We start from the raw sequence: 68,781 nt of genomic DNA, 5'->3' as shown, positions 1-68,781 counted from the left end.
TGCTATAATTCAACTCTGCAGAGGATGACAATCAGTAACCACTTGAATAATCCAGCACTATCATGTCTTCTAACAAGTACAACAAATCTCATGAAATGTCACTCCTGACCTCCTCTTCTATGACATTCCAGCATTTGCCTGAACCTCTTTCCAGCTTATGTTCAGACCCATACCTGAAGCCCAGCCTAGCAGCTTGAGTTTGTAGAATGATCAAGAAGAAGAAAGATACATCTATCTCTCAATATCTTAATGAATAAACAGTAGAAACAATGACACTCAGCTTACTGGATTCAGGAATCTCTGGATATGACCAATGAATCTCCTTCTAGTCTTAGACCATGAGGATGAGAACCTCCCTAATGACTTCTTTGAAACCAAGCTGTTCTCTGACCCTTCCACTGCTCTATCTGAGCACAGAATTGAAGATCATGTCTGGGACTCTCTTGATACCTCTTAGATGGCTTCAGACCCCCAACTTTAGACATAGCTCTCTCTGTGCAACCCTGGAAGAGAGCCTGGCCCCCTCTATCCATATGGCTGACAAAGAAATAGGCCTTACAGACTTCAGTGACTGCAACAATGATGCTCTAAGATGATAGAGATTCCCTCTTTATAGGCATTCAGAGCATAGAGAATTTGAACAAGCTCTATAGCCTGGACATGATGAAACAGAATCAGCCCTCAATGCTGCTGAGTATGCAGTCACCCAGGCACAGAATGAGTATAAGGAAGCTTGGTATGATATACAGTACTGATGATGCCAGTGCAAGCCCAAGGCTGCCATCTGAGGATCCAGCTCTCTAATATGGTATGGCCTCCAGACAGAAACTTCAGACTCTGTCTTTCAAGAGCCCAGTACAACAGAGACCAACTTCTAGACAGAGCCAGCAGAAGCTATCACCCTGAGCAAAGCAGCTCAGTGGGATACTTATCTCCCTCCCTCCAGATATTCTAGTTCTCCCACCACAGATACCATTCTCTTGAATGCTGGATCTATCCTCAATGCCTACAGACTTCAGATTTCTCCTGACATCCATATCAGTGACCACAGCATCTGAAGGTTTCTTAGAGAAAGAATTGCAGGATTATTTCTCAATCCATTCTTCTATTGAAACTTCTGTTGATATTGCCATGAACTGGAGAAACAGAGAGCATGTAGAGGCCACCAAGAAGACATAGAAATCAGCACTGGTCAACCTCAGTCCCAGCCTTCTTCTGGGGCCAGCTCTAACACTGCTGGATCCAGCATCCAGAATGATAAGCAGCTCTTCTATGATGATCAAACCTCATAAACCTTCAATCTATAATCAGCCTGAAGACTATCTCACTGAGGAGAGCAAGAAGGATGAGCTGAATGAGAAAGATGAGAATAAGGAGGAAGAGGAAGATGTTCCTCTTAAATGAGGCAAGTGGATAGAATATACCAGAGAGAAAATGAATGAAGAAGCACTAGAGGAGAAGATACAACAAGAATGGGAGAAGGAATATTTGAGGTTGTATCAGGAGGAAACAGTAGTCCTATGGAGGGACATTAGCTGGTTAATGATGCCTTTAGAAAGAGAGTATACCACTGCAGACAATGCTGAAAAAATTGATATTTTACAGTATGCTGTGACTGAACAGGCAATTTTTATTTATAATAGAGCACATCCTGAAGATCAACTGGAATGGCTCTCAGCATATAAATCAAAGTATAAGGTTCAACCAATGTCATAGACTCTCTCAGTTGAACTGCAACATGCCATGTATATGGCACCATCTATTTGAAACACCACCACCTGATATACATACTCAATGCTATCTATCTAAAACTCCACTACTTGGCTCACTTGGTTATGATTACAACTGACCAGCTAAGATATCAGCTTCCAAAACCCTTAGACCAGCAAAAAGAGTTGACTCTTTAGTGTCCAACTACTACTGGACAAAGCCAGTACCAGCAGCAAGACTTCTGAGGCAAATAATCCAGAAGCTGTTAAACTTGGATTTATTATGTGAAATAGGATCATCATACAAAAAGAAGCATGATCTGTAGAAAGTCTGATTGCCAACAATAACTTGCTCCACTTGTTTTCCAGCCTACCAGCCAAATGGCAGAGATCACCCTTTGATCAGTACCTCAATCTGATAGGAGTGCTACTTCAGGATGCTGCTATTATCAATTGCAGGCCTGACTTGCTCTGAAAACCCCACCCTTTTAAGAGTGTATCTGATGATATTGATCATTTCCTTATTGATTGCAAATAATATTTTGAAGTATACTCAGTATATTTCTCATTTGACATCTACTGAGTCTCTTTTGCCTCTACTTATTTTGAGAACAAGGCTAAAGTCTGATGGACTCTGCTCTCCTCTAGCCTTTATTCAACAATCAGACAGCATCATTGACTGCTGTTTTGGCCAGTATTCAAGCAGATACTTTGTGATAAGTTTATTGACCCCATCATTTAAGAAGTACACAAGAATAAGATAGAGTTACAGATGGAGGATAAGATTGCCAGTGAGTACTTTGACAAGCTGGAATGACTTGGCAAACTTGCCAGAATCTGAGATGATATCACCAATAATAGTAGGATGATTGAAATGCTTAAATGAGAGGCACCTCTCTCCTATATCAAGATGATCTCAGACATTAGAATAAATATACTAAAGAGGTATGATGTATGGAAGAAGCAAGTCACCAAGATGAACAAGGAATAACAGTGGCAAAAAGCAGAACAGGCTAACCTTCAGAGTGATCAAAAGCCTTATCAGCTGCAGACCACAAAGCCTAGTAACCAGACCAATACTGCTAAGACTGGCATCACATCCTCCAATGGCTCTACCTACAGAACTCAGAAGATAGGCACCAGCACTATATATATCAGAAGCAGTAAGCCAATAGACATAGACCAGCTGAAAAAAGAGGGCAAGTGCTTCAATTGCAGTCAGAAGAGATATTTGTCATAGGATTGCCTAAAAAAAAAATGAATATGAAAAGATATTAGAATGCAGATTGCTGAGTTACAGAAGGAGGACAAAGAACTTGAAGAAGAAATGAAGATTGAGAAGGTGAAAGACAGAGCTGATCAGTGAGTGATTCCACTAGATCAGCTAAAGGACTTCACAGTGTGTCACAAGAAACTATTAAACAGACTTATAGTATTTCTGTAGCTATGCTTAAATTATATGTGCATTTGAATATATCTAAGTTGACTATTACAAGACCACTGAAAGAACTGTCTATTAGACTCAAGTCACATGTGATCAGAACATGTGATAAACTAGTGCTGTATTATATTCATACAGTCACACTAGAGTCCACTTGTTGTGTCCTGTTGACCAATGTGCTTTAAGGCTTTTGCAAGAAAGCTCAAGAGTGAAGTGACATAAATAAACTTTAGCTCAAAGCTGAGGTTATACCAGTGAGAGCTAGCCTATTTATATACTACTTGTTGATCAAGATAAATATAATACTACTTATTGTATCTGTACAAGTCTTTGTGCTTATTGTCCTTAGTCATCATTACTATCTACAAAAGAGTCATTGTGCATTATTGAGGGTTGTCATAGCATCAGAAAACAATGACAGACTCAGTCAGTTGTGATGACTAAGCCAGTCTCATGATCCTAAATACTAGTATAGGCACCCTGACTAAGCACAAATAGGAGTTAAAATGAAGAAAGAAATGAAAAAATCATAACATTACTCCCTCTTTAAGACTATCATCCTGATAGTTTAATTAAGAGATAATTCATAATTATATATAGTGTTTGCAGTGTTTATACATTTTTTATTTACTTATTGGTTATATTCAGAGCTGTAGCTCTTCCAACTAATAAGATAGTTGACTATCATTATTATGCCTCCTTTCTAAGTGCAGATTTTGCAGAGTCAGTGATTAAAAACTTGATTGATTTTATAATGTTCTTTGTTGTTAATCAAATCTGAGAGTAGAAGTGGCAGTCATTCCTGATTGAAGAATACAGGTGTAATAAAAGATGTTAGGAGAGATTCATTGAAAATATCATGAATCTTCTAATTAAGTGGAAGACAGAGTTTGTAGATAGAGGTGCTGACTTTGGTGGTAATAGAAAAGGAGCCTGTGTGTTTGTCAGTGAGTTTTTGTTTCAAGTGAGAAAGATGAAGATTAGTTGTGTCCAACTAGATCTTATCATTGATATGAAATTCATGGACAGAGGAGTGGTGTCTGTCATATTGTTTTTTCATAGAGTTAGCCATCTTTTTAAGAGCAATGCATGTCTTGGCATGGATTTTTGTCATGATAGATACAAAGTCAGATGATACAGGGATCATAGTATAAATATGTTTAATATGAGAAATGTTGGAATGTCAGCCAAATTAATGAAGAAGGGGGTTTTCTCTGTAATGGAGTGGATGTGATTATTGTGTTAAAAGACTGCAAGAGCAAGCTATTTGATCCAATCATCTTATTGATAATTAATGAAGAGACAAAGGTATTTTTTAACCTCTTGATTAACATATTCTATTTGTCCATCTATCTGTAGATAGTAGGCAGTGGAAGCATTTTGTCAAATGTTCAGAAGATAATACAGGTTATTAAGAAATTTAGAGATAAATTGCAGTCTGGTCCAAGATGACAACTTGTGGCATGCTATATTTAGCATAGACTTTATTATGCAAGATTTTAGTCCACCCTTCTGATGTCAATTTTATTGAGCAGACAATTGAAATGATTGCTTTTGAGAAGCAATCAATGATGACTATGATTGCATTATAACTATTGCAATTAGATAACCTGATAATCATGTTTACTAAGATATAGATCTATGGTGATTATGAAACCTCATTCAGATGGAGTGATGCCACTTATAGTTGTGTCAATGATTTCTTTTGCTGGCAGATCTTGCATTCCTTCACATACCACTCAATGTCTTAGCCTAGTTTAGGCCATCAATACTCCTATAAGACCAACTCTTTGGTCTTGGCAATCCTTGAGTGTCCTGCCATTGCATGATCATGATATATGACAACAATTTTGCTATATAGCTGTTGATCTCTCAGGATGTAGATTCATCCATCATATCAGATCAACTCTCCTTCTTTTGTCATTTCTCACTCATAATTAAGGGACAGGATAATGCACTGATCCCACTTGCTGCTGTTGCATATAATGCTTTTGATTCTTTTGTGAATTTTCTTTTCTATAGGTATAATCATCACTTAGAAGTGCTCAGACTTCAGAAGCACTACTCCTTCATTGTTATCACCTTCTTGATCATGATCAGCTCATCAACTAAGTAGGTCTGTCTTTTTGTTGGCAGTTTCTGCTTTATGATAAAGAGTGTACTTGTATTGGGAGAGTTCAGTCACCTAACATGTTTGTCACTAATTGAGTTTTTGAGAAAGTTGGAAATATCAGAGATTTTGATGATCAGTCTAGACTTCAAAGGTCTGAACTGCTCTAATCAAGTAGTAGTACCATTCTTCTAGAGCAAGCATTATGGCAAGTAACTCTTTGTCATAGATCTCATAGTTTTGTTCAGTTACTGTTAAGGCTTTAGAAAGAAAGGCTACTGGTTGCCACTTTTCTTCTTGCTCCTGAGATAGTACTGCCTCAATAGTGCCTTCACTTAAATTGGCCTTGACTTTGAACTTCTCTTTCTGGATTGAAATAGTGAGAACAACATTCTCTGCAAGTTGTTGTTTTAGATTGTTGAAGATGGACTGTTGAGAGGGCCTCCAGTTCCAGAGGGCATTTCCAGTCAACTGCATCATTGGTCACACAATCCTGCTATAATCCCAAATAAATTCCTGATAGAAGTTTATGAATTCTAAAAAAGATTGCAACTTCTTCTTCTTGATTGGCATTGGCCACTCTGTTATCCCTGCCACCTTGATTGGATCCATTCTGATGGTCCTCTCACTGATAATCACTCTAAGATACTCTGTCTCCAGCATCTTGAATTCACACTTTTCTGCTTTAAGAAAGAGTTTATGTTTTTGCATAAGTGCAAGTACTTGTCAAACAAGTCATTGATGCTCTGTATGATCCTTAGACATGATGAGGATGTCATCCAGATAGATTGTAACCTTTTCAGTGATGATGAGATTCTTGAAAATATTATTCATCATCCACTGAAAGATTGTCAGAGAGTTTGTGAGCCTGAAGAATATGACTGGGCTCAAAGAGCCCTTGGTTAGTTTGAAAAGCAGCTTTCCACTCACCACCCTCTTTGATACAAACATTATTGTACTCCCATCTGACATCTAGTTTGGTGTAATATCTCACCCCTCACAACTTGTCCATTAGTTTAGAGATAAGCAGAAGAGAATAACAATTTTTAATCATCATCTCATTTAACTTCTGGTAATCCTGGATGGATCAGAGTTTGCTGTCCTTCTTTTTGACAAAGAAGGGTTAGACCATCAGAGATTTGGAGAGTCAGATCTGCCACTGGAAAGGTTCTCATCCAAGAACTTATTGAGTTCTTGTTGTTCATAATTGCTGAGAGAGTAGATCTTGCAGTCAAGATTGACATTAGCATTAGGAATAAGTTTGATAGCATGATCCCATGGCTTCAGCTCCAGCAGCTCATCAAAACTTTCCTTATTGAACAGGTCTTGGTAGTCCTGAGTTCACTCAGATATCATTTTCTCAAACATTCTCTCTTTCTTTTTTGCATTAGCTTTGGCTGTCAGATTATTCACATGGTGCATCATCTGAATATAAAGGGCCTGCTGCAGATTGATGCCAAGAATAGTCTTGCTATCTTCTATTTTTTCATTCCACTGGTCTTCAGGATCTTCATCAGGTAATTCAAAGAGGATTTTTTGACATTTACACTATGCAAAGGTGATTTTCTTAGTTTTCCAGTTGACAAGAGGATTATGCCAAATCAAACAGTCATGACCTAAGAACACCTTCTTGGTTTCTAAATCTGTGACAACTAAGTCAATTCTCTCTGAATGATTGCTGATAGTGAGTCATAACCCAACAAATTCAATGATTGAGCCAGCTTGATTTTTGGTTCTGTCAGTGTTATATATGGGAATAGAAGCTACCATAGCTCTGATTAGTAAATTGTGCTTGTTGACAAAAGCACAATTAATGGAGCTGCCAGTGCAGCCACTGTTGATTAAAGCCATCACTGCAGATATGGACTGGTTGGTAAGCATCTTGATTTGGACCTTGGTGGTCAAGTCCCACCCCAAAGCCTTGGTTCACCTGATGTATCTCTGAGATCCTCAGAGCTCATCAAGCCACTCCAGTGCTTGGCACCTCTTTATCTTTCTTATTCTTTTGACTATTTTGTCAATTACTTCTTCAGCCCTTGTTTTGTGTATCCAATTCTTGAGTACTGCTTTGGCTGCTTCTTTCATTGGAGCTTCTTTGATAGCTCACCATGTCTATTTGGTCTTGAATGGCTTAAGCCATTTGGTGGGGGTCTCTCCTTCTGTTCAGCCCATAGGCAGTTGAATCTTATCCTTTGGTGATTCATATAGTGTGTGTTTGATAGTAGAGGATTAGAGTATATTTGAATGTTTGTATAAGTTAGACATAGTAGTACCTACAGAAGTACTATTAGTTCATTCTGCAGCTACTAGTGACACACTGTTCTGTTTCTTGGCCAACTCAATGGAATCACTCACTGGTTAGCCCTGTCTTTTACCTCTTTAATCTTTATTTCTGCACTAAGTCCTTCTTCCTCCTTCTGCAATTTGGTGATTTGCATCTGAATGTCTTCACACATTTGCTTCTTCATTAGGCAATCTTATGACATGTGGCCTTTCTGGCCACAATTGAAACACTTTCTCTCTTTCTTGAGATGGTCAATATCCATTGGTTTCCTGATTCCAGTGTACATGATTCTGATTCCAGTCTTCTGTATTCCATATGATGATGTGCTGGTCAACAATATGATGGTTTTAGTGGGGCTAGTCTGATTGCCAGATTTTGAGTTCTGTGGTTGGTTTGGCTCACAGTATTTCTGAAGGTTGGATTGCTTCACCTTCTGCTATTGCCTCTTCTTATACATCTTGATGACCTGTTCTTTTCAGGCATTATACCTCTTCAGAATGTTCATCCTGATATCTAATATCATCTTGCTATAAGATGGCAGCATGTCTTGCTTGACCATCTCTACCATCTGTCCATCATTATTGATATTATTCTGAATTCCAGTGAGTTTGACAAGTCATTCTAACTCATTAAAATACTCTATTGCTGATTTGTCACTCATCTTGCACTCCTTGATCTTTGACTTGTGAATCTTCTGGATCACTGGATCAATGAACTTGTCAGTGAGCATTTTCTTAAAGACCAGCTATGACAGTAGTCAGTAGTGTTGATGGGTCATAGAGAAGAAGTTTAGAGAGATCAATATCCACCATATTTTGGCCTTATCCTCAAGATATAAGAAGACAAAGGTGACATAGTTCATATCAGTACTAAGAAAAGTGATGTATACTTTAAAATACTGTTCACAATCAATTAAAAATCAATTGATGTCATTAGAGGTGCTCTTGAAGGGCAGAATTTTCTAAGTAGATTAGGGTAGCATTGCAAGATGGCAGTGTTTTTGGGTAAGATCTCTATTAGATTTAGCTATTGATTGAAGAGTAGATGCTGTCACTTAGTTGATGAGCTGGAAAATAAATGGAGGGAATTGTCATCAGCTATAGGACTCCCCATGGGCACTGCCTCCTTGCATATTATCACTCTGTTTCAGATTATGAACCTGAGCTTAATTGCCTCAGAGTCATCTTTGACTGGTTCTTTTCCACTACCCTCAGCTTCATCTGAAGGTGATTGTCCACCAAGAAGTTGGCTCTCTTTGCCAGTCTATGGATTTTGGAATCTGACAGATCAAATGATTAGTTGGAGTCAGAATCAGGAGAGCTGAGTTACTAAAGTGCAAACTGAGAGGGTCAAGTATGAGTATCAGCTTGTTATAGTTCAAATAGAAGATGCCATGTAAATGGCACACTTCAGAGTGACCAATGGAGTCTACAGCATTAGTTGGATATCAAACTTGGACTTGTATTTTAGCAAGTCACTAAGTTGATCTTCTGAATGTCTCCTGTTATAAGTGGAAATAGCATATTTAATGATGGAATATTGTAAAATATCCTGTTATTCTAAAGTATCTGCATGAATATACTTCTGTCCTATGCTTAATACTAACCATTTAGCATCCTGCTACAAGAATGTTACCCCCTCTTCATACAAGTCCTGGTACTCCTTTTCTCTATTTTATTGTATTTCTTCCTCCAGTGCTTCTTTATCTGTATCATCCTTTGTATATCTTATGAATTCTTCTAATATAAAGGGGTCTTCTTTATTATTCTCCTTGTTCTCACCCTCATCACTCTTCTTGTCCTTGCTGTCCTTGATAGAAAAGCTCCCAGGCTGGTCATAGATGGATGGGGTAGAGACTTTGACAGTTGCTGACAAACTGGTTGTCAACTCACATACTTGGCCTGACTTTATTATTGATAGTTTGAGGAGGAGACTGGTTGACAGGTCAGCCAGTGCTAATCTTGATGTCTTCTCAATGGCCACTGCACACTCTGTGTTTCTCCAGTTTTCAGTGATAGACATGGAAGTTTCTATAATATCAGAGGTTAAAAAAGAGTACAGCAACTCTTCTTCCCAGAAATCACTAGAGACTGTAGTTAAAGACATGAGCATTTCTGAAGACTTGAAGCCTATAGGCATCAAGTATGGATTCAGTGTGGAAAGAGATGATGCCAGTGTCAGTGATGCTAGAAGTTTCAGAAGGAGAGAGATGTATAGTGTATCTCTAGACCTTGCTGGCAGTGACAGCCTCAGCTGATCCTGCTCAGGGGTTGGTTTCACTTCTGGTGGAGAGTGTTAGACTCTCTGAAGGAGGAGTCTGGAGTTTTAAGACTATACTAGATTAGAGAAGCAAATATCCATGTGGTGGCTTCATGGAGACACTGCTCTCATCACTACTGTCAGTCATAAATTTCTTCTTCATACTAGGTAAAAGCTCAGTCAGCTATCTTGGTGGCCTCCTGAATGGCAATACTGTCACTATTGCCTAATATTTCTGGATTATAGTGTTGGGGGCTTTCTCTTGTGCTAAGCTGGATATGAGGCCTTCTGCTCAAATTGATTCCAGCTGTAAGACTTTCTCCTCAGGGCTTATGTGGCTCTTCATCATTTGATTAGAGGTTGGTGACCCCATGACTATCATAGTCAGTGTGGATCAACAAGGTGGAGCTTTTAGCTGGTGTGACATAGAGTGAATTGTGATCTGAGTTTGACAAAACACTTTGGGGTCTTGAAGCTATCTGAAAGACATTAAGGGAGTTTCAAGTCTGATCTCCAATGTCAGGTTCTCTTGGGATGATAGAAGAGTCAGAAGATGGCTTGTTGTCAAAGAAGTTCTTAGAGAGATTCTTATCTTCATAGTTAGAGATGGAGACAGGATCCATAAGTTTCTGAGTCCTGTGAGACAATGATTGTGGTTTCTGTCATCTGTTCATTAGAGTCTAGAGAGATACTAATATCTTTCTTCCTCCTGAATGTCTCTCAAATGTGAGCTGCTAGGCTCAGCTTTGGGTAAGAGTCTATCTGAGGGCTGAAAGGAGACTCTGGCAGAGGCAGGAATGTTGTAGAAGAGGAGGTTAAATATGATATTGCATAGAATTTGTTGTACTTATTGGAATGCTTGATAGTATCTGACTATCCAAGTGGTAACTGATTGGTATTCTTGACAAAGCTGGATAATAGTGAGAAATCTGAGTAGCATTCCAATGATAGAAGCTAGAAGTTTGAAAAAGTCATCAGTCAAATCAGAGATTGTTGTCTATGCAGGTGGCATTCAGTTTTCTTTATACTTATTATGCATAAGAAAAGAGAAGCAGAAGCTTTGAGCTAATTGTTAGACTTAAGTTGCATATAATCAGAACATATGATAAACTAGTGCTGTATCATATTCATATAGTTATGCTAGAGTCTACTTGTTGTATCTTATTGACTAATATACTTCAAGGCCTTTGCAAGAAAGCTCAAGAGTGAAGTAATATAAATAAACTTTAGCTCAAAGCTAGAGTTATATCAGTGAGAGCTAGCCTATTTATATACTACTTGTCAGTCAAGATAAATATAATACCACCTATTGTATCTGTATAAGCCTTTGTGCTTATTGTCCTTGATTATCATTACTATCTATAAAAGAATCATTGTGTATTATCAAAAGTTGTTATTGTATCAGAAGACAATGACAGACTCAGCCAGTTGTGATGACTAAGCTGGTCCCATGATCCTAGGCACTAGTATAGGTACTCTGACTAAGCATGAATAGAGGTTAAAATAAATAAAGAAATGAAAAAACTATAACATTGCTAAAACTCAAAGCTCAACCATCTTCAGGCTGAACAGAGAGAGACTCTCATTGGATGGCTCAAGCCCTTTGACACTGAATGGACTTGGCATGCTATCAAGGATGCAAAGACAAAAGAAGAAGCAAAAACAGTGCTTAAGAACTGAGTGCACTAAACTAGAACTGAAGAAGTAATTAATGAGATGATTGAAGAAATGAAGAAAGCTGAGAGATGCTGAGCACTGGAGTGGCTTGATATACTCAGAGGACCTAGAAAATACATCCAATAACAGAAGATCCTGGGATGGAATCTAACTGCTAAAGCTCAGATTAAGACACTCACTTTCTGCTTCATACATGCAGTAACAGCCTTGATTAACAGTGGCTGCACAGGAAGCTTGATTAATTAAGCCTTTGTCAATAAGCATGGTCTACCCACATAGATCACAGCTGCCTCTATACTGGTCTATAATGCTGATGGGACTAAGAATTAAGCCAGCTTGATAACCAAGTTTATTGAACTCTGACTAACCATTAGAGATCACTTAAAACAGATCAACTTGGCTATCACTGATTTAGAAACTAAGGAAGTCTTCCTCAGTTGTGACTGGCTTATTTGTCATAACTCACTCATTAACTGGAAGACTGATAGAATCACCTTTGCCCAGTGCAGATGCTGCAAGATCTCTTTTGAGTTATCTGATGAGAACTCAGATGATCAGTGAGATAAAGAGATAGAGGACAGAGAAACCATTCTCACCATCAACATAGAATAGGCTTTTCATATTCAGGCCATCCACTATGCCAACAATCTGGCAGCAAAAGCCAATATAGAAAAGGAAGAAAAGACATTCAAGGAGATAGTATCTGAATGAGCATGAGACTACTGAGATCTATTCAGCAAAGAAAGTTTTGATGAACTACCAGAGCTGAAATCATGAGATCATGCAATTGAGTTAATCCTGAATATGAACACTAACCTAAACTGCAAGATATATTTCTTCAGAAATCTGGAACAGCAAGAACTTGATAAGTTTCTGGATGAGAATCTTTCTAGTGGATGAATCTAACTTTCTAAATCACCTATGGCCTCTTCCTTCTTTTTTATCAAAAAGAAGAATGGAAAACTCTGGCCTGTCTAAGACTATTGAAAACTGAATGAGATGACAATCAAAAATTGTTATCCCCTTCTGCTTATTTCAGAACTTATAGACAAGTTATGAGGAGTGCAATACTACACTAAGCTGAATGTCTGATGGAGATACAATAATGTGAGGATCAAAGAGGGCAACAAGTGGAAGGCAGCTTTCTGAACCAATCTGACTGTTCAAACTGACTGTTATATTCTTTAGACTCATGAACTCACCTGCAACATTCCAATGAATGATAAATGATATATTCAAGGATCTCATCACTACTGAGAAAGTCACAATTTATCTCAATGACATTCTCATTATGTTCAAAAATCAAGAAGAATATTGGTGACTGATTTGACAGATACTTGAATTAATGAGAAAGCATAAGCTCTTCTTCAAGATAGAGAAGTGTGAGTTTGAGGTATTAGAGATAAAATACTTTAGAGTAATCATTAGCAAAGGAAGTATTTGTATAGACTCAATCAAGATGGCTAGAGTAACCAAGTGGCCAGTACCAATAAAAAAGAAGGAGCTGCAGTCCTTTTTAGGGAGACCATCTCAGTAAGACACATTTAATGATCTCAAATGACAACTCACAGAAGACATGATCCTAGCAATCCCAATGCAGAAAGAGAGGTTTAGAGTGGAGATGGACTCAAGTGAAGAAGTGATCAGCATGATGCTCTCTCAAAAACAAGACAGGAAATAGTAACTGGTAGTCTTCCTCTTCAAGGCACTGACAATGATAAAATGCAACTATGAAATTTATGATAAGGAGCTACTAGTAATCATGTTAGCTCTTGCAGAGTGATGTCACTATCTGATTAAAGCAGTCCAGACCTTTGAAATCTGGACTGATTACCAAAATCTTCAATACTTCTGACTTCTCTAGAAGCTTAATTGATGACAGGCATGCTGGATCACAGAACTCTCTGAGTATGACTACACTCTACATCATAAAGCCAGGGCAGCAAACAAAAAGGCCAATTTTCTTAGTCAATGAGCAGACTATGACCAGAGAAGTGATGTCAATGAAGAAGTAGTATTGTTAAAGCCTGAACACTTCCAGACAATAATAATGCCAATAGAGAAGGAGATTTATGAACAGATCAGAAGTGCAATATAGAATACCAGCTTATGGGACTAATGAGTAGCCTCATCTCTCAATCATGAATGAGAGATAACCAAGGATGACAGACTAATTTGTGATGATGGAAGGATCTATATACTTCAATATCATTAACTCCATGAGAAAATCATTGTGATGAGTCATAATCATGCAACTATAGGATATCAGAGATTGCTAAAACTAAGAAATTAGCTTTGTGAGACTACTGGTGGCTGAAAATGAGACAAGACATAGAGAGGTATGTGAAGAGATGTAAAATATATCAATAGGGAAAGGCATCTACTCAACTGCATGTGGCTTCACTTCATCTAAATAAAGTGCTGTAACAACTTTAGACTTATATCTCAATTGACATAGTTATCAGCTTACTAGATTGTAATAGCTATGACATGATCATTGTTATTGTGGATTGCTTCTCTAAGGCTATTATACTAATCATATGCTCAATAGAGCTATTATCAGAAGGATGGACAAAAATCCTGCATGATAAAGTCTATGTCAAGTATGGCATGCCCCAGATTGTTATTTCTGATCAAGGCCCTCAATTTATCTCAAAGCTTCTCAACAATCTCTATTGACTTTTAAACATTTGCAGCAATGCCTCAATAATATATCATCCTCAGACAAATAGACAGATAGAATAAGTAAACTAAAAGATTGAAAAATATCTGTATTTATTTATCAATCATTATCAAGATGACTGAATAGAGTGGCTCACACTAGCTGCATTCCAACATAACAACTGAGTCCACTCTGCAACAGAAAAAATTTCATTCTTCATCAATCATAGCTGACATCTGTATATAACCCAAACTGAATGCTTCTAAACTACTACTCTCACATCTACAGACTTCACTCACACTATGTCCAAAATCCACAATGAAACCTGTATCACTCTTGAGAAAGCAGCAGCAGCTATAAAGAAACAATATGACAAATATTATCATTCAGCCTATCAGTATTCCATAAATGACAAGGTATAGCTCAACATGATTAACCTTCATCTGCCTCATTCTAAATGAAAGCTAGCTGACAAGTGCATTAGACTGTTCTCAATCCTTGCTAAAATTGGTCTCTCTGTCTATAAACTCCATCTTCCTATCAGATGAAAGATTTATGATGTATTCAATGAAACCCTCCTCACACTCTATATTGCATCTGCCTTTTCAGATCAAGAATGCTCACCATCACCTGACTCTGAACTAATTAATGATGATGAACACTATGGAGTTTGTGGTCAAAAACTTAATCAATTTCATAGTGTTCATGCACAGAAAGGGGAAATCTGAACAACTATCAATTATCTAATGAGTTAGAAGAGCTATAGCTCTGAATCTAACTAATGGGTTAACAAATGACACATAAACACATCTAATGCTATATATGATTATGAACTCTCCCTAAACTGATCTATTAGAATGATGATTTTAAGAGGGGAGTAATGTTATAATTTTTTTTCTTTTTTTTTTCCTTTCTTTTCTGATTAACCCCTATTTATGCTTAGTCAGAGCATCTAGCTCAGTACCTAAGACCATGAGACATGCTTAGTCACTATAACAGATAGAGTCAGTCATTGTTCTCTAAAAAGTGGCAATGCTCTTAATAACAGACAATACTCTTTTGTAGACAGTAGTGATGCTCAAAGACAAAGAGCATAGTAGCATAGAAATGCACAATTAGTAGGTATATTTTTACTTAGTCACCAAACAATATATAAGTAGTATAGCTCTCACTGTAGATACTCAGCTTTGAGCTAAAGTTTATTCTCCTACCACTTCATTTTGAGCCAACTGTTTATTGGCCTTGAAGTATTTGATCAAACAAATATATACAAGTAAACTCTGATGTGACTGTATAAACTTGATATAGTATCAGTTTATCACATGTCCTGATCACATGCAACTTGAGCATAACAAATACTATCTAAGAAACCTTTTGCCCTATCAGTGACTATTGTTTTATTACTGTATCTACTACTCCTTGTCTTTATTGCAATAATTCTATTGTTATATACTCATATTGTTGTTATTCTACAATGCTGTTATTATAGTGAGTTTTTCACAAGCCACAACACCTATTATAAAAAGAATATGGGAACATACTAGTCAGCATGCTGATACTGACTGCTTATTATGTGTCAATAAATAGGATATAGCTATAATGTCATTATCTGTGATTCTGTATAGCTGATATGAGGTTCCTCTATAGCTGAGACTAGACTGTAGTCAAGATTATTAAGATATGTCAGGCTTCTATAAGCATTAGCTTACTAAGTATTGGTGAGTTGCAAATAGGAGCTAAAAGTCATAATTAGAAATAAAAATTATGACATTATTCTCTTCTCAAGGCAATTATCTCTAATTGCTCAGAGAAGCCCTAGAAACAGAGCACAAGCCTCATTCCATCTATTAATCTCTATTAAAGTGTCATCTGTCCTATCTAAGAAATATTTCTGCTTAACAAAGATCTCTGCCTTGATTTTATCAATGTTCTTTCATATGTACAGCTTTTTGATCTCAAACAGTTGTTATTTGAGTTCAAAAGAGAGCTTCTGGATTCTGACAAAGTTTATTTTATTAAATATTAGTTGTTTCAACTGAACAAAGTTGATTGCCATAAACAAGTTCTGTGCTATGTAGTACTTTGCAATAAGTCTTTTAACATATAAAAAGTTTTTCTCAGCATACCAGCAGTTTTCTTCACTACTGTATCCCTTGAAATAGACCAAAAATCACTGCTTTTGATAGCAAATTTTATTATCAAGAATCATATTGATCTTGTTGAAACTATATTGCTAGGTTTAAGATGAGGAATTGAGAATGGCTGGTGATAATTGCAGTTGTAGCTACAAACAAGTGGGAATCTACAGCAATGCAATATATAATCTCAGAGAAACTGGACCATGCTAATGCTCTCATCACATTTATTCTCATTATTGATGATCACTGATTTAGATGGTGGTAGCATCTGTTGGTTAGAAAACTCAGCTGGTCAGAATGGCTTGAGTAGACTTTTATTGAAGATGGGATGGATTTTTTAGGTTTTTAGAATGAACAATTTGTATGCTCTGTCATCTATTTTCTTTATGATCTTAAAGAGGCTTCTGAACTTATTGTTCAATTTCTTCATCACTCTGTCTGTCTTCAAGTTCTTCATATCCAACATGATCAAGTTGCCTGATTGGTACTCCTTTACTGGCAATGACTTTTTATCATACTATTTCCTCATTGTTTCTGCTGCCTTGTTTAATACCTGTTCCACTTTATTGTGAATTTTCTTTATTTTAGTGATGAAGTCCTTCATTTGGAGTACTTGATTATCTCTTCATAAAAGGTGTTCAAGTATATTCTATCTAGTGTTTATGAAGAATGAGCTGAAGTCTGCTAAAAGAAGCCACTCTGCCCAGTTATCCTATCAGTGATTGATGAATATCCTAAGATATTTCTCAATCTCCTGGTTTACTCACCTCATCTGTCTGTCTATCTGTGGATAATACATTATAGAGAGATTTTCAGTGATTTCAAACAACTTGTATAATTTTTTAATGAACTGCAAGATAGACTGTGGATCTTAGTCTGAGATGATCTTATCAGAAAGCCTATGATGAGCATATATATGATCTCAAAAGAGATATGTTCAGCATTTTACATTCAAGTTCATATTTATTATGATGGAGATGAATTCTTTGGAAAATCAAACTACTATAGCTAAAATAGTATTATACTCTTTGAACTCAGAGAGAAGCTCTATCATATCCACAGAGACCACTTTCCACTTGTCTAAATAAATCTTGTTAGGATATAATGATGTTGCTCTCTTTTAAGTACTTGATTTCATTTCCTGATATGTTTTGCATCCTCTAATGTATCCTTTCACTGACTGTCTAAGGTTGAGCCACTAGTAGTCATGCATAATCAGTTTTTGAGTCTTCACAATTTCTGGGTGTCCTGCTATTAGGTAATTATAGTATATGGCTATAATCTCTCTGTGCAGCTTCTTATTGGCAGGAACATACAGTCTGTTATAGAAATAGCACACACTCTCCTCAAAAGTCTATCCCTTCTATTTTTTGTTGATCACCAGCTATACCACCTCTTCAGTTGACTTCTTTTCTTGTTAAATTCTTTTTAAGACCTCAGAAGCAGTAGAGAAGATCATGGCATTTGCATAGAATAATTTTAGTTTGAATACTACAATCTTCTTATTATCACTAACCTCTTGGTCATGGTCTGCTCATTAACTGAGTAAGTTGGCTTTCTTGTTTGCAGTGTCTGGATTATAGTGGAGGCTGAAATAGTATTCAGCCAACTCTGTCATCTAGTGCACTTATCAGCAGTTTAAATTTTGTGGCTTCTTAAAATACTAAAGATTCTAATGATCTGTCCTGATTTTAAAGCTGTGTCTTGCATCCATCAAGTAATGGTACCACTTATCCAGAGTGGCCATGATAGTTAGCAACTTTTTGTCATAAATTTTGTAGTTACACTCTATAATAGACAGTGTCTTAGATAAGTGTGCAATGAGCTTTCACTGCTCATTCTGTTCCTGACTGAGAATGGCTCTAAGGGTTCCTCCTAATGCATCAGCTTCTATCTTGAATTTTTTATCATCTACTAGAATAGCAAGAACAGAGTCAGCAAATTCAGCATTTGATCTCTTGAAACATCTGATTCTGTGCATCTTTCTATTTTCACTCAGATTTTTCAATGAGTTCTATTAGTGGTAAGAATACTTTGCTGTAACATTCAATAAAGCATTGATGGAAATTTGCAAATTCTAAGAAGAACTGCAGCTCTCTTTTTTTTATAAACATTAGCCACTCTTATACTTCTGCTGTCTTTATCAGATCCATTCATAGTCTCTCTTCTGTGATGATGAGCCTAAGATACTCTATCTTAAGAGTCTCAAATTCACATTTTTCTGATTTCAAATATAATTTGTTCTCTTATAAAATTTGTAATACTTGCTGTATAGTCTTACAGTTATTAGATCTGCTTAACATATGACTTTAAACATATGATAAACTAATACTATGTTGCACTTGCATAACTATGTTAGAGTTCACCTCTATATTATTTGAGTAATATATTATCAAGATCATTACAAGTTTTTTAGACCCAGCATCTAAGGACAGCTCACTCATGATGGTGAGACTCCAGACACCATCCATCTTCAATCTGTCTGGTGACTCCTCCAAAGGGGACAGTAGAGACAATGAGGACAGCACAGAAGACAATGATCAGAATGTGGCATTTTTTGACTGGCCTGAGAAATTTTACGAATCCAAAGATGAAGAACTATTGGAAAAAGAGATACAGCAGAAAAGAGAGAAAGAATTCAGGAGGATATATCAGGAGAGATTCATTGAAATTCCCCAAGATATAGAATGGAGTATGATTCCACTAGGAAAGGAGTATTTAGCAGCATCAGACATTGAAAAAATTGACATTGTACAGTATGGTGCTACAAAACAAGCTATTTTCCTTTATAACTGAGCCTATCCCAAAGACTCTCTGGCCAAACTCCTGGGTTATCAATCCTGGTTTAATATCTGACCAATGCTAAACATGCCACTCATTCTTTCGAAGTGAGCTGTTTATCCAGCACCAACTATCTGAACTGCTGCTATGGCCTTTATATACTACTGGCAACCACAAACCTTACAAGCTGAGAATCTGACCAGATATCCATGAAAGTTGAAAGAAAGCTAGCTAATGAAAGGATAACTCTCTGCTGATAAAGCTGAGACTAGTGGCCAGACTGAAGGAGATGACCCCAATGCCATTAGACAGCAGTTTATAGTCATCAATAAAAAGATCATCAGAAAGCTGAACCAACCCACTGAGAGCCCAATCACTGATGATCACTCTCTTTATTCATTCTCTGGATCACACCAGAAAGTTTCACCCTTCAATGAATACCTAAATCCAATGAGACCACTTGCCAATGATTCAGTCCTTATACAATGCAAACCTGATCTTATATGAAAGTCATAATCCTTTAAAGGGCACTCTGATGATATTGATCACTTTTTAATTGATTGTGAACAATATTTTGAAGTATACTCCACATACTTATCAGCTGACATCTACTGGATTGCTTTCACCATCCTCTACTTTGAGGACAAGGCCAAAGTCTGGTGAATTTTAAAAAGCCATAATCTTTATTCCACCACCAAAGAGCACCATCAACTGCTGTTCTGGCTGATATTTAAACAGATAGTGTGTGACAAGTTTATTGACCTGGCAGTCCAAGAAGTTCATAAGAAGGAGATGAAGAACCTATAGATAGAGGAACAGATAGCCAGTGAATACTTCAATGAGTTTAAGTGGCTTGCCAAGCTGACTGGACTCATCAACAATATTGAAGACAATAAATGCCTAATGGAATATCTAAAGAATGGGGTTCCTCTCTCTCATAACAAGATAATCTCTGACATCAGTGTCAATATCCCAAAGAGATACAAGAAATGGAAGATGCAAATCATTATAATAAACAAGAAGTAGTATTAACAGAAGGCAGAGAATTCCTACTGATAGAACAACAGAAAACCCAATCAAGAAAAGACCAACATGCCAACCTCTGCTAAGTCTAACATGTCCTCTTCAACTTCCACACTATTTTATTCCATCCAGAAGACTGGCACTGGGATTACCTACACTGAATAAGAGAAGCTCATGGATGTTGACAGATTAAAGAAGAAAGAAAAGTGCTTCAATTGCAGAGAGAAGAGTCATCTGTCCTGAAGTTGCCTGAAAAAGAAGTGAATCTACAAGGAGATCTGCATGCAGATAGTCAAGCTGCAGAAAGAAGCTGACAGGCTGAAAGAACTTGGAAAGAACATAAAGGTTGAAGAGGTAAAAGACAGAGCTGATAAGTGAGTGATTCCACTCAATTGGCTAAAGGACTTAATAGTGTGGCTTAGAATACCACTAGTCAGACTTATGTTAGCCCTGCAGGTACTTATTTACATGCACATTCAAATATACCTGATCCTATCACTCCAAACACACTAAAGAAATTGCAAAAATCCAAGACTCAATTGCTTATAGGTCAAACAGAAAGAGAGACTCCCAATGGTTAGCTAAAGCCATTCAACACTGAATAGACTTAGCAGGCTATCCAAAATGCCAAGGATGAGACTGAAGCCAAGGCAGTATTCAAGAATTGGGTACACTGAATGCAAGCCAAAGAAGTGATTGATAAAATAATCAAAGAAATAAGAAAGGCAGGAAAAAATCAAGCTCTGGAATGGTTGGACAAGTTGAGGGGGCCCAAGAAGTATATCCAGCAACAAAAGACTACTGGAAAATATCTCATCATCAAAGTCCAGATTAAAACCCTGACCATCTGATCTGCATATACTATTACAGCTCTAGTTGACAGTGGCTGTACTGGAAGTTCCATCAATCATGCTTTCATCATCAAGTACAATCTTTCTACTCAAGCCACTGCAGCCCTAATTCTGGTATATAATGTTGATGGGACAAAGAACCAAGCTAGATCAATCACAGAGTTCATCAAACTCTGATTGATGATCAAAGATCACTCAGAATAGATCAACCTAGCTATGATTGAGCTGGGATTCAAGGAGATCTTCCTGAGTCATGACTGGCTTATTCAGCACAACCTGCTCATCAATTGGAAGACTGGGCAGATCATCTTTGCTCAATGCCAATGTCACAAAATACCTTTTGAGTTGTCTGATGAAGATCCAGAAAACTGCTGAGATAAGGAGATGGAAGATGGAGAAACAATACTGACTGTGGATATAGATCATGTGATCTATGTCTGAGCAGTGCACTATGCTAATGACTTGGCAGCAAGAGTGAACAAAAAAAAAGAGACTAAGACCTTTAAGGAATTAGTGTCTGAATAAGCATGAGACTTTTGCAATCTGTTTGCCAAAGAAAACTTTGACAAACTACCAGAGCCAAAGCCTTGGAATCATGCAATCAAACTTATTTCTAACACTAGCACTAACCTTGACTGCAAGGTATATAACTTCAGTTTGCCAGAACAAATCAAACTAGATAAATTCCTGGAGAAAAATCTGATCAGCAGACAGATCAGACTGTCAAAGTCCTCCATGGCATCACCCTTCATCTTTGTCAAAAAAAAGGATGGTAAACTCCAACTAGTCCAGGATTACTGAAAACTCAATGAGATGACAGTCAAGAATCATTATCCTCTGTTATTGATTTCTGAATTGATAGACAAGTTGTGTGGTACTTGGTATTATTTCAAGCTTGATGTTCAGTGGGAATACAACAACATGCAGATTAAGAAAGGAGATGAATGGAAGACTATATTCTGAACTAACTGCAGACTCTTTGAGCCTACAGTTATGTTTTTCAGATTAACTAATTCATCTGCAACCTTCCAATAGATGATAAATGACATCCTCAAAGACCTCATTGCCACAGAAAAAGTCATGATCTATTTGAACAACATTCTGATCATGTCAAAAGATCAAAATGAACACCAACACCTAGTTCACCAAGTATTGGAGCTGATGAGGAAACACAAGTTGTTCCTCAAAGCTGAGAAGTGCAAGTTTGAGATACTTGAGACCAAGTACCTCAGGGTGATTATCAGTGAAGAAAGTATCTGAATGGATTCCATCAAGGTGATAGGAGTGACAGAGTGGCCAAGGCCAACCAAGAAGAAGGAATTACAGTCTTTTCTCAGATTCACAAACTTTTACTGCTGATTTATCCAAGATTACAGCAAGATCATCCATCTTATGACCCAGCTCATAGAAAACACTCTCTGGACCTGAGAGATAGTCCAACAGTCTACATTTAATGATCTGAAGAGATGATTAGCTGAGGGTGTGGTACTTGCAGTACCAACAGAGAAGGGGAAGTTCTGAGTCAAAGCTGACTCAAGTGAGGAAGCAATAGGAGCAGAATGAAAAATGGTGACCCATTGCATTCCTCTTGAACATACTAACCACCACTGAATGCAACTACAAGATTTACAACAAGGAACTCCTGGCAACCATGCAGGCATTATCCAAGTGGAGACATTACCTGATCAGTGCCATTCACATCTTTAAGGTCTGGACCAATCATCAAAACCTATGCTACTCCTGATCACTGCAGAAACTCAACCAATAGCAAGCCTGCTGGGTTATCAAACTCATGTAGTATCAATACACTATATATTATAAGGTGGAAACAGTGAACAAGAAGGCAGATCTGTTGAGTCATAGGTCTGATCATAACTAGAGAGAGGAGGACAACAATGGAGTAATCATCTTAAAGCTGAAACACTTTCATACTATGATTATGCCAACAGAAGAGGAAATCCATGAGCAAATCAAGAGTGCAATATGACAAACAGAACTATGGAATCAATGGATTGTCTCTTCCATCAATCATGAATGGAGCATGACCAGATCAGAGGACTTGATTTACTATGACAATCAAATCTACATTCCCCATGACCATGCTCTCCAAGGAGAGATTATTGCAATGTCTCTTATGGTAAAGCTCCACCTCATCACTCAGGTGAATCCATGATACCCCTGCTCCAGCTGCTCATATCTCTACTGAGTGCACCATTAGCTATTCTCACTGATAATGGAGAAGAGTTCATGTCTTACATTGTTTAAAACTTCCTTCAACACATGAAGATTCATCACCTCCATATCTCACCATATCATTCACAGACTAATAGGTGCCTCAAAAAGTTTAATGATATCTGCATCCAGATCTTAGCTCACTATACAGCACCCAATAGACAGGATGAATGGGACAAATACTTGCCTGACACTTTCCTTGCCCACAATACCCATATCAACCATTCCATCAATCACTCCCTACTCTATATGCTCTGTGGCCATGAACCCCACCTCTCTCATGACACAGTCTACCCTCATGACATGGTCTACAATATTGTATGCCTTTCTCCTACTGACAAGGAGATTGAAGCCCTTCAGAAACATTGCCTGGAATATGTTCATAACTTGGAGAAATTTAGAAAGGAGGCCAATGCAGAAGGACACAAGCTTCTTGTACAGATTGTGAAGGAATGGGAGCAAGAATACTTAGAACAAGGCCTAGTGATTGGTGACCTGGTCAAGAGACAGAGCAAATGTCAGTCAAAGCTCCATCCTTATTAGGATGGACCTTTTATTATCTGTGACATTTCAGACAAGAATACTTACCAGTTGATGACTAGAAATGGCTACATTCTCCAGAATCTTTACAATGGAGAACAACCCTGATGATATCACCCCCCTAATAGTGACACCTCACTCTGGTATGCTTCTGCAGACTTACAATAGCATGACACATATCAAAGAATGAGGACAAGGGCTGTATAACTGTCACTTGTCACAATCAGTTGTTCTATCACACCTTTCTGATTCAGCACTTGACTTCAATTCTGCCCTCAACACCTCAATTCTTGCACTTGACATTTCTCTTTTGCAGGAGCAAAAGTCTTAATGAGAGGGATACTGTTGTATCTCCCTACAAAGTGCCCTAGTTTGTTTGTATTTCCTTCTAAAGCCTATGCACCCTGCCCAACCTCCTGGCTCATCCTTATCTGCCTCCATCTACTCCCTATTTTCATTATGACTTGTCCTTACTTTGTACTGTACTTATATGACTTTACCTTGACTCAGAATACTGTGCCTATGATTCACCCTATTCATTTCCCTCATCCTCCAATCACCTGTACTTTATTATGGCTCTGAAATATTCTGTACATTAGCATAAAAGACATAGGGACATCAATACACTTAGAATTCTCTCATTGCTATTCTCTCTGAACCAGCATTGGACCTAAGAGGATAGGGCAATACCTCAAAGGTTTCTCCATGGCCAAGGCCAAGTTTGTCAGGCTTTGTCAGGCTTTTGTAAGCATTGGCACATTGCAATTTAGGCACTAAGATCATGACAGAATGCCTAACAGGGACATAGATAAAACTACTTAAGAGTTGGGTATTTATTTACAGTCATTAGTTGCTAATTAAGTATAGTTAGGAAGTTTATAAACAAGGTATGTTAAACAGGTTTCATGCAAAAGATGTGCACAAATCATTAGAGAGGGACTACTTGTTCTTCTTCTTAGATTTCCTTATATATTTCCCTCTCCTCGATTCTGAGTACGTACACTCAATACCGAGCATAGTGCATCTCCTAACCCAAAAGATAAGCACCAGCTGAAATAAGATGAAACTGAGAATTCACCGGCACCGCTCTCCAGGACCATCTAAACATTTACTCTTCTTCATTCTACAGTAATTGCAAGCAACTGACTTGGGCCCCGGCTCTCCTCTGAACTTGACATTCGAAGAAATTCGCGATAATTGGCATGAAACCAAGGAATGAAAATCAGAGTCCGAGTCGGTCTGTGGAAGCACGCGGTATGGGGAACTGGAGGGACCAGCCTCGGCGTTGTCATTGGGGACATAGACAATAAACCGAGAGCTAGCAGTGGAGCCTTCAGCTACGTCTGAATGAGATGCAGGGCAGGGGCGGCCAGCTTCAGGATTGTTGAAAGGGGCGTGTCCTTCAGGTACCTGCGTCCCAGACGGGTATACACCAAAGTCCGAAACGACGTCGGGATGAGAAGGTGGATCGTTATTGTCATGAAAAAATAACGCAGATTGTAGTTGTGCCTAACAGTGAGATGACTGTCACCCGTTGAACATGCACGCATAGGGAGATACACTCACCGACAGCCCGGGGGTTTCTGCTCGATTTAAAAGAGGTATTCCCCCTTCCGACGAAGCAGGACTATTAAATGGCGGCCAACGTTGTAAACTCTGGGTGATGTTTGGATGACTGTAATTGTAATGACTATAGGCCATGTGGCTACCTGTAGGATACGGCATCGGCATCGAGCCTGTAGCGAGCTGAGGCAAGTTCTCATAGCTTGGCCGCCGCGAAGAATGGTAAGGGCTCGGGGCACCATCGGACGACTGTTCATTCCAGTTGTAACCGCCCTGCCAACTAAGACGCCTCGCCTCAGGTCTTCCATCGTCAGAACTGGTCTCAGGGCCATACAGGTTGTGGTGTGCCCGGTAATTGGATGGAAATGAGTTACGTCGCTGAGAGGTAATGTCAGGCATTATCAATGATTGATACTGCCCTGAGGCGGGCGACGGTTCGAAGCTAGCATCGTGTACTTGATCCACGTATTGTACCTAAGAGTAACGTGAAATAGAAACCATCAGACACGAACTTACAGCGGAAAATAGAAAGAAAGTCAAAGCATACCTCTGATCCGTTACTACTTCCAGCGTCGGACATATAATACTCGGAGGTGGGAATGCTGGTAGAACCATTCCGAGACGCGGACTGGTCCCATTCATACCCTGAGGTTGCTCGCAAAGGATTGTCTACCCATGAGACATTGACACTGGACAATGAGGATCTCTCTAGATCGTCTAAACGTCGAGCGAACCAGTCCTCCTCTACAACTTCCTCTTCTTGTTCGGGATCAAAATCGAACACCAGGAAGTCCTGCTCGTCTTGCAATGACCGGTCGTTGAAGTTGTCACTGTCAGACATTTAGAATGAAAGCGGGAAGAAGAGAGAGGCAGAGAAGGATCGATGGCGAAGAATTACTGGAGGAAGACCGAGGAAAACTAGTAGTTATAAGGACTATACGAGCGGCGGCGGGGACCTTAGGTCTTTGTCACTTGTCCTTGGGTCCGGTATCCCCGCCAACCTTCAAACGAGGGTCAACATGGTCCCACTGCAGCATTGGGCATCACAACCTTGTCTTTCGGTGAGAAAAAAGGATGGAAGGGACAACACGGAAGTAAACCATGCCAGGCACACAGGCTCTGGCGAAAACAACAGCCTTTCGTAAGTTCAGGAGTCCCAAAGTACAAAGGTCAATTGAATTGACCGCAGCAGCGAATAGGAAGCGCGTTTTGAAGCGCGCGTCTCCCTTCTTGACAATTTATTTGGCACCACACTAAGTAGAGAACACATGCCCCTCAATGTCGCCTGAGACGTCAAGAATTTTCCCCCGGAAGGAGCTTAGCCTCCAGGGACGGTAAAATCTTTCGCGAGAAAACGATGGCCCGTGGACGAGCAAGAAAAACGAGGGTAGACATTTTGGAAAAAATTCAATTACAGCTTTCCATCGTGACTGCTGTTGAGAATACTATCGCGTTCACAAGTAATGTGGTCCACGGTAGAGAGGGCTAGGCCCTAGAGAGAGGGACGTAACACTTGCAGTAGTAACCGTTTGACATGTAATGATGAATCGTCAGGATCAAGGGCCGGAACGGGTGACTATTTTGGCATCTTACGCTTCAACTACCATCAACATCGCTTGCATGCCTTTCATTTCTTTGGAGATATCAGCCACGTCCGAGGTCCTAAATGCCCCTCGTTTCTTACCGAAGGTATCAAATCGGTCGCACCGAGACTTGCTCGACATAGGCATAGAACGTGCTAATATTTCTTATTGTTCTAGCTATGTCGCTGAGGTCTGGCTAACGATGACACTGATTTCCCTATGGAGTACTACCTTGCATGTCTTTTTGTCTGTTCTTGGGGGAAGATGACATTGCAGTCTTGAAGAGTCAGGGCTAGCTCTGTGGTTCGAATTTGCTTTTGAAGCGATGATTGAGTCTCATTACAGCCGACTCCTTCATGTTGTGGTCTTTGACTTGCATAAATCTCTTCCTTTAGCCTCAGTTTGTGACGTTCTCACTTGGTCTGCTGCATTTTGTCACTTCAAACATTGTTTAAACCGGTACAGAGTACTCCGAGTCGAGCTCTCGTTTGCCTGGATTTTGTCGGAGGCTCTCGCAGCTCCACGAAAGGATGTCGTGATTGCCTTTCATCTGTGTAGCCCCAGTTGGCATGGTAGAGGTTCATATTGTTCTTGTGCTTCATCTGACATTTGCATGAGGACTATAACGTGCACCTTTCATTACGATTGCTATCTGGCGCGCGCCGTCCAAGTTCATGACCTCGCTAAATGGTCCGTAGAGACTTGTGGTGACTGGCATCCCGCTTCCAATGTTTTCTCCTAGCCTCCGAACCTACCTCGCTCACACTGGATGCTCGCAATTGTCTGCTATAACGAAGGCCTGGTCAAAATCCTCGGTTGTAACTGATAACACCGATGTTTCTGGCTGTCCCTGAAGATATCCTTACGGCAATTAATTATTGTCACTCATGGTCCTCAAGGACCTCTCACTGGTTAGGATGCATTCACGACTATCGTTGAGACCTATTGCCTTTATCTTGCAAGACACTTTTTGCTTCTAAAACTAAAACCGCCGATGAAAAGCGTCCCTTTTATGTATGCGAGCAGAGAATGCTGTGACAATCGGCAAATAACTGAACAAATGTAGTGCGAATTCCGAGAAACAGAGAGAAATACAATGAAATTAGATCTTTATCTTTATGACTGTACGTTCGTCCCCTCAATATCTCCAATTAAGAATAGTAGGACACAAGTAAGACTTGCAATTCGTTGAGAACCTTCGTTGTATATTCCGGGGTTCCTTGCGACCCAGGTAGGTCTTCTTTTTATTTCTACACCTGTATCCTTCAGTACTAGTTTTGTGCACAAGCTCGCCGTCAAAGTTATGATAAATCTCCATATGTCTACGATCAAATGTCGAGAAACGCATCCATGATAAAAAGTCTTTGATCGTAATGAGGGGGGAAGAATAACATAAGGCAGTCGAATGGATTCAGAGAAATGTAAGTATATAGCTTCCGGGCAGTCTCATGACCAAAAAATATGGCCCACGTTCTGCGGCCGCCGATAAGGCTCTGAAGCCTTCCTTCATGGCGCCGACATTGCTGAAATATGCTTCAATTTTCCTCGTATTGACGCTCAATGCCGTTGCGAACGACCAGGTGCCCTTGAACGCGTCGCCCGTCCTGGGCACGCTTCACAGATTTTTACGCAACGAGAGCAGGGTAGTCAATGAACTCCAGGTGCGTTATCTTTCTGCCCGTTCTGGACTTTGCAGCATCTTTCGCTCGCAGCAATTCGACGTCGATATCTGGCAAGCGACGCCTGAGCTCGTCGACATATACACCCCCCTCTCAGGGCCGGGCCTACCAGAAGCTCTTCGCGCGATTCCAAGCACCTCTTCGCCCATTTACTATCCATATCAGCAACGGCAGGTCGAGCCATGGAACCTCGCCTCCTTCGAAAACACGACGTTCCACTCCGCGTACCATCCCCTGTACGAAATCGACGACTTTGTCTACCAACTGGCAGCAGAACACCCTTCGACGGTGAGCGTCATTCACCTGGGCCATTCAGGTGAGGGCAGAGAAATGCGGGGCCTGAAAATATCCAGTGGATCCACAGGAGTGAAGAAGACGGGATATCGAAAGGGGGTGGATCCCTCGCAAAAGCTCGGGTTCGTCGTTGCAGGTGCTCAACATGCTAGGGAGGTGGGTGATGTTCAGTCCATCTCGTTTATCATCTTATTAAAGTCTGCCAGTGGGTCGCTACGGCTGCAGCACTGTACATCGCTCATGCCCTGGTCGCCACGGCGTCCGAGAAATACTCCTTGTCACCGCTTCTGGGTACCTACGCAAGTTTTATTCGGGTACTTCTCATAGCCATGGCTCACGGATTTGTCGTTATAGGATTTCTACATCATCCCAGCTCCTAATCCTGATGGGTACGACTTCACCTGGGAGAGCGACCGCTTCTGGTATAAAAACCGTCAAGTCATGGGTCCTGCTGAAAAATGTATTGGATTAGATATGAACAGGTGTGTCGTCTGTCCCTTTCCTTCGACTCAGGAGGCTTACTAGCTACTAGGAATTGGGTACGCCTCCCTCTCCCCATCTTTTCATTTACGTTCCTTCACACTTTTTGTCAGGGATACAAATGGAAAGCCAATGCGATGTACTTCAAGAACCCCGCAACACCTGTTGACCCTTGCTCGCATTGGTTCCCGGGTCACCGACCGTTTGAAGCCCCAGAAGTGAACAACCTCGCCAACTATATCACGACCCTTCCCAACCTTCTCGCGTTTGTCGACTTGCGGAGCTATGGCCAAATGAGTACATCTTGACACACGGTTGCAAATTTTCTCTTTGCTTACCGCGAGCTTGGGTAGTCTCGTCTCCATACTCGTACTCGTGCGAACGCGTGCCGAAAGACGCGGAGGATCAGATTGAAGCAGCGACTGGCGCAGCGCACGCGTTGAAGCTCGCTCATGGCACAAAATTTAAGGTGTGTCCGTCGTTGCTGAGCGATTTTCCGGGAGCTTATCATGTTATATAGATCGCGACCCTCTGCGAGTCTCTATACCGGCAAGTTTTTAAATCATACAGGCATGAAGCGATCATCTTCTTACCCAAATACAGCGCCCCCGGGAACATCGTCGACTGGATGTACGCCCGTGCCCAGATAAAGTACTCTTATGCTGTCCATCTACGCGATACAGGAACGGTATGTGCGCTTTCTGATCGTTAGTTTATTCAGCTTTCCTGATATTCCCCAGTACGGCTTTTCGTTACCCCCAGAATGGATTCGGCCCGTTGGCGAAGAGACAGGAAATATGGTCAAATACCTCGCCGGTTTTATTGCAAAACAGTTGAAAAGTACGTTAGTTGTAAGCCCTGCACTTTGGTATGGGAGCTAAAATGAAATAGGAGAAAAAATTGGGTTCGCGTGATTGATGTATCTTCGTTCTGCTATTGTATTACTATATCATTTTCTCAGTTCTCCGATCAGTGATGAACCACACTAGACTTTCTTTGGGGTAGTGATACGAACAGAGTTTATTCAGAACACCGAACAGGCAAAGCCCGTTCACTGGGGTCTCATAAACATTCGGTTTCCTTGCAGCAAACATGTAGACTCCCTTGGTGCCCTATCGTTTAACTAATGTGAAAAATGTGGTCGTAGAGGTGGAGACCTCGCCGCCACATCGATGATATTGATACTGGTAATACGTGTGATGAGATAAAACAAAAAAACATGAAATAGATATTGAGACATATGCTTTGCTACACATGGGATCATAAAGAGGAATATATATACAAGTCCAGCACGAGCCTCACCCACGCCTGCGGTCATCATCAAACTCCAATTTCCCAATCACCTCCTCCGACCCCTGGCTCGTAGCTGAACCGTATCTCGGGCGCACAAATCCCCCCATCCCAAGCCCGATGGGACTCCCCCTCCCACGGCTTTCGGGGCTATCACTCGTCTTCCTCCGGATGTTCCCCTCAATCCCTCCTAGGCCTTCCAAACTCGCAAGGAATGCTTCGTTCATCTTTCGAAGCTTCTCATCCACTTCCCCCTCACTAGTCAGCATAGCGCCAGGCGGTGAGATGGCCTCCTGCTTTAGCAGCAGCCCGCCCTCTTCCTTCTGTGGCGGCGGCAGCACCGGAAATGCCTGTCGTGGAGACTGCGAGTGCAGCCTGTGCCTCCCGCTCAGCGGTTTCCTCGCATCGATATCCTGCACAAATGTCGAAATCTCATCGTCATCCGTATTGGTGCTCAGGAAAGACGCGCTCCCGACTTTCTCGTTCGCGCTGCCGCTGCCATCGCTTCCTGCACCCAGAGATGGCGCGTATCGATGGCCGAAGCTGCTTGAGTAACGCTTCCTGGGAGGTATAAGTGGTGGTTTCGGGCTATCCGATTCCTCGCTCCGCAGGCTCGAAGGTGCAAAAGGGGGTGAAGGCCGGCTTGCAAGGCCTATCGGAGATAAAGGAGCCGGTGCCCGGTTCATCGTTGGAGATCGCGTAGGACCTAGGGCCGGCAAGTTTGCTATGCCTACAGAAGATAGCGATCCTGCGACACCACCTCCAAACGAGGCACTACTCCCCCCAAGGCTGCCGCCTGAAGGCGATGCGGATACTAATGTGTTGCTCTTGAACGGGTGCACGGGGTTAATATTTGGACGGCGAATAGCAAGGGGAGCTGATGGTAGATCTGCGGAGCCGCTTCGACCGGTGCTCTCCCTTCGCAAACGCGCTGCCAAGGAGAGTCCAGAAGGCGGTCGGCTGCTGTTATCGGTCAACGATCCAGATGTGGAACCGGGGGGTAGAGGTACGTTTCTCGGACTGCCACTAATTAATGATTGCGGCCGCGAGGAGGAAGGCAAGACAAATCGGTCTGCAATGGAAATACTTATTGGTGGAGATCTAGGAAGGGAAGTCCGGATGGGAAGGCTGCTACCTGGCGAGCCTGTTATTGAGTCTCGCTGAAGATTCTTGGACAGTGTTGGCACAAATTCTGGACCTTCGGAGAGAAAACGCGACGAGAGGAGGGATTCCAAGTCGTCCACCCGGAAATGAGGCATCGTCAGATACGTCGCGGACAGCGAGAGCGTACCCATGGGGTGAGATACAGGCACGAACACGTGCGTCTTGCTGGGAAGAGGGGAAGCTCCTGTCGCCGGCGAGGCATCTGATAATAAAGGATGAGATCAGTACTTGGCGTGAAATGTAAAGGACATACCGAAGCCTAGAATGAGGCCGGAATCACCCAGCGCCTGTGTTCGTACCCGCAATTGGATATTGAGGTTCCCATTGCCTGCCCCGCGTCTCCGGAGCCGCTTGCAGAGTTTCCATGCGGGGAGGATACGCAGCAGACTGTACAGGCTGCGAAAGAGTGGTATGCCATGCTTGTACACCGTGGACAGCGCGACGTCAGAACCATCCTCCTCACTGATACGGCGATTATTGAAGGCAAGGACCCAGCTCTCGAGCAGAATATACTTTGGTGTCGGCTTTATCTGCAACCTGGATGAATCCGGCGACAAGTAAACGAGGACCTGATTGCTGCTAAGCTCTGGTACAGAGAGAAGGACCTGGATTTCCAGTGGTGGTGGTGGTGGAGACGTTGACACTGACTTGTACTTGTCGCGAATTTCCTTTGGAAACATATCAGAGTCGTATGTCTCCAGATTGAACTACGTCCTTGTCAGTATTCTGCAGTGATATACGGACATTTCCGACGCACCCATTTGTCAACCTTTAACTGCAGTCGCGACTCAGCCGTCGTTCTAGCATCGCTGACGACGTAAAATAGCTTGGTATAGAAGTGCAACGCAATCTGGTCGGCTTTCTGGTTGTCATTGAACATCGCTAGTGAGGAAATCAAGATATTATGCGAGGAAAGTCATTTCTAGATGTTCAGGCTGGATATGAAGGAGAAATGCGAGGGAAAGGCGGCGGAAAGGTGGTAAAATGCTGTGGTCCGCGAGGGTACCGCACAAAGGTGCGATTACTTAAGCCATGCCAATCGCGCCCCCACGTGGCTGTGGCGTGCGCACTCAAGATCTGCACTTCCAGAATTCTCGCTTTGGAGTTGTCACAGACATTGTCACGGTAAATTAAATAATCAAGCCTTGCTTGAGGAAGAGAATATATCTCTTTTGTATCTTTGCTTAGGACTTGCCGCAGACTCATATCTCTGGCTCTTTACCTTCAGACAGTTACCCTTTGACTACTGCTTAGGCTCCTAGGGATCAGACACTGTCGGATGGCGCCTTCGAGGAACAGCTTTAGGATCTGGTTCTAAAAGTACACCTACGGATTTGGAATTACAGTAGCCGATCACGTCGAACGCTGTTACTTTCCGGCTTATCTTGGGGCCTACTACTGCATAATTACGATAAGTGTTCACAGGGTGTTACGCGTTACACCTGGAACACCGAAAAATTTTTTTTGTCCCATCCACCACACATCGTCTTTTTCCTCAAATAAAGTATCCACAAAATTTTCAATATCCCCTAGAAGTTAGTATACATTAATCACACCTCTGAAGCTAGTTTGGGCCAGACAGTGTTCGGTACCGTAGCACGCTAATGTGACTCTGGTTAGTTTCCTTCTTAGGGACATAAGAACCCGTTACCCGTTACACATTTCCAAAAGTGTTCAGTTCACAAGTCACTGTTATGCGTTGTGCTGTACTTGGTTCTGGAAGATAGTAGCTGGTATGTCTCCCAGGATATGATGTTAGGCCAATGCTTTCTCGCCAAACTCCCCCCTCGACCGTTCCACAAACCTTATGACTCTGCGTATGCAATTCAGGCCCTATAATTCGCCAAGTTATCGTTTCGATATTCTAGGATTCTAGAATATGAATATAGTGATGCCGAAGAGCGTCTGTTTTTTTTTTCTCTATGGTTTCCAGGTTCTTGGCGCGACTTCACTCCACGTCAAACTGAAAACGCTTCATTGCTGGTCTTGATATTTTCGTGAGGTGCACGATAGTCCCTAGACCTTAGTATATTGAAAAACTCCCTCTATATTTAACCAACGTCTCCGAGTTCAGTAGACCAATCAGGACTGTGGCATTTCTGGCTTAAAACCAGTGGTTACAGCTACATATTCATCGCATCCTTGTTGCTGGAGACCAGAGTTGGTCATTCCCTCCGCTCAGTTCCGTCCATGAAATATGTCAGACCTTCCTCAGTAAGTCTTCAAATCTTTTGACTTCGAGTTATCCTTTGAAATGATTCGCTCTAGACGGAGGCCTCCCCTGGTCTAATTGTACAATATCAAATGTGCGGCTTGAAGATCGAAAGGATCTTTGTAAAGATAACGATCGTGCATTGAAGCCGACGGCCAGGGACATTTGTGGTGACTTTATTCTAACATTCGTCGCAAGCATGAGAGATTCGATAGATCTGGTCATTTGGAAGCATAAAAATAATAGATATGACCGTCAAGCACTTGTGTCCTGTCAAAATCAAGCGAGCAAGTGAGCTGATGCCGGTATGGCGTCCTTCCTCAAGTAGCTTTGACCTCCTATTCCTATGTGAGCGAGTCATATATGGAAAACTTTTTTAATTCTGGCGATGCCGAAGGAAGTCTGTGATGGCTTTGGGAAAGTACAGCGGACAACGCGTGAATGCCAAGAAGTATATGATTCTCAGAACAACAGAAGTCACATCACGAGCAGAAGTACGCGAAGGCTAAATGCGTATCTACTAGATAAGCCGACAACCAAGTGACAGAAGGATGACGATCAGGCCCAGGCTCGACATCTATGAGTTTAATATCAGTGTCACGGTCGCGGTGCATAACCTGAAGCCTACCTAGATGGAAGTTCGCTTCGGCGCGCGACAGAGTTTCCACCACTCGTTGCTCTGGTCCCTATGTGGCTATTGATTGAAAAGCATGAACACCGAGTTAATCCTTGCTCAAAAGATGACTCAAACCTTGTTGTTCTCGTCCGAAACGTCTGTGCGTACCAAGCCTTAGTACGAATGTAGAGAAAAAACCCGAGCTACTCACGAGCTTTGATACACTCCCAAGTACAGGTGACGCCCAAACCGTACTTGGAGTCGTCAAAATACATGGTGCAGTAGCCAAGAAGTGCATATTGCTTGGTCGGCATATACACCTCTCCAGCCTTCCATATATCAATGCGAGTCTGGATGGGAAGGTCGCCGCACTCTGGCTCGTTGAACTTGGGAGCTCCCCCTTGCTCAACGCGTTGCCTTCGTTCGGTGGATAGAGCTTGGAGGATATTGGACATTGATGGTTATACGGATAGCGTTCAGTGGAGCTACTCCCTTGATAAACTCTCAGAAATGCGGTAATTAATAGCATGCCTAGGTGTCGTGTCGAGAGCATGCATCTTCTCCACTACGACTCACGTCACTGAGTAGGTCATCCGCTCATCGTAGAGTGGATCGGAGTGGAATAAACTGCGCAAAGCTCTGCGGATGGAACCTCCAAAGCTGTACGAAAACGAAGCAGACAATGGAATGCCAAACCAACAGCGCAATAGGAAAACCCAGCACCAGTTTGGTCAAGAAAAACATCAAAGAAGACAACGAATTCTAAGCATTTGTCTTTCCGCAGGAGGAAGTGATATACTTAGTGGCAAATGGCAAATGAATGACTCGCCTAGCCAACGTTATTCGTACACCATGGAAAAATAGGAACGTCGACGTTTTGTCGAGCAGTCTGTTCAATTTCTCGTCGTTCATCTTCAAACTCCTAAGGCGCGTATAAACAATCTATAAGTACATCTTTCTCAATCTACTTACAAAAATTCCAAGCAAGTACTCCTTCACTTGGCTACTTTCGCCGGTCCGTGCCGGCTAGAAGAAGACAATGTCTGACGTGAAGCAGCGCAGGCAGACAAGCACGCGACGATGACTAGAGGCAGCTTCGGCCTAACCCCGGGGCCGATAATCGATAGCCAAGGTGCTGCTCGAAGGAGGGAGTTCGATATGACATACTCCGCGAACCTCGTGGATGCAGATATAGCATGAGCCATACCCAATGGGATCGAAATTAACGACTAGAGCGTGCTGTTCATCAATATGAGTGTGCTTCCGTGCAGTGGAGATTAATGTATGGGTCGGGAGCGTTTCATATGTGCAGGTGATATACGCTGGTCTGCTTTCGTAGGCAGACGTCTCAACCAATCAGTATACGGGATCCTGGGACGGAAGGTGGTCATACAGAATACAAGTCGGTTCGATGCACATTGCAAGTACTTGTTTTATCCTCGCGGAGTTCTGTAGTCTTTCCAAAAATACTAGGTCGTACATATTAGCTTCCGCAATATCTTCAAAGGGGCGCGACATAATTAAATTCAGGTCCGGTCGAGGCTAATCCCAGGGAAATGAGTGTCAGGTGCGACAGCCGATATCTGGGCCAGCGTACCAGATCATCGATATCACTCTTACTGCCACTTGGTCAATGACAGATTACGTGGTCGCCATAACATTAATGAAGGTGCTAACGAGAGAGCACTGACCCAGTAATATTGTCCTTACAAAATCGAGGCGTGCCAACCGTCGACCATAGAGAAAGTCTAATGTTCCCAAAAAGATCACCCCTTGGAATCCTTGGCAAAAAAGAAGATTTAGAGTATATGGGTGTTGCCGGTCCGAACGCCTCCGCTTCATGGTTGTGATGACGATGGAAGCAGATATGTAGCAGATATACAGCAACTCCGGAACCAGCTACTTAGTCACATATACTCGGTTCTGATGGTTAAGTGCTTTTCGTGGATGGTTTGTAGTTCCAAATCTGCAAATTAAATTTATAGTCATTCTGGGGGTTAGAGATACCCCAAATGTCTCAGGGATTTGACAGGCCCGGGAGTCCAGGACATCATGTCAGAGGAACTTTAACAATGACTGCAGGGTCATACCTTTATACTAGGAGTGTCATATCAGTGTGAACAGGAAAGTCCAATGTGTAAATGTGAGAGTAGAGGAGGACTGAGGGGGACATATTTTATCAGCTTTATTCTGGTTGATATCTACTCACAGGGAAACATAGACAGTCAATCATCCTTTCCTCTCGGCATCACATACTTAACACAGTACAACTTCAAGCATCACTTCAAATTTCACAGTGGAGATAGTTGTGATGTCACATATACCAAAAATACATATTGCACTGGCTCAAAAAAGATAGTCTAACTATAAACAATGAACTAACTTTCATTCCTTCTCAGATGCACCGTCACATCTTCACAGAAGAAATGAAAAAAGAAGTGGAGGTTTCCAAAAATTGCTATAAGCCGAAGCAAATAGACGGGTTCGGATGTATAATTTGCAATCAGCAAAATAACTGTACCTCGGTAAAGACCTCATAGGTGACAGTAAACCCTAGCACAAGAGATGAAAAATCACGGGACCGGATGCTGGTTTATATATGAATCCGTCAACGTGCACGGACCACAGCGCTTTTTGGAGGAAATCGCGGAAATCTTCCATGCCGAAATGCCGCTTCATACAATGTTTTGAGATCCACCCAAAGAGGGTAAGACGAAGTCTTAAAAACGCCACTGATGTATGAAACAAGTCAACGAAACTGTTTCGAGGAAGTGTAGACACACGCTACACCGAACCGGTCCTTTTCTTTGTCTGTGCTACCGACAGTAGTCGACGCTTGGAGCGCGTCTTTGTCATGCCTCATAAGATGTCTTAAAATGGGCAATGTCCTATTACATTAGAAAGCAACTAAGATAACCAACGAACTAACCAACCGCCTATGCCGCACGAATCTCCGTCCTAGACTGCTCGAACTCAGCCTTCCACCTCGTAAATCCTCTCAAGGGTACCTCTCCGCAAAGTGTCTTCGTTATGCGGTGAAGTTCATCAAGAGACTGCCACATCGCGTAGTAATCAGCATACCAGACTCTTGGTCAGAACAAGATCATAACTCACATGCAAGAGCTGATACACCGCAACCACACCGGCGGCGTAATACATATAGTCCAACGAGGTGGCAGACTCTAGCGTCAGCGAGTCCCTGATCGCATAGTTGCTCTGGTGATAGAACAGCTTCTCCAGGAGTGTCTCTGGGAGAACTTGATGCATCGGCTCAGCAGTGCGCAAAGATTGTGATACAAGCGAAAAAAGGCCCATGACGTCCGAAATCTAAGATCTGACATTCAGTACCTGCACGCCTAAGAAGAGAATGTAGCGCACAAAGTTGGGATTCAGCACGCCCGTATGATGGAGGAAAGTCACCCGCCAAGCGTCGTCAAGCTGCATAAGCGCGGCTCCGAGCTAATCGATGAAGATCAAGTCAGCTTGACTGATAGGAACTCAAAAGATACTACGTACCTGCCACAAACTCGAGACCATCTCAATCTGCACCTCCACTAGTTGTACGTACTCCTCCTTCGGCCACTTGCCGCGCAAACTCCCCTCCCACATCGCTAGCTCAGTCAACTCCCGTATCGTGCGCATTTCCGACGAAGCTCCCATAACCTTCTCACGGAACTCTTTCACCCACCTTGTCTTGGCTTGCTCTTCACCCCGTTCGACCTTTTCTTCGTCAGGCCCGACCTCAGATATCCACGTTGATATGAGGTGTCCGTAAAGATTCGACAGTGATGATATCGATGACGCATTCCGTAGACGTACGGCCTTTCGTCCAGAAGTAGGGGGAAGCATCATAACAACGAAAGATGCGCCGGAACCTGAAAAGAAAATCTGACGGGGAGGGGAAAAAGTTGTGGTTGAAAGCTTACCAATGACAACCAACACCCAGCGCCTCCAAGCAACGGACCAACCTTGACCTGTCACGAAGTTGGCCGATCCACATCGTAGAACATCAGAACAGTAGACGTACCAGGAGTAGCCAATTGGGTCAAATGCCCGTCTATCCACGAATATCCAACCACAAGGGCGAAGGTTGCCTAATAAAACATAGCATGACTTTTACACGTTTTGGATGAAAGCACGTGTACTCACACATCCTAGAACGACTCCCTGAAGATATTTGACGGGACTGAAAAGGCGAACAAAGACTATAGGGATGAGTACGAAGCCCACTGCTGCAGCAGATCCGTAGACACTTCCGTGTGAATTAGCATTGCCTATGTGTATGTTAACGATGAGAACGACGGATTACTCTCTTCGCTTTAAGAGTAACTCACCGAGATACCAGGCGAGAAGACCAGCGACGAGCCCACCAAAAGTACCAATCAAGCGGGTTACCAGGCTATAGAGGTTCACTGGTGAGAGAGGCAGGAAAAAAAAAAACAAAACAAGACCACCCACTTGAATATCTGATCCGCAGCATACAGATTGATCACTGTTTGAGCCATGATAAGCGCCCTACGTGATAAGAATCAATTTATAAAAAGAAATACAAGAAAACAAACGGTACCAGATGCCTTTCTCTCTGTAGAAAAAGACTATCAAAATATAAAGATTAGTCGTTAAACGAAAGGTCAGCGGTTAGACATACATGCAGAAGACCGCACCACACAAGGAATCCAAAGAGCGATAGAAATGAATATATATTTGAAGGCAAACTGCAGCAGAAGTGAGTCATTAGCAAAAGAAGCATTAGATAAAACGCACGATAGCTTCCGGAGTCAGCGTCCAGCGATATACAGCAGAGATACGATGCATGACTCTCTGGAAAGCATTGGTCGGCGGCCGGCTATCCGGGTCGCGTCCTACAGAGATATCATCAATACCCAAAGCATAAATTAGAAGAACCTGCATTTCACGTACGATGGTCCACCTCGTGCTCCTCCACATGCCGACCGGTAGCATGGGGCGAAACGTCGTCCCCAAGCACCGCATTTGTCTGATCACCTCTCGCTGAAAGGATCTTCCACAGCTTTCTCAGCCCCTTGGGCGCCCACAACCGGTTCGCCTTCCTTTTCTCCATGGTATCACTCACAAGCGTCATCAAACCCAGGGATGCCTCGCCTACGTTGATCATCGTCGTCGCAAACACATACGATACATACAACGAACGTAGTGGCAGGGTCTGGCTCCCTTGGGTGAGCTCGCGGTTATTGAGGATGGGCCTGAAAGGGTTGATCAGAGCAAGTCTGTTGGTCTTCTTGAATTCACCAAGGGAGGACTGGAGTTCTTCGATAGCTTTATCCAGCCCCACTCGCATCTGAGCGTCCATATCCGCGTTACGACTCCACCGACACTGATTGATATGGTTCAGAGAGCGTTTGGTCGTCTCGATGCCATTCGAGATGGCTTGTCGGAGAGGACCCGTAGAGCGGTCGATGATGGGGAGGACCTCAGATACGTGGACCTTGTGCTCCGCTTCGATAGTCTCGTTACGCTCGTGATATCGCCGGAGAAGATAGCCGTCGCTAGTATCAGGAATCGTGGTGGTAGAATCCGAACGGAAACGCTCAAACAGATGCTGGGACATGCAGATGAGCTGAGAGAAGCTCTGGAGACCGGCTAGGAAGAAGGATGGGTGAGCCGGATGCCAGGGACAGCTAACTGGGAGATACTGACCAACTTGAGTGACTAGGGTAAGGAGCGGTTCCAACAGATCTAGCACATCATCGCCATTCCATCTTCCGTGACTGAATTCCAAGTGGATAAATCGGGACGTAGCCATAACTGTCGTCAAGTGAGTATTTCCGATTTAACGAATAAAGAATGCTTACGCTGTTGCTGAGAGAGTACGATTGTGGCTCTCGCGACTTTGGTCTCCTTGATCAAAGGTGACTGTTCAGAAACTAGGTGCTCTGGCGGTGTACGCAACACTTCGTCCTGAGTCTCCACCATATCTTTCAAGCGGTCTAGTTGTTCCAATACGTCGTTAATAAGTGAGTGATTCATGCTTTCGGGGAAGATAAATATGGTCGTCAAAATCGCAATAGCCATATAGCATGAAACTGAGATGGCCATAGAGTTCATTAAGTGATAGTGAGCGGTTGGAAATAGAGGTCCGTAGGTCTGAGATTAAGTCAACTTCCTCTGTCATGCTCAGGGGTAGGTGGCTCACAGCAAAAATATCCACTGGAGTGCAAGCAACATGTGTCAGAAGATAAAAGAAAAGAGAGAAGTGAAGGCGTACTTGCAATAGTTCCAAAGATGCTAAGGAATATCAGAGTTGGTGCGTAGGCCCGGAAAAGACCCATTATGAAAGCTCCAAGCCCCAAAAAGCATCCATACACCACTGAAGCGCTGCAAAGGAGATGAACCACCGGTTTACATCAAAAGATACATGGCTCACCGAGTGTCCAGAAAGACTCCGTGGTAGATCGCGGTGGTCGTTGCTAGCGTAGGATTGGCTTGAAAGGCCGGATTAGCTGCTATGCTATACGACAGTCATTCAAATAGTGATAGCTGATAGTAAGCTTAGTGCGAACCTTGCATTCAGAACGGCCATCGATGCTTGTAGGACAGATGGATCCCTAGATTCGTTGGCCGCACGCATGGCAGCTGCACCAATACCCCATCCCAAGAGAAGCCCGACCTCAACGGTGGTCATAATCTGCCGGATATAAAATGAGGGGCCATAGCGAGTAACGAGCCACTCACAAAGAAAAAGAGCTGTACAGGTATGTAGGCTGGCACAAACAAACTTGTTAGCAGCCCAAAGAATCCACTTGTGATGACGTGAGTTATACGGGAACAAAATAGGATGAGTCATCGACGTACGCTGTACCAAGCGTTCTCAGCGACGCATTCGGGAGCATGATCACATACGCCAGCCAACAAGCTACACATGATCTGAACAATATCTTCAACGACCTCTTCGAGCGTAGGTTCTTCGAAACCCATGTGGGAAGGTACGACCACAGAGACGGTGGGGGCCTTGCCTTCAGTGGAGGAACAGGAGGAACAGGAGGAACAGGAGACGCGTCATGCTGTTGTTTGCGATCGGACGCGAAGGACTGAGTTGAAGGCGAGATCTTGACCGCCCTCGCCATGATGGTGGGGGTTCAACTAGGAGTAAGAAAACGGAGAAGAGTTATAATATATCCTCTTTTCCGAGGGGATCACCGATGATAGGGTCGAGATGCATGTAGAAGGCGTGTATTGGTATTTGAATACCTCGAGATGACCGTGCACAACGGACACCGAGTATTCTATTGTATCAGAATCGCCTTCGCACGGCGATTTGTTACTGCGGCACAGCCACCACGCCGTAACCCCCCGCGACGAGGTTCCTTAACAGGAATATGTGTGTAGAGTTTGACAAGAGATTACATGGAAAACCATGGATGCGGAGACAACTCGTGGACGCGCGTATGTGATTCTGAAGGGTAGTAGGACACATGTTGAGATGCGAGACGCGGAAACGCTGTTATACTCTTCGAGTCTAGCCTCGCCAGGCGAAGTAATAAGGGGATCAACTGAGACGAAGGCGGGATAGTGGACCCGAGTAAGGCACCAGCATTCCTCGTCGGGAAGGCATCACAGCATCACCGCAAGCCATGGGTCCAATACTGCAGGGTACAACAGGACAATGGTGTTGTATATACTTTCCTGAGCAAAACATATGAGTGCGGGGGAAGAATATGAAGACGATTCTTATACCTGGGACCACACATATATGTTAATGAAACCGGAGACCAAGAATTCAAAACGGATGCTCGCATCACTGCTAGTAAATGAAAATGAGATGAATTCCGTAATATCTGGGTACAAAAAGGACGCACCGCGGACATGCTTCTCTTGGGCCGTGTCCGCGCATGACGCCACACGAGGACCAGGCTGTATATATATTGGACTGCTGCGCCACGATACCAGGATTCGCCCTTTGCTGATTGGCCTCGGTTCAATACAATCCTTGCCGCAATTAATTGGCGGAAAGGGTGTGCTGATTCTGGCGCCAAGCGCTGCACTACGCGTCCTTGATCTGTACCGGTGGCATCGATGAGTCGAAGTTCGAGGGAGGCGTACGTGAGATGATAGAAGCCTGGCTATGTGCTACCGAACTAATACAGACTTCGTGCGCATCCCTATTTTTTATTTGTACCATGAACCTGACATCTGGAAACTCAGGAATATGAGTGTTTCGTAGTAATGGTACATGACATTTGAGACGGCCTTTCGATGTTCAGGGCTTCAATTGTTGGCCACTAGAGAAAGCGAGATACCTGTCACAGTAAAACGAGCTTCTTTGGAAGCTAGATACGAAACCATACTCGCTATATCAGAAGGTGCGCCGGACCTATCCTTCTTCCATTTAATACCAAGTTAGCAGGGAATGTCCGAGTCACAGTCTCAAGACATACCTTTCCATGGACTTTTTTCCAATCTACCATGAGAGCATTGCCAGCAGCAGTTGGGTAATCATCATATCGCAGATATTAAAGACTTTTCGGCGATATCTCAGGCATTGGTCACTAGTACTGGCTGGCGGCAGAATTGTACATAGCGGAAGGAGGCGGATAAGCTGTAAATCCGGAAAATCGGGCCGAACTAACATCACATGATCGCCTGTGACGCTTACAACGGGTTAGACATCCTCGATATTTCTTTCTCCCCAACCATCATGACGACCTCTCTCGATTATTTGAAGCAGACCGGTACTGTCGTCGTCTCTGACTCTGGCGACTTCGAATGTTTGTCTTCGATGTCTGCTGCTGCGAAATACTACTGACAAAGCCGATGCAGCCATCGATGTCTACAAGCCGCAGGTAAGACAGCAGAGCGCCAGCAGATCATGCATGGCATGCTGATAAATTGGTTTCAGGACGCGACGACCAACCCATCACTGATCCTGGCTGCCGCCCACAAGGCCAGATATGCTCGTCTCATTGACGCTGCTGTCGCCTTTGGAAAGTCTAAGGGTGGTGATATCAACACCCAAGCCAATGCTGCCATGGACAGGCTTGTGAGTATTGCATTGGAATTTATGGGGTTTTGTGTTCATCGTGTTCATCATCTTTAGCTCGTCGAATTCGGCAAGGAGATTCTCGCTATCATCCCGGGCCGGGTTTCCACCGAGGTTGACGCCCGACTTTCCTTTGACAAGGAGGCAACAAAGGCCAAGGTGCGCAATGTTTGCCTATATCGGTATTCCTACTCATTTTCCCACCAGGCTAGGGAACTCATTGCCCTGTACGATTCAGTCGGTGTCAAGAAGGACCGTGTCCTCATCAAAATTGCCTCGACGTGGGAGGGCATCCAAGCTGCCCGGGAACTCGAGCGAGACGACGGCATTCACTGTAACCTAACCCTCCTCTTCGGATTTGGTCAAGCCGTTGCTTGTGCCGAGGCCGGTGTCACGTTGATCTCTCCTTTCGTCGGCCGCGTAAATTAACCTTCCATCCGCTATCGATTAATCTCACCTCCGCACAGATCCTGGATTGGTACAAGAAGTCTACTGGAAAGACCTATGAGGCCGATGAAGACCCTGGTGTTATTTCTGTCAAGAAGATCTTCAACTATTATAAGCAATATGACTACAAAACCATCGTTATGGGGGCGTCGTTCCGTAACGTGCGTATCCGGCATTCGCTTCAACCGTCGTGTCTATATTCATGGATGCCCATAGACCGGGGAGATTAAAGCGTTGGCCGGTGTCGACTTCTTGACCATCTCGCCTTCCCTTCTCGAAGAACTGAAAGAGTCAAAGGAGCCTGTCCCCAAAAAGCTCGATGCGGTTATCGGTGAGCAGCCGTGTAATTCTTGTGCACCATGCGTTTCTCTGACGCACGTGTGTCGCCGCAGCTGCCCAAGCCAAAGAGCTTCCAAAGGTCACTTTCATCGACAACGAGCCTGAGTTCCGTTGGGCACTTCTCCAAGACCAAATGGCGTTCGACAAGTTGCACGAAGGTATCAAGAAGTTTGCTGAGGACGGCGAGACGCTCAAGGCGTTGCTCAAGACTAAGCTTTCCGCTTAAATGGTAACGTTGGGAAAGAAATTTATAAACGATTGTACAGTGTTGTCTGTGTCACAGGAAGAGAAGTTAAGTAGACTTTTGTGTATGTTATAGACAGTCCTTCAAAATTGCTTTTCGATTGATGAGATTTTAAATTCCCATTACTATAACTCCCATGTGCTTTGCCTGTAACTCCGTGATGCGGCGGCGCCTCTTTACAGTTTGTCGACATACGCCCACCTTTATAGCGCGCTGGTACCCGCGCTGATTGGTACCGGGTTAGATTAGTGTGATGAGTCCGAACAATTCATGATGCGATGCATGAACCCAACTATCAATAGAAACCCTTTGTTCAGAGAGGAGATACATGTACTCGTTCGCGGGACGTGGTGACGATCTTTATCATCCCTAGCGAAACCTTGAAACGTCGAGGGCAGGTCGGAGTATGACCTGTAGTAGATATTCTATCGAATCACGAATCACGAAATACCAAGCGCTAGGTAGACATGGAGACCGGAAAGACCTTTTTGACCGAGTCGTGATTCAAGGGCCAGAAAATCGCGTGGTAGAAGGTGACTAAGTATATGGGTCCATGTTTACGTGGGTGCCAGTGATTCCCACCGTGTACTTCCTCCGAATTACTTATTGCTCAACGCTTCTTTTTTGCCGGGGAGAGAGAGGGGGGGGGGATTCGGCTGGTTATTGACCCTGGGCAGCCGCGATTTTCCGGCGTTGAGCTTGTCCTCCTCTGGTCGTTTCCCTTCCATCCCCCCTTGCCGGGGATGGTATGAGTCGGAATGACGCCGTGGCGATGTTTGGCTATGTCACGTTTTTCACAAGGCCACGTTTTCGACAAATATAGCATGGTCCTCACCCCAGTCCCGGATTCCTTTTGTGACCGCGCTCCCGCTGCCACACGGAAAGAGTTTGACCGGTTCTGTAAATCGTATATTTCTGACTGCAACAGCAATATGCAGAGGCCGAATGGTGAGTCTCCAAGTTCCGAATTTTGCCAAAAAGCATATAGTTTCGAACATTGAGCTGACATGGTCTAGCGTCCTAAAAAGAGGGCAAAGGAAGACTCATATTTTGTCAGTTCTTTCCAAGGCAAATCGAAATTGATGCAGACTGTAAATTATGAGTCATGATCAGGTACCTAGGTACCTGAGGCTGTGCAACGTCGTCTTTCAGAGTCATTGCAGTAGCGGCTCGGTCATGGCAACCACACACTTGTAAGCACAATTTTTTCTTATCCAGTAACACTCTCACTGCTTTTATATCCATAGGGATCTACAACATCATGAAAAACCAGGGATTTTTCTGCATAAAATCGCATCTCTCCGGCGATCGAGGCGTGTACTGCCACAAGGGTCTATGACGAAGCGATTTGCAGTCATCTCGCTGTGAAATCGCTCTAAATTACCTCTTAGGGAATTATACGACGCCTCGTTGTTCTTCCCATCCCAGAGTAATCTCCCTATTTGCTCTGGACTTGCACTGGTTCGCTATCGATTCTCTTTGTTCCTTTCTGAGCCTTCCTGTCGGTGCTGATGACGGGCGCTGTTCCGGAAACGATTGTTAGTGCATCTCGTATATAAGTTATCTCTACTGCGGCTCTTGGTGGCTAGGTCTTGGGTCGCTCCATCGCTCCATCGCCGTTCCCAGATACGGGATATCTACGTCAAACGTAGAGGGCTCTCAAAATTCGGCGCCGCGCGCATTTCCTTGACGATCTACTCTAATAATGTCGCGCCACGAGCCGCGTAAAATCGCTCCGGCCCCCCCAGCAATATTACTTTACGATGCTGCCGGCCCGAATACCCAGCCTTGGGCTCCAAATATTTGGCGCATTCGGTAAGCTATCCTTCCGTCTTCACGGGCGCGTCTGATTGTTCTGAACACCTTATCAGATTCATCTTAAATTATAAGCGCCTCCGCTATCGTACCATATGGGTCGAGTTCCCAGACGTCGAAACAACGATACGATCACTGGGTGCCCCGCCTAGTGCCGTTCGAAATGATGGTCGCCCCGTATACACTCTTCCTGTAATCATTGATCCCACAAAGAACCCCTCCGCTCCCCAGATCCTCTCCAACACCAACACGATCGCCGAATACCTCGAATCGACGTACCCTGCACGACCTGTCTTCCCCCCGGGATCCCGCGCGCTCCAAACACTCTACGTCCACTACATACAGGAAGTCTTCGTAAAGCCTCTCCTCCCAATCATGGTCCCCCTCAGCCATCAGCGCCTTCCGGAACGAATCCAATCGCATTTCCGAACGTCCGATGCTCCGAGCCCTCCTGGACAGTATCTCCCTCCTGGCCCACAGTGCGAGGTTGCTTGGACAGCGGTCAAAGAGCAGTTCGAGTTCCTCGCCAATGTGTTGGCTAAAAATACCGGGGACGGGGATGGGGTCGTTGCGATGGGTCGGGAGGTGTCTTACGCGGATTTCGCGGTCTGCTCGGTTCTGATCTGGATTGAGCGGATGGCGCCGAAAGATGGATGGTTGCGGGTAAGGAGTTGGAATAGTGGGAGATGGCTCCAACTGTGGGAGCGATGCCGTCCCTATATGGATGAGCACTAAAGTCCGGTCAATTTAATTCTTAATCACTTCAATAGAAGTACAGTAGCCAGTCTAGAATTACCCTATCGTTTTGTTGTATCTTCGCTGTTGTTTGTACTCTTAATTATACTCTTGTTTTCTTACAGTTACATGGCTTTCGTAGATAGATATTTCAATGCTAATGCCTGTGGTCTTGGAATGGGTTTCATGACATGTCGCTCCGCCTATCGTAGTCGAGAATGTCAAAGAATATAAACACTATGGAATTGCAGCAGTTAACATTTAGACCGCTTGCCACCGAAAAATGTACTTGTTTTTGTAGACCTATCTCCGACAGAGGGTCGGAACATTGTCATCATGTGCGATGTGTATGACTCTTCTTTACAGGCCCCGATCGCACCATCGAAGGTTCCGACAAATGTTACGAGTCACTACTCGGAACATCAGCGCGCCCAACGACGGGGCCGACTCGCAAAACGGAATATGTGAGGTGGACAAGGACATGAGATCGGCTACAGTAACTACATCGGTCATCTGGTACCACCCGCGGTACCGTTTCCTTTGCGATCGTTTAGTAATGCTGAGGGAAAGATGCGCGTCAGAATAAAGTTTCAGCGTTTGTTCAAGTTGCTATTTCTGCAAGTACTTATCCGAGACCGTCGCAGTCCGAATCCTGATTCAACGAGAAGCGAAGCGCCCGAAGATTGCGGTATCTTTCACTCTGAGCCAGCGTCTAAATAGTACAACTCAGAATTTACACCGAGAAGGAGGTACGCTGATCTGTCTTTCCCTTCGATTCACCTACCAGTCCGAGACGTACATCGGAACCTCGATGCTAATGTCCAAATGTAGCCAGTAGGAGCGGGCCACCACAGTAATACCAACCGATAATGACGTACACAGTTAGAAGCCCCAGGTCTCGATGTACGTATGAAATACCCTCATCGTCATCCATCATCATATTTCAACCTAAATGACCAAGGTAGGGTAGATTCCTGTCAGCGTCGAACTCGAAATAGACGGAAAAATCCGAAGTTTGCTGATACCATACACAGGCCAGGGAGCCGTAAGAATTGGACGCGGAACGCCCTTGAGATCAGAATATGCAATAGAACACGCATTGACTCTTGTTGACGCCGAAATGACGGTGTCTATATCACTTCGTGTCTCAAGGACCTGTCTTTGGTGGTGTATGCCGAGTGGGAGTGTACCACCGTCAGCGCTGTAACGGGGATCTTGGCTGACTTTTTGATAGCGATCCTAGGGAGAAATGACTTAGTTCAAAGTCATAAGCGCTGAATATTCAGAAATAGGTATAAAACGATACGAAACATAGATTCTTGTCATAGAGGTGTTCCATGTCTAGACGTCCTTCGAGTCCTCCAGCTATCACGCTGTACGACGTTCCAGGACAGAATGCCCAGCCTTGGGCACCGAACATATGGCGAATACGGTACGTGCGCTATCGCGCTTCCTGGTCTCCTCTCTGTCTGAACCGACCTTGGCAGTTTCATTTTGAACTACAAACACCTCAGATACCGCACTGTCTGGGTTGAATTTCAGAACATAGAGATCACTCTGCGATCTATCGGAGCGCCTCCGAGTTCCCAGAGAAGCGACGGGCGACCAGTCTATACCCTACCGGTCATAGTAGACCCTACGCGGAATCCATCCGCGCCCCAGGTCCTGTCCAACCCGAATATCATTGCCGAGTACCTCGAATCTTGCTATCCAGCGCGTCCAGTCTTTCCCGAGGGATCGCGCGCGCTTCAAACACTGTTTGTGAACTACATCCAGGAGGTTTTCGTTAAACCCCTTCTGCCAATTATGGTTCCTCTAAGCCATCAGCAGCTCCCGGAGCGCAGCCAGACGAACGTGCATATGAGCCAACCCCTGCCCCCGGGACCGCAGCGGGAGCATGCGTGGATGCTGGTCAAAGAGCAGTTTGATTTCCTTGCTAAGATTTTGGATAAGAATGCAGGTGATGGTGATGGGGTGGTGGCGATGGGGTATCAGGTTTCGTACGCAGATTTTGCGCTTTGTTCCGTGTTGCTATGGATAGAGAGCATGGCCGCTCAGGATGGGTGGGCGAGAGTCAGGCAGTGGAATGGTGGGAGGTGGGTCAGGCTGAGGGAGCGGTGCAGGGAATATATGGATGTGTGTTAATTTCTTTTGGGTTAATTTTTTTTTGAATGCGTAGAAGATTAGACCTATGGTAGCATTTAGACTTTAGTAATATTCGCTTCTAGTCCGTTATCCTGCTCACTATGAAAATACTTGCTTTATATGTGAAGAGGCGAGACTGCTCATCTATATCAAATATCTTATTATAGTGCTTTTTAGAGCCATTGAAATGGAACTCAGTAAAGCTGAGCGTAACATTTTAAAACTTTATTGGGAGATCGAAACCAATATCAGGCGAGACATACCTGAATGTGTGCTTGTCCCTCTGCAAGATCGGAGTTGAAGTTTGAATTGACTTTTGAATGAAGTAGATGCTTGCGGTGTGGGAGGAATATTTGAAGCCGGCCTCCGGGCCGCGCTCTTGCATTGTCAACTCGTGCCTTCCTTGCCTCCTTTCTTTCCTTTCTGCCAGCGGGCACCTAGTAAGGAGTACTACCACTTGGAATTGGAAGGCCTGCGAGAGTGCACACTTGGCACCCCTGCTGATTAACTGCGTGCAAACTTGGGGGGGAATTTACTTCTGATTCTTCAAAGTTTACCATGAGATTTTCTGTGGTTCTAGACAAAGCTCGTCATCAATCGATCCACTCTCATTCAGAGGACTCTTCGTCGGCTGTGCATAACTTCGAAAGTGCCTCTTGCGATTCTGTGTCGAAAACGAGGAGTAATGACTGTTCACTTGGATTCTGCGAGTGTATGTTTCGGTCTCGTCGATCTTGGAGTGACACGCGCATGACACAAAAATTTGGACTCGCAGTTCAGAGGAGGGGAAAATACGCTCTCTGCGATAAATCCGGACTTTTCGTTCAAGGAATCGAAGGTAAATCTTGATGCTGAGGCCCTTCAACGAGAAGGCGCAGTAAGAAGACGGCCATCTGATCCCGTAGATGCTTAACCCAACTGCCTCCATCATCAATCTCGGTCGGTCAAGCTACATATACATCATGGGAGGTTTCTTGTTTTCAATCTCGGAAAGAAATAGAATTCTTGACTTTTAGATTTTTGGAGAGGCAGTCGAGCTAAGCCCTGTAGCATGTCAGTCAGAAATTGAGTTCCCCTTTCTAGAGCTGTCTATGATCGATTTAGGAATCTTCAAGTGAGACATAAATCTGAGGAAGGAACATTAACGAATTTCTTGAAGAGTCGGGTACTCCTTGTGAGTTTCCACAGCTTGATTTAAAAGCGTAGGTGCGTTCATGGATTGCCATCCTTTTATTGTCATCCAAGACGAAGGCCTTCAGAGCAATCTCCACCTTTCTTATGCTTCTTTCCCTGATCTTCTTCAGTGTCGATGGTCACCCTGGCAGGCTTCCCCGCCAACAAGACGTCCGAACGACATCTATATTGGATATTACGGGCCTTCTTGCGTCCATCAATATTTCAGCTAAAGATCGCGAACAGACCCCGCGGCCCAACCAGAACTACCAACTGCTCTAGAAGCTCAAGCAGCAGCAGCCACCGTTGGTTTGAACTTGACCTACATCCAGGTAGATATCTTGTCAGTCAATTCAAGTTGTCGTTCCTGTCCTTTCAACTGACCGAAAATACAGAGTGGGAATGAAGAAGAAGAAGGAGCTACTCTTCTTTTTCGGTATTCAAAACGCGACTTTTGAACGTCACTACGCAGCCTCTAACATCTGTCAACGTCGCTTTTTCCCATTCAGGGCTCTCTGTACCGGGCATTCAGGATGATCTAGGTGATCAGTTCTATACTATGGGACAGGAAGCGGATGCGGCCAACATCGGTGATCCTGGAACTGGCAACTGGGTACAGTCATTCGCCGGAACTTCTGTTCATGGCGTTTTCCTTCTTGTGTCGGACACCTTTGATAACATGCATGAGACCTATCAAAGATCTTGTCGCATTTATGCGATTCTATTGGCGAGCTGCATCGCGTTCAAGGTGCAGCTCGCCCTGGATCAGAGGACGGTCACGAACGTAAGTCATCCATTTATAGATTCAGGATGATCGTTGATATGGATGCATACTCAGATTTCGGGTTCATGGACGGAATCAGTCAGCCTGCCGTCAGGGGCTTCATAATCATCACCCTTATTGGGTCAGTTTGCCGTCGATGCGGGAGCGATTTTGCTGGCTGAGGAAGGGGATAACACTACTCGTCCGTCCTGGGCTAGAGGTGGTTCGTTCCTTGTCTTCTGTCAGTTGGAACAGCTCGTGCCAGAGTTTCACAAGTTATTGTTGGACAATCCGATTTCTGTGCTTGGTATCAACATTCCTGAGGAGGGATCCGCCTTGATAGGAGCTCGTGTTGTCGGACGGAAAGTATATGTTGTTGTTCATCGAAGATATCCGTCCGAAGACTGATCTATGAGTACAAGGAGCTCCCATGGATCTTGCACCATTGTTCGACCACCCAACGCTGGCTGAGGAACAACAACTTCACCTACCACCAAGACGGTCAAAATAGTACCGATCAGACTGGGTGTCCCTTTGCTGCCCATGCCAGGAAGACACAGATAAATGATATATGTTTATTTTTACGCATGCCACGAACTCGCAAGATATAATGGTGCGTGTCTCGATCTCGACGGCCATCGTATGCCGAAATCTTCCGCTGATGATTATCAGTCTGCAGTGAGTTCTCTGTCAGTTTTCTACTCATGACATGAGAATAGTATTAATTTTATTCCCACTAACGAAGGCAATGTTCATGGTACATCCATCTATACATCAATTGGTCTCCGTTGAATGTGACGGAAGATATTTGGGACCACCTGAATCTCCGACTTCGTTGGTATCGATTGATGCTCACACGGACTGTCGATATTTAAATGGTTGGTATCATCTGAAGTATGATGTGTTCTGTCAAACGCCGCTTTCTACGGCCCTGGACGCATGTTGGGGGCCTTCCCTGAGTTTGAGCACTCTACTTACTTCGAAGCTACGAACGGTCCTGCGATCCTAGGACTCGTATTAGGAGGAGGTTATTTATAAGAGCTCGTGACTTTTCGATCACTGCAGCATTGGTGCTTGACGTTTTTTTTCCCAGTCCAAGATGATTGTCAGTGCTTCCTGTATCCAAAGGCTCCGTGTCCTTGCGAGATAAGTATAAGGGACCTGTACAAGAACGTAACCTTCTCTAGTACGGAATTACAACCCCTCTCTAACACGATGCCTTACTACGGTCCCGATGAACCGTACAAAACCATCATGCTCGAGCGCTACTTCCTGGCTGGAGATGTCGTTGTTGGATTAGGCTTCGGTAGAGGACTATTTTTTCGTCGTTTCCTCCACAATACTGATGATAATAACCCAACCCCCAGGAATCCAAACTGTGCTCTATGTATCCTGCGCAACGTACCTTTGGAAGCGCCGAAAGCAAAATCCAATCGCTCTCTTCCTACTCGCATACATCACGTTGCTTTTATCGATTGAGGCTATCTTTGTCGGGGTTCAGGCCAATACGGTGCAAATGATATACATCGACAACCGCAACTACCCAGGGGGTCCATGGCAATTCTTCCTCGACACTCAGAACCTAGCTGTGAACGTCATATTCTACGCAACACTGTTTGTTATGACCTTTTTGTCCGACATACTAGTGGTGGGTTCAACACGGTCTCCTGATCTCTAACGATGTTATTTACCCCTGACCTAGCTGTGGCGATGTTGGGTTATCTGGACGGCATCCGGTCAGATCGTGGCATATGTTATAACCGCCTTTCCTGCTATAACACTCTTGGCTTCCTTTGGTGCGTCTTTTTATTATCAAAATATCGCATCTGCATTCATCTATTGCCGCACAGTAATGGGAACGTTGTGGACACTTCAGTCCAGCCAGCCCGGGCTCTCCTTTTACAGTGCCTTGCCTCTTGCCTACGGGACATCATATTATTCGATATCTCTCGGCTTGAACATCATTCTCACCATTCTCATTATTCTACGACTCTACATGTATCGCCGTAGACTCCTTACGAGTCTTCCCCCCGAGCATGCCCATCATTACGTCTCACTCGCTACCATCATCATCGAGTCTGCTGCACTCTACTCAATTTTCGCTATTTTGTTCCTAGTCACCTACGCCGTGGGGCACCCATCTAATCAAATATTCCTGGGTGTCGCTTCATCGACCCAGGTGTGTTTTACCATTCATCTAGAATAATGATTGGTTGCTGATGCTCAGTATCCTTTTGTAAAAGCAAATTTCAGGTTACCTTATCATATACCGTTTGGCGGAAGGTCGAGCCTGGAAGAAGAGCACTCTCAATACGCTACCCTTGACGTCTATGAACTTTGGCAGTCCACCTGTCTGCGCAGAAAGCGGCACTGCGACACATCTAGGAACCATTCAGTTACACACTCTACCCGCTAACAACGGAGCGAAAGAGGAAGACAAGTCAACTGACGAAGATGTTTGATGGGATGATTAGATTTACAGTCACGGTTTCTCACAAGTATATGCGCTTTGATCCTGTGTTTTCCACATGTAACCTGGTCTCGAGTAATATCTATACCCCTTGCTTTATCACAGAGTCTGCCAGGGTGAACGAGAAAAATCTACATGGTACACTTTATCGTTGCCTTTATCATCTGTACGCCTCGATAACAGACATAGGAGTTTTGTACTCTCCAACAGGGGTATATGGATGATCAAACCTACCTATTGGTCAATGGCGTCCACCACAATAAGCTACTGTACCGAACTTACCCGAACGCAGCAGGTCCGCCGCTCTTGAGTCCTCTCTCGCTTTGCCAGAGTGGCGATCCCGCCATGACTATCACAGTTACCCTCAAACCGTAAGAATCTGAAAAAGGATATTAATAAACAGTGTTCGGATCGCCGGACCGTGACCTACACATCTGTGTGCCCAAGTGGGAGCCGCTCTGAGAGTCTAACACGTTGATGAGGTCCGGTACAATAGCAGCAACCTATTGGTTTATTTAATCGGAAATGGAATAAGTGAAGCATCAAATCAACGTACGCTGCGGCCGCCATCAGGCTTCTCAATATAGGCGCACACGTTCTCGTTCTGGAACGGGATAATCATATAGTCATCAGGGCCATAGTCCATATCCAACCTGCTGGCGGAACTGTCTTCTAGTTCATCTTCGCGCAGTCGCGCAATCTTCACTTCTCCCCAAGTGAAACCTGCCCGAACTTCCTGCAACAGCTCATGAGTGCTTTGAACACGGAAATAGGTAAGGATGCAAACCCGAGAAACGTCGACAATCTTTCCAATAAACACAAGCTTGCCGTTCTGTAGCTTCAAAATCTCATCTGGAACACTCTTCAAATCACTGATGAAGCCGGACAATAAGTATCAGGTCTGACAATGACTTTATGACATACCTTTTCTGTCGGCACATGGCAATAGCACGACCGATACCCCACGCTTGGCTCAGAGTTCGACGAACACCATAGTCTCTGGCTTCTGTTACGGTCATTGGCGCAGGGATGAGTGCGGCAGATGAGCCCATCTCCGTTGTTACAACTCTCATGAATGATTCTACTGCATAATTGTCCTTTGCACGGCTCATGATCTACGAGCCTGTTAGGCTAGGCCATAAATGTACAGATTAACATACCACGACATTTCCGTCTCCATCGTGTAAGGCGCAGGGAGTAAGACTATTTCATTTTCGTCCATAAGGACATGCTGAGAATCAGTCTGCAAGGTGCTCACGCATTTGGTAAACCGTATACAGCTGTTATCAAAAGCAGTCAGTCTCTCGGCCAGCTGTGGTGTACAACTGTACACACAGGGAATGGTTTGGTGGAGATTAGGATAGGCTAAATATACGTGAGCTTAAGTGAGTCTGGGTCAGTTGTACAACGTACCACGACCCATCAGATCACCATCCAAGGCAGGGACATTATAGTAGCTGTAGAATGGTTACTTTACGCCAAGGGAATATAATAATATCTAACGCACTGAGACAAGATCAATGACTGCATTCCGTTACCACCCCCGATTTCATCGCTACAGTTTGGAACATCTGTGAACAATGAAAGACGACAAAAAACGGATATCGCCCTTACCACAACGTGGCGACATACTCCGTAATACCACAGTGACGGGCTAACTCCTTGCCGGCCGTCAAGATTTGCTTCGCATCCTCCAGTCTCTCAGAGCCAACGGATGGAGAGCCCATCATACCGCCCCGAACTACATATGCTTCATCCGGGAGAGATGAATGGTCGACCACCCTGATACAACCACCATCATGAAGAATTTCTCTAGCAATGAGATACGAAGGATAAGGTGATCCGCCTCCTCCCTGTGGTGTAGAATCAATTAATATCTCAGGAAAAGGTAGAGGATATTTGTTAACAAACAGTTCCGAGCACTCCGCATCCTTCCATTATGAAGACTGCAAGAAACAAATATGTGAATGAACGGCGGGAATAAGAAGGGACTGGACCACACGCACAGAGATCTGTCTCAGTAACAATCCATTCATCGCCAACGATGGTGGGTCTGTACGTCTCGTAATCTATCCTTTCGACGATCTCCGCACTCTCTGCAAGAACTTTTTGTACAGCCTCGACCTCGTTATCTTCGGGTAGGTCCTGATGATCTTCTGATTTACTCGGAACAACTTTGCTTTCTTTCGGCGTCCCAAGCTCTCCAATAGCCCTAACAATGATCCTCGTAGCCTGATTGGTGACATACTATAAGAAAGTCGTCATTAACAACACATGCTAACGCCTAGGCAGTGAAATTCACCTGTACAGGCAGCACATTGACTTCTGCGATCCTGGTCGTCTGTGGATCCGCGCCAGCTTCCACTGCTTTAGCCATAGCCTCTACCTTTATCCGTTCGAGCGTATCGGGCAGACTCTTGCCCTCCAGAATTTCGATGGTGTCGACTTCCCCCGATACATTCGCAATGGCAGCCCCAACGGCATTAGCGACGCTGTGAAAGGGAGGGAGGCTGGATAAAGATATATCATTGTCATAGGGTAAAGATGAACTCTATACTTACATGATCTCTTTGACTCCAGTGAGAGTAGGGGGTGCAATAACAGATCCTCCACCGACAAGAAGCAGTGGGCAATCTTCTGGACTCGTCTTCATGCGGTCAATGACACCCTAAAGTGAGATAATGAGAGGTCTGCACAACTGAAAGGGTCCAGACCCACCTCGAGTAGCCTTTTCACAGCATACTGGGCTTTCGCCACCACATCATCACTTACTGTATACACCAGGGACGCGTCACCGATATCCTTCTCTCCGGCACAGACAGCAACGTCAGTCGCAGTCAGAATGTTGCCACCAAACACTTTCGCATCTCGAGTCAACTTTCACGGACGTGTCAGTCTGGAATGAGGAAAAAAGCATCGGTCCCACATAATGACCAACGGAATCCGGGCCTACAGTAACCTTGGTATCTTCAGTGTGAACCCTAGAGCCGCCCCCGAGACCGATGGAGCTGACGTCTGGCATGGAGAAGCTTTGCAAAGAGGTCAGTAAACGTTAGGTCAATGGCCTCCGCAATTACTCACTTGGTACGAACACCTCCCACTGGAAAGAAATTGAGGATATGAGGGACTGATGGAGCAAGCGACGCACCTTCGATGAACGCGGCGGCTTGCCGAGGAAACCCACTTGGCAACAACATACCCACATCTGTGGTCGTTCCGCCTACATCCACGACGAGCATACTCTTTCCAGTTCCGTCTTTTCTCTTTAGATCGATCCCAGCCAAATACGAAGCGCCTCGCATGGAATTAGTGGCTCCAGAAGAAAATGTGCGGATAGGCAGCTGTGCAGCATCAGCAGCCGTCGTCAGTGTGCCATCGTTCTGAATTACAATGATGAGAAGCCGAGCGTTATCCGGACAAACAACCGACCTGGGTGATGTAAAGAGGACACGTTAACCCGAGCCTCTTCATGGCCCGCTCAAATCCTCGTATGGTATGCTGTGCAAAAGTGGTGATCGACGCGTTCAGGATAGATGCATTTTCGCGTTCCAGGAAGCCGACTTGTCCAACTGTGATAACAATTATCAGTGGTGGGTTGTTGAACTGGTGCAGGAGAACACACCATCACGAGAACATATAATGTTGACGTCTAGACCAAGTTCTCTAGCAAGTATGTCTCGGACCTTGTACTCATTGATACCTGAAACGTCCAATGGAGAAACTGATACAGCTTGAGCAGGGGTCAGAGAAAACCGAAACTAAAGACGTACACACTCCGATAACGACGACATTTTTCAGGCTCTTGGATTTGATCTGAACCGCTTGTTCTACAACCTCAGTTTCTATAATATCATTGATTCGACGGCCATCTCTGAGATCCCGATATAAGCCATGTGTAAATGTAAATGCGGCAAAGATACGCCTTACATTTGAAGACCACCGGCAATTATCGCGTAGTGCCCATTCATGAGCTTCTTCAAATTCTCCGGGAAATCAACGAACTGTGCAAATATCAGAATGAAAGGCAGAGGGAAGCCTATCATGCAATCGGACGAACAGGAGGGACTTCGGCGGTGTAAGGAGCAGCAAGCCGAATGATTGCCACCTTCTGCAGCCTCCTTGCATCCGATTGCACGACAGCATTGATAAAGTGCTACTCAAAAGATGTGAACAAGAATCCACAGGGCAGCAGGTTGGCTTACCGTCGTCCCAATGGTCAGACTGAGCACCTTCCCATCGCGAGGGTCGACATTCGCATCAGTCAGGACGTTCCTCACTGCAGCCTCGATACCGTCCGTAACATCAACAGTCGTCTTATGCTTGAAAGACGCTACGATGCCGCGTGTTTCCGGGTCGTGAGTCTTGGTGAGGTCGACAATGACACCGTCCGTATTCGTTCCTGCTCCCTATCGTCGGTCCATTTCAGGTATAAAGTGTATCGTTGCGCACCTCCAACGTCGACGCCAATTCTGTACATGATAACACAGAGGAGAGATAGCTCGTGGTCTCCATTTACCTAAGCGTGAAGCCAAGCGCCTGTTGCCGGCTGCCGCTCCTTTTGAATGGGATTTGTCCGGAGGTGTTGGCGTTGGATTATCGCTCTTCAAGTTCGACAGGAATGGATTGGAAAGCAAATGATAGAGGAGGAAACAGGTACCTTATGTTTTCACTTTCGTGAGGTCGTGGTGGAAGGAAAAGAACATGTTTTTAGCGGCTGTGCTACTTTGCCGGCGGCTAGGTAAGAACGGATAGCGCGGTCCGGGAGTTGATGTCGTTTCTTTGTAACCTCCTCAGATGTGCACATTGTCAGGAATATTCGCAACTAATACAACTTACATTTTTAGGATATTCTAGGGACTCTGGAGAATCAGGATTCAAGTGAAGGAAGCCCAAAAAGTAAATCTCTTCAGCAATTAGAGTAAGCACATAAATATCTGATTTCAGTTTTTTTGGAGAATGGTAGTTTATACTAATGATAGCATGCATGCTCAAAACTTAATTCTGTGCAGATGAAGTACTCAGATTCTCTTACATTACATTATTATGGTATTGTATCTGTGAAAACATTATCCATAAGCCATTATGTTCCAACATCAGAGAATCTACTCTCAGTCAACTACATCACTGTCAGTTATGTATTAGGCAGCAATGGTATTCAATATAGCAGAGATGGAAGGTGAGAAGAAATATTCCCTGCCCCATAATACAACAAAGTCTGACACAAAGATTAGCCAAAAACACATTCATTCACAAGTACACCCACTATGTTGCAATGTGGGCATGGGTCTGAATGTTTCCATCAATAGATGATGTGTCATACAGTGTCATAGGTATTAGCTGAGATGTTGAACATCAATAGAGGAGAGAGCAGAGAAAAATGTGCAAGCACACAATCTGAATAAAGGACATGAAAATAATAATTACAACAGCAAGTAGATAGATGAAGTGAAGGTGAAAAATAGCAAAGCAAAACTTTAGAGGAAGTGGTAAGAATATAACTGAATTGATTCCAGGCAAGTGCCATGTCTGAAAGTGACAGCTTCCAGGCTGGTCTTTTGTTTGAACCACTACCAACATCCAGTGTTTGATTCTCTCCTCATGCAATATCCAGTCTTCCAACTTGCCATGTCACATCAAATATAGAGAAACCATGTCTCCAAATCTCAGAATTAAACTCTCTCTCATTTGTGAGACTTTCACAATCAGACTTGTTGGGATAGCAATCCTGAGCAAATATGAGAATGTACTCAAAGATATGATGCCAATCAGCAGCAGCTGACTTGGATTGTGATCTGGACTTATTTAGTATTTCATAGAAAGATCTTGAAGAAGTACAAAATGTATTTAAGTAGTATGTCTCTCTCTCAAGAGATTAATCTAATCCTCTGTACATTACTCTGCTCTCTACTTACAACAAGACTGAAGTAGTCTGGTCAATTATTTCTTTTTGCATTCTCACATATTTTAAGTACTGAACACTATAAACCTCAATGCTGCCAATGTTCAGACTAAATCTTGTATATCAGTGAGCAATGTTAAAAGCTGTTGAGTAGAAATGGATGTAATATCAGATATATTCAAAAACATATTGGGAACATATTTAATCATCAAGCAAGATAGATAGTAAGGACTTTTATAGCAATGCTCTGAGACACTAATGTCTCTTTGTCCATCTTAGACATGTTAAATATTGACAACTTCTTTAGTCTCAATCTGGCAGTCTCCACCTGATGACCCAATAATGAGCCTCATGATATGGTGCCTAATAATGTGTATGAGCCATCTGTTACAATTTTTCTATATCTTTTTTCTTTTTCTTATCTTATCAGGGCATCTATCTTATCCTGGGTGCTTTCTCAGAAGGGCATGGAAAGATTAAGTAATCACAACAGATAGAGCATCATTGTATTTGGTTGCTTCACACATAGACAACTCTCCATTGTTCCATCTCTGACAACCAGGCTGCATCAGTAACATTGCACAGAACAGTACAATAGGCAGTAGCTATATTTATTACAAGCAGAACAGTATATAAGTAGAATAGCTCTTGCTGTAGTAGCCCAGCTTTGAGCTATAAGTTTATCTCATATTATCCTTTCTTGAGCCTTGCTTGTCTTTGGCCTTGAAAGCACTTCATATACTAGAACACATTAAAGTGGACTCTAGTGTGACTGTATGAATGTGATACAGCACTAGTTTATTATGTGTTCAGGTCATGTGCCAGCTAGGTCTAACACCATCTGGTATTAGATATTAATGAGAAGCAATGATCACAAATACATATTCCATTCCAGTATTGTCCTTGAGAACAACTTCTTTCTGGTGCTCCTACTCTTGCAGGTCTGCCTCAGACAATCCTCAGACAATGGCTGATTCAATAATATGTTCATAGTATGAATTGGTATCATACTTATTGAGGGAATTAAATGAAAGACCTCTTGTTGGAAGCTTCTCAGTCATGATCTGCTTTTATAATGATCACCAAATTTTGTTTTCATCATCAGATTCAGGATACAGAAAAAGCAAATCTCTCTGAGACTAATAGCTCATCACACCCATCAGTGCTGTCCATACATCTTGCTCAGACTGCCTTCCATAGTATGCTGGTATGAAATCTGCAAGCAGAAGGTATGCCATCCCTGCAATTTTATCCACTAGATTTATTGACATCCACTTCTGCATCTCTGACAGCACATTATATGCATCACATCCAATCTGCTTCTCCTGCCAGTATATCATGTTCTCACAGCAACAGAAGACTCTTTGACTGTATGGACAAAAATCACTAGAGTCAATGTTCTGTTTCTTATGCTGGTGGGCAATTTATTTTGACTCCAGGATGTCACTTTTGGCAAAGTCATATTAAAGAGAGTGAAAGTATATTCCTGTTCATAATAGACATTGGTATATTTATCTCTTTTTGATCTATAGATACTGATTCCTCTGACCTGTGGATTATTTTAAATGCCTGAATATCTGGAAGTTGTGTGACAGATATCTTGCTATACTCTCAAATAAGCTTTTCATTGACAGATCTTGAAGCCCAGCTGTTTTATAGCAATTCACAGACAGAAACCTATGCTTTTGGCTCTATAGAACAAGATACAGTCTCACTGGTAGTATTGTGTCTCAGAGGCCAATGTTTTGCCTCAAAAATGTTATAAATATGAGTGCACTCAATACAGGTGCAGCATGTATTTTTGGGCTTTGTTTTCCCTTCAACAGATATCTTCTTCTCTGCTCAATATTTCTTCCATTCCTAACTGTTTCTATACTGTTTCATCTGGTCAGATATATTCTTTAATGAGCATACATCACCTTTCCAGTGTCAAGATGTATTACCTGCTAGAAATTGCTAATGATGCTAAGAAAACTTTAGAATACACTCTCTTTCAGGCCTCAATGCCAGGCTTCCTGTGTTTTCTGCCTTCACAAACCATATTGGGCTCAAGCATCAGCAATTGAATCATTCTAATTCATACATGTCTATAGGCCCATTCATTGCTCAGCTCATAGCTATGACAGACTTAAATACTTTAAGATTCACTGTGATCTTGCAATGGAACACAATATGTTGAGAAGGTAATATTGGATGGCTAAGCATGTTGGAATCTATGAAAAGATTTGAGCAGTCCAGCATTTTAGCATGCTGAGTAAGGAAGGAATCAGAAAAATTGAAGGAATTTTAGAAACTACTAGAAAAGGAGTAGTCTAGCATAAATATGAGAAGTCAATAGGAAAACTCTTCAGGAGTTTGTAATCTAAAGACTAAAGGTTTTACAAGCATGTACTCTGGATACAGTCTAAATCTCAACAAAGCATCAGAGAGCTTCTCACTAGTATCAAGAATGAGATTACATGAGTTCCTATTCACTTATATTCCAATGAAAATGGTGGTCTGGCCAGGCCAACAGATGCTTCAAATGAGGTATGTTGAACCCAGACTTAGCTTCTATGATCACCACCCACATATCTATACCTAAAAACACCTTATTACCTGAGAACTCTTTATTGATACTGTATACCTTAATGCACTTGAATTGAATAACTCCTCTCTTGCTTCTTTAAATATCGTAGTCTCTGATCTTATTGACACTGTAATTGTATTGGGACATCATTCACATTTTCTTTGGCTTAAGCACACTCAAGAGAAACTCTCTGATATGTGGCTCTTCAGAGGTCATAGATGCAATCTACTCTCAGCTGGATGAGACAGAATTCTTATTGAGATTTGGACTGTATCCAGAGTATATGCTTGTAAGACCTTTAGTCTCTGAGGAGTTTCCCATCAACTTCTCATATTTATACTAGACTACTTCTTTTCTACAGTTGACTATCTCAAAATGCATAATATCAAAATATATAAATCTGACTTTGTATACAGATTGGGCTGGAACACAGTCAGAGAGCAGAAAAATAGGCTAGAAATGCATATTGCATAATGCATACAGTTTTAGTTAGGAATATGCATTGTCAGACACAAAATTTTAGTAAGCTGATGTGACATTGTATATGTATTAGAACAATGAAGAACATAATTTGTTTGTATAGACTATGACAAGCACAAAAAAAATTATTGTAAAGTGGTCCAGCCTATATCTGTATAAACATATCTCTCAAACCAATATAAAAACCACATGCTAAACCTAAGAATTCATATGAGCACACAAAACAGAAGGAGAAAGTTCCAACTTACACATCATCAGCTCAGCCTCTAAAGCAGACCTTCTGCCTACATCTCACAACAGGAGACTGGCTTGTAGTATTCAAACATGTTGACAATCATTCTTTCTATTGATATGCTGATATTGTGGCACATTTTGCAAACTGAAAAAAAGATACACTGCTCTTTACACAATCAACCCTTTTATAGAAACTGGCATCTCATATAAAAATTGAACAGCATGCAAATGAAAACTCTAATGTGCTGTCATCCAAAAAGTCTTATATTATCACCTGATCTGATATAGAGCATGCTGTTGTATCCTGGTATCAGAATATGCAGCTCTAAGATAAGACTGTGACTGATATAATGTGATAATGTTATCACATAAGTTATATATCACAACACATGCTACTTTGCTTCTGTATAAATCTATAAATGCATATAGTTTTGATGTCTCCTGATCATATATATTTTGAGATAGTCAACTATAGTAATTTCTATCTAATTCCTTTAATTTCTCTTGGATTCTTTTTTTACTCAGCATGCCAGAATGCTGAATTGTTCAAACTCTCTTGCAGATTTCAACAGATAGCAGCTGTGGTAGATGAGTTGGTGAAAGGACAATGCACAAGCTCTAAGAGAGTGGACATTATTGGAAAGAGCATCAACTATTTGATCTATAAGTTCTGGTGGTAATCTAGATGTTGAAACTGTAGGTTGTAGATTGTGAGATACTCATGGTGGTCATAGACAAGGTTCAAGACAGGGACTTTGAGGTCTCTCTCTTTATAAATACCATAACCAAGACTTTTAATTCCTAATTTATTTATGAGATAAAAGTTTCATATGATAAAGTGCACTTTAGACATCCAAGAGTTTGACATTTGATTGATCAGAATCCACAAGATTCATGTCCACTCTGGTATACATTGCTAACATTAGTAGCACACTTCACATCTTCTATTGAATCTCACAAGAAAATGTATCCTGCCTCTCAAAAAATCAACCCTCTTCAATTGTTCTAATGTTAAGAAGATAAGGACCATTGTTGATTGCAGATGAGTTCAAGCTGGCAACCAGTCTTTGAACATGAACATTGGACCCTCATTCTTCAAGAAAGCCTTGATGACACCAAGAGCAGATTAAACACAAAAAATCAGATTAGCCAGAATAAGAAGATTGAAAGGCTCATATTCAATCCTGGTCCTGATGTGTTCATGATGTGACTCTAACAATGTATTCTGTCAGGGCCAGTTATGTGAATTGACAAGTGTATAAACTTTTAATATGTCAGCAGGAGAGCAGACAATCATCACAATAGTACTCTACATAGTTTTTAGCACACAGAATGCACAAAGTAAGAGTCTATGAACAGCAGCAAAGCTCACTGTAAAATGGCAAAGGATGTTGTCATGAAAATATAGTGTCTTCAAGAGCTTGGCCTTGAAGAAATCATGTCTGATGATATATTTAAAGATTGTGTGGTATGAGCAAAAATATACCCATATAAAGCAAGCTGACTGATGTTCATCAGAATGGAATGAAATATGTTGGGTCCCACTCCACAAGCAAGAGAGGAAACACCATTTAACAGAATCCAATAAGCTGATTGTAGATGAGAGATTATGAGCAGTTTTACTCTAAACAGTGCATAAATACTATGCTTATAGTTGAATCTCTTCACTGATGGTTTTGTGAAATCTTCTTAGAGATGCATCATGATTATATGGGACATTCTTTAATGAATCTATCTTTGAATCACTCTTTCACCAGAGAGACTTATGGTCAATCTATGTTGACTCTCTCTGTGAGCTCCACATCAACTATCCCTTGGCTAAATATCTTTCCTCCATATACACCTTTGTCTATGTAGCACCAAGCTCTTTGAAGAGCTTTGATATTCATTTCTATTATGAAGGTGAGCTGTACTCTTCATTACAGCCAATGCCTGCTGACTAAGCTGAAGCTTATATGCTCAGTTTGTGGTCAAGCTAGTGAGCTCTGTTACAATTTTTCCATTCTTTTTCTTGATTTAACCCCTATTTATGCTTAGTCAGGATGCTAAAACAAGCACTTGAGACCATGGGACAAAGCTTAGTCATCACAACTAGCTGAGTCTGTCATTGTCTCTTGATGCAACAGCATTGTCTGATGATGCACAATCAGCCTTTTATGTATGATAACAATGCCCTAGAACAATGAGCACAACAAACCCAGAAACACATAATTAGCTGTAGTATTATTAGCAGACCTTGTACAGTATTTAAGACTGCTCACTCTTGCTGGGAATCCCCAGCTTTGAACTAAAGTTTATTCACACCATTCTACTCTTGAGCTGATTCTCCTTGGCTTTGTGATACACCAATCAAGAAGCACAGCAGTGAACTCAGACAACTGCCCAAAGTGCAAGACAGCTTCTGTTTATCATGTGTTTCTGTTCATGTGATGCTTGAGTCTAACAATTAGCTCAAAGCTTCTCCCTCCCTTTCCTCATGCCAGTTAGTGTGAAGGAAACTGAATGCCTTCTATCAACTTATCAGATCCAAACTTCAACTGAGAGTTCTTCAAACTTCTCTCCTCCATCATCAGAATATTGTTAGGATTGTTGGTGATCATTCAGCTGTGCTGAGAATGCCATTCAATCACTGCCTGGGCTATCAGACACTATAATAAGTTCCAACACATCTGACATATCTTATGCAATGTAACTCCTGACCTTCCCTTATATGACATCTTCAAATTCTGACAAACATTCCATCAGCCCTTGACAAGTCTCTTACCTGAAGCTGAATCTAGCAGCCTGCATCAAGAGGACATTCAAGAAGAAGAAAAACACTGATATTCTCCTCAATGACCCAGCAGAGACTGCAACTCTTGCCTCACAGGATTCTGAAATCCATAGGTCTCTGGACCTCTGTCTGATCACAAGGATGAGGAGGTCCCAGAAGACTTCTTTCAGCAGTCTCTCTCCTCTGACTCTACCACTGCCTCTTGAACAAGAGGGATTGCTGACCATGTCAGAAATTCTCTTGATACTGCTCAGATGGCTATAAGACTCAGCCAGACAACACCTCATGGCCAGTCTTACAGCTCTGCCTCCTCCATCCTCTATTCAGTCAGGACCAGCAGAGAGCTGGGGAGGTCACCCTCAGACTGACTCAATGATGAGCACCAGAACTGAAAGGCCTGAGATAAAATCATACACTAGTACTTTCTCATCTGAGATATTAATATCTCTTTTAACTATGAGAAGGCTCTCCAACAAGAAGAGCAGAGACAGTGAACCACATCACAGCCAGTTTGCAGTGAGCTTAAGGAGTGTATCATTGAAAGTAGCAGGAGGAGGCGGGAGGCTAAAAAGTATAATAGGCAGCATTGAGAAGAGCAGTGAAAAGTCGAAAGGGCTCAACTGGAGAGGGCTGACAGCTCTAACTGGTATGAACTCTAGTCTGAGGTCACATCCATACTTGCACCAGTACACACTGACTGATTTCTCTCAACCTCAGTATTCTGGGAGCCCAGTTCTGACTCTGACCTCTGGAGCAAAAACTGTTAGAGAAATGAAACTATTGCAGCAGGAGGAACTCCTCCATGCCCCTCAACCTCATAGTATCTCTCTCCCCAATGAACTCCTAGCCTCAACACTACATTTGGAGATGATAAGTCCATTCTTAGACACTATAGGCTATGAACCCCTGGAACTGCTCACATTTCCACCTGTGCTCTCTGAGAGTTCCTCAGGAGTAGAGTGATTAGACAGCTACTTGACAACAGGTATCGAAAAAATGTTCAGCTCTATCATGAGTGAGTGATGACAGTGAGAGCAGCAGGTGGAAATCAATATGATGATAATATTAGAAGCCAGCCAGCTTCCACCTACCTCAATGCCTCCAATGGTTCAAGCCCCACAGCTGGACCCAGTACCCAGCCAGGACAGTGGGTTGATGGCATAACCACAAGAGAGTGCAGAGAGTTTTTATGATCCATCCACTGTTTTCCTCCTTGAGAAAAAAGAGGATGATATAGATGAGAAAGAAACTGAAAGCAGTAACCCACCTCACACTGGTGGAGAACTGGTGTATGGACTATAAGAAGATATGGATGAAGAAAAACTGGAACAGGTGATACAGAAAGCAAGAGTACAGGAATATTAGGAGTTTTACCTATGAGAGATAAACTTTCTATAGCATAATGCTACTTGGATAGCATCGCAAATGGGACAATTATATTTACATTCCACAACTAATAAAAGAACAGAAATCTTGAGGCATGTGGCCACCAACTATGCTGCAATGCAGTATAATAAAAGACACTCTGAAGACCAGATTCAATGACTGCCAGCTTATCAGATGCTGCAGCCTATCCAACCAATGCCAAGAATATCTCTGGTCACTCTGAAGCAAGCCACATACATAGCCCCCTCTCTCTGAAGCACATTCTTATACTCAGCACTCTTATTCTGATTTACAGCAATATGACTATCCTAAAGCTGAACTCCATCTAACAGACTGCTAACCTCATACCAGAACTTATGGACTGGCAAAAGAAGTAGAGTATTAGAGATGCAACCTCTACCTGATGAAGCCAGCAGAAGTGGTACTGAGAAGGAACCAATCAGAGATGACTCTGAAGCAGTGCGACTCAGATTCACTATTTGTGACAGAGTTATAGTCCAAAAGGAGGAACTACCTCAGGAAAGCCTAGTTGCAGATGATAATTCACTCCACTCACTCTCTGGACTACCACAGGAATGGTGGCAGCCCCTATTCTCTGACTGGCCCAATCTGATGGGCATGCTACTCCATGATGTGGCAGTCCTTTAATACCACCCTGACCTCTTACAGAAATCTCATCTTTTCAAAGGGGCATCTAATGATATTGACCAATTTCTTGTAGACTGTGAGCAATACTTCAAGGTCTACATCAGATACTTGGAGACCAACATAAATAAGATGGTCTTTACTGCCTCCTATCTTGAAGAGAAGGCAAAAACCTGGTGGATCCTCATCTCTCTGAACTTCTGATCATTAACTTGGGAGTACTACCAATATCCCTTGTGGCCCATCTTTAAACAGATGCTCCACAACAAATTCATTGATCTGGTGGTGCAGAAGGTACATAAGCAAAGGATCAAAGAATATAAGATGGGTGACAAAGTGGCAACAGACTATTTTGATGAGTTAGAATGATTGGCTAAACTCACCAGAATAAGAAATGACATTACAAATGATGGCAGAATGGTTGAGGTCCTCAAGTGAGGAGTCCTCTTCTTGTACATTATGATGATCTCTACAATCAGCATCCAAATCCTCATGCTGAACAGCTATGATGAGTGGAAAGAGTGAATCATCAAGATGTACAAGGAGCAACAAAGATAGAAAGCAGAATCCATGATGCTGCAGGATTATATGAAGAAGTCAACACCACTAACTCTAAACAAATCATTAGGGATAACTGCCAAAAAATCATCAAGACCCTCTACAGCCCCTGCCTATGGCATGCAAAAGACCAGAACAGGAACAATTTACACAGAAACAGGGAAGCCAATGGATATAGATCAGATGAAGAATAAAGGCAAGTGCTTCAACTATGGCCAAAAGGGCCACATGGCAAAGGACTGCCTGAGAAAGAAGAGAACCCATGAAGACATCAGAGCACAGATTGCTAACTTACAGAAGGAAGAAGAAGAGCTTGGCATGGAAACCAAGGTGAAGAAAGTAAAAGATGTGGCCAGCCAGTGAGTGATTCTATTAAGCTGGCCAAAAAGCTTTATAGTGTGCAATTCCCAGCTGCTAGCCAGACTGATAGTATTTTTGTAGTTACTCCTATGCCTACCTCTATCACACATTTGAATATACTCCAGATTTCTATCACACACAC

General features: G+C 43.0%; 11 protein-coding genes across 11 annotated transcripts; 6 read left to right on the top strand and 5 right to left on the bottom strand.

Moving 5' to 3' along the window:
• Positions 1–24,537: 24,537 nt before the first annotated feature.
• Positions 24,538–26,367, bottom strand: BT62DRAFT_636974 (uncharacterized protein). Its single transcript, XM_043181718.1, has 5 exons — positions 26,321–26,367; positions 25,818–26,271; positions 25,274–25,744; positions 24,786–25,216; positions 24,538–24,734 (listed from the first exon to the last, which is right to left on the bottom strand). Exons 2-5 carry the CDS (start codon positions 26,109–26,111, stop codon positions 24,647–24,649), a joined length of 1,284 nt encoding a protein of 427 aa, XP_043033703.1. The 5' UTR covers positions 26,112–26,271; positions 26,321–26,367; the 3' UTR covers positions 24,538–24,646.
• A 1,898-nt stretch (positions 26,368–28,265) lies between these two features.
• Positions 28,266–30,458, top strand: BT62DRAFT_636908 (peptidase M14). Its single transcript, XM_043181717.1, has 12 exons — positions 28,266–28,514; positions 28,566–28,982; positions 29,033–29,125; positions 29,181–29,308; positions 29,359–29,365; positions 29,420–29,603; positions 29,660–29,775; positions 29,827–29,855; positions 29,910–29,994; positions 30,047–30,146; positions 30,201–30,225; positions 30,280–30,458. The coding sequence occupies exons 1-11, from the start codon at positions 28,302–28,304 to the stop codon at positions 30,218–30,220; spliced, it is 1,392 nt and encodes a 463-aa protein (XP_043033702.1). The 5' UTR covers positions 28,266–28,301; the 3' UTR covers positions 30,221–30,225; positions 30,280–30,458.
• On the bottom strand, positions 30,457–32,771 carry BT62DRAFT_938268 (uncharacterized protein). Its single transcript, XM_043187499.1, has 3 exons — positions 32,518–32,771; positions 32,014–32,467; positions 30,457–31,962 (listed from the first exon to the last, which is right to left on the bottom strand). The coding sequence occupies exons 1-3, from the start codon at positions 32,638–32,640 to the stop codon at positions 30,605–30,607; spliced, it is 1,935 nt and encodes a 644-aa protein (XP_043033701.1). The 5' UTR covers positions 32,641–32,771; the 3' UTR covers positions 30,457–30,604.
• Positions 32,772–37,524: 4,753 nt separating this feature from the next.
• Positions 37,525–41,691, bottom strand: BT62DRAFT_1012986 (uncharacterized protein; the record flags this gene model as incomplete). The annotated part of the gene is made up of 21 exons (XM_043178004.1): positions 37,525–37,641; positions 37,703–37,915; positions 37,967–38,047; positions 38,105–38,463; positions 38,515–38,562; positions 38,616–38,682; positions 38,738–38,862; positions 38,923–38,987; positions 39,047–39,103; positions 39,156–39,183; positions 39,237–39,303; positions 39,353–39,450; positions 39,509–40,207; positions 40,265–40,372; positions 40,420–40,711; positions 40,761–40,774; positions 40,833–40,942; positions 40,992–41,075; positions 41,128–41,252; positions 41,300–41,366; positions 41,420–41,691. The coding sequence occupies 21 exons, from the start codon at positions 41,689–41,691 to the stop codon at positions 37,525–37,527; spliced, it is 3,096 nt and encodes a 1,031-aa protein (XP_043033700.1).
• Positions 41,692–42,743: 1,052 nt separating this feature from the next.
• BT62DRAFT_1081049 (uncharacterized protein) lies at positions 42,744–43,211 on the bottom strand. Its single transcript, XM_043179632.1, has 3 exons — positions 43,003–43,211; positions 42,865–42,946; positions 42,744–42,757 (listed from the first exon to the last, which is right to left on the bottom strand). The coding sequence occupies exon 1, from the start codon at positions 43,194–43,196 to the stop codon at positions 43,026–43,028; it is 171 nt and encodes a 56-aa protein (XP_043033699.1). The 5' UTR covers positions 43,197–43,211; the 3' UTR covers positions 42,744–42,757; positions 42,865–42,946; positions 43,003–43,025.
• BT62DRAFT_938267 (transaldolase) lies at positions 43,034–44,893 on the top strand. Its single transcript, XM_043187498.1, has 8 exons — positions 43,034–43,332; positions 43,385–43,407; positions 43,464–43,604; positions 43,662–43,763; positions 43,812–44,024; positions 44,072–44,212; positions 44,268–44,382; positions 44,444–44,893. The coding sequence occupies exons 1-8, from the start codon at positions 43,200–43,202 to the stop codon at positions 44,614–44,616; spliced, it is 1,041 nt and encodes a 346-aa protein (XP_043033698.1). The 5' UTR covers positions 43,034–43,199; the 3' UTR covers positions 44,617–44,893.
• Positions 44,894–46,266: 1,373 nt separating this feature from the next.
• Positions 46,267–47,268, top strand: BT62DRAFT_957237 (uncharacterized protein). Its single transcript, XM_043188403.1, has 2 exons — positions 46,267–46,449; positions 46,506–47,268. Exons 1-2 carry the CDS (start codon positions 46,340–46,342, stop codon positions 47,182–47,184), a joined length of 789 nt encoding a protein of 262 aa, XP_043033697.1. The 5' UTR covers positions 46,267–46,339; the 3' UTR covers positions 47,185–47,268.
• Positions 47,269–48,312: 1,044 nt separating this feature from the next.
• Positions 48,313–49,440, top strand: BT62DRAFT_976096 (uncharacterized protein). Its single transcript, XM_043189218.1, has 2 exons — positions 48,313–48,616; positions 48,672–49,440. The coding sequence occupies exons 1-2, from the start codon at positions 48,522–48,524 to the stop codon at positions 49,327–49,329; spliced, it is 753 nt and encodes a 250-aa protein (XP_043033696.1). The 5' UTR covers positions 48,313–48,521; the 3' UTR covers positions 49,330–49,440.
• A 1,198-nt stretch (positions 49,441–50,638) lies between these two features.
• BT62DRAFT_1012980 (uncharacterized protein) lies at positions 50,639–52,140 on the top strand (the record flags this gene model as incomplete). Its single annotated transcript, XM_043178003.1, has 9 exons — positions 50,639–50,714; positions 50,749–50,845; positions 50,898–50,938; positions 51,012–51,286; positions 51,341–51,364; positions 51,413–51,631; positions 51,688–51,791; positions 51,871–51,954; positions 52,011–52,140. The coding sequence occupies 9 exons, from the start codon at positions 50,639–50,641 to the stop codon at positions 52,138–52,140; spliced, it is 1,050 nt and encodes a 349-aa protein (XP_043033695.1).
• On the top strand, positions 52,011–53,859 carry BT62DRAFT_938261 (uncharacterized protein). Its single transcript, XM_043187497.1, has 5 exons — positions 52,011–52,571; positions 52,633–52,913; positions 52,968–53,061; positions 53,116–53,444; positions 53,509–53,859. Exons 1-5 carry the CDS (start codon positions 52,481–52,483, stop codon positions 53,725–53,727), a joined length of 1,014 nt encoding a protein of 337 aa, XP_043033694.1. The 5' UTR covers positions 52,011–52,480; the 3' UTR covers positions 53,728–53,859.
• Positions 53,596–58,212, bottom strand: BT62DRAFT_1051113 (DUF917-domain-containing protein; the record flags this gene model as incomplete). The annotated part of the gene is made up of 27 exons (XM_043178527.1): positions 53,596–53,965; positions 54,018–54,114; positions 54,166–54,238; positions 54,292–54,480; positions 54,523–54,607; positions 54,660–54,850; positions 54,896–54,938; positions 54,994–55,015; positions 55,071–55,100; positions 55,149–55,192; positions 55,243–55,290; positions 55,350–55,588; positions 55,647–55,681; positions 55,742–55,982; positions 56,038–56,245; positions 56,297–56,403; positions 56,454–56,612; positions 56,662–56,764; positions 56,817–56,835; positions 56,884–57,115; positions 57,165–57,304; positions 57,358–57,456; positions 57,506–57,606; positions 57,663–57,736; positions 57,793–57,888; positions 57,938–58,137; positions 58,185–58,212. 27 exons carry the CDS (start codon positions 58,210–58,212, stop codon positions 53,896–53,898), a joined length of 2,973 nt encoding a protein of 990 aa, XP_043033693.1. The 3' UTR covers positions 53,596–53,895.
• Positions 58,213–68,781: the final 10,569 nt, after the last annotated feature.

Source organism: Guyanagaster necrorhizus, assembly GCF_019112545.1.
Source record: "Guyanagaster necrorhizus MCA 3950 unplaced genomic scaffold BT62scaffold_53, whole genome shotgun sequence".
Taxonomy (NCBI): Eukaryota; Fungi; Basidiomycota; class Agaricomycetes; order Agaricales; family Physalacriaceae; genus Guyanagaster; species Guyanagaster necrorhizus.
This window is presented reverse-complemented; position numbering and strand designations above follow the sequence as displayed.

Coding starts and splice junctions, on each gene's coding strand:
- BT62DRAFT_636908 (XM_043181717.1), top strand. CDS start 28,302: ATGACCAAAAAATATGGCCCACGTTCTGCGGCCGCCGATAAGGCTCTG. Junction 28,515..28,565: donor GGGTAGTCAATGAACTCCAG/GTGCGTTATCTT, acceptor TTTCGCTCGCAG/CAATTCGACGTCGATATCTG. Junction 29,604..29,659: donor GCGGAGCTATGGCCAAATGA/GTACATCTTGAC, acceptor GAGCTTGGGTAG/TCTCGTCTCCATACTCGTAC.
- BT62DRAFT_938268 (XM_043187499.1), bottom strand. CDS start 32,640: ATGTTCAATGACAACCAGAAAGCCGACCAGATTGCGTTGCACTTCTAT. Junction 32,468..32,517: donor AGTTAAAGGTTGACAAATGG/GTGCGTCGGAAA, acceptor ACAAGGACGTAG/TTCAATCTGGAGACATACGA. Junction 31,963..32,013: donor CGGCCTCATTCTAGGCTTCG/GTATGTCCTTTA, acceptor CTTTATTATCAG/ATGCCTCGCCGGCGACAGGA.
- BT62DRAFT_938267 (XM_043187498.1), top strand. CDS start 43,200: ATGATCGCCTGTGACGCTTACAACGGGTTAGACATCCTCGATATTTCT. Junction 43,333..43,384: donor TGACTCTGGCGACTTCGAAT/GTTTGTCTTCGA, acceptor AAGCCGATGCAG/CCATCGATGTCTACAAGCCG. Junction 43,605..43,661: donor ATGCTGCCATGGACAGGCTT/GTGAGTATTGCA, acceptor CATCATCTTTAG/CTCGTCGAATTCGGCAAGGA.
- BT62DRAFT_1081049 (XM_043179632.1), bottom strand. CDS start 43,196: ATGTTAGTTCGGCCCGATTTTCCGGATTTACAGCTTATCCGCCTCCTT.
- BT62DRAFT_957237 (XM_043188403.1), top strand. CDS start 46,340: ATGTCGCGCCACGAGCCGCGTAAAATCGCTCCGGCCCCCCCAGCAATA. Junction 46,450..46,505: donor CCAAATATTTGGCGCATTCG/GTAAGCTATCCT, acceptor ACACCTTATCAG/ATTCATCTTAAATTATAAGC.
- BT62DRAFT_976096 (XM_043189218.1), top strand. CDS start 48,522: ATGTCTAGACGTCCTTCGAGTCCTCCAGCTATCACGCTGTACGACGTT. Junction 48,617..48,671: donor CCGAACATATGGCGAATACG/GTACGTGCGCTA, acceptor CGACCTTGGCAG/TTTCATTTTGAACTACAAAC.
- BT62DRAFT_938261 (XM_043187497.1), top strand. CDS start 52,481: ATGCCTTACTACGGTCCCGATGAACCGTACAAAACCATCATGCTCGAG. Junction 52,572..52,632: donor CGTTGTTGGATTAGGCTTCG/GTAGAGGACTAT, acceptor CCCAACCCCCAG/GAATCCAAACTGTGCTCTAT. Junction 53,445..53,508: donor GTGTCGCTTCATCGACCCAG/GTGTGTTTTACC, acceptor CTTTTGTAAAAG/CAAATTTCAGGTTACCTTAT.
- BT62DRAFT_636974 (XM_043181718.1), bottom strand. CDS start 26,111: ATGTCTGACAGTGACAACTTCAACGACCGGTCATTGCAAGACGAGCAG. Junction 25,217..25,273: donor CAGAAACCCCCGGGCTGTCG/GTGAGTGTATCT, acceptor TCTCACTGTTAG/GCACAACTACAATCTGCGTT. Junction 24,735..24,785: donor GGTCCTGGAGAGCGGTGCCG/GTGAATTCTCAG, acceptor CTTTTGGGTTAG/GAGATGCACTATGCTCGGTA.